Source organism: Diorhabda sublineata, chromosome 5, assembly GCF_026230105.1.
Source record: "Diorhabda sublineata isolate icDioSubl1.1 chromosome 5, icDioSubl1.1, whole genome shotgun sequence".
Taxonomy (NCBI): Eukaryota; Metazoa; Arthropoda; class Insecta; order Coleoptera; family Chrysomelidae; genus Diorhabda; species Diorhabda sublineata.
This window is the reverse complement of record NC_079478.1, coordinates 22,219,427-22,282,244: the sequence shown is the minus strand read 5'-3', so window position 1 is coordinate 22,282,244 and position 62,818 is coordinate 22,219,427. Positions and strand designations below refer to the sequence as shown.

At 34.2% G+C, this 62,818-nt stretch overlaps 1 protein-coding gene across 1 annotated transcript; it reads right to left on the bottom strand.

Annotated features, from left to right (window-relative positions):
* Window positions 1–11,038: 11,038 nt before the first annotated feature.
* LOC130444662 (centrosomal protein CCDC61-like) lies at window positions 11,039–38,539 on the bottom strand. Its single transcript, XM_056779938.1, has 7 exons — window positions 38,395–38,539; window positions 36,720–36,802; window positions 24,122–24,261; window positions 19,618–19,779; window positions 17,632–17,904; window positions 15,578–15,742; window positions 11,039–11,354 (listed from the first exon to the last, which is right to left on the bottom strand). The coding sequence occupies exons 1-7, from the start codon at window positions 38,537–38,539 to the stop codon at window positions 11,039–11,041; spliced, it is 1,284 nt and encodes a 427-aa protein (XP_056635916.1).
* Between the last annotated feature and the right edge of the window lie 24,279 nt (window positions 38,540–62,818).

Here is a 62,818-nt window from a genome sequence, read left to right as displayed (position 1 = left end):
GGGTGAGGGGGTGACTTTTCCAGTAATATATATATATATATATATATATATATATATATATATATATATATATATATATATACACGACTCTACAAACAAAGTTTCGTTTTATTTCATGAGTTTTTGATTAATTGTGCTCAAAAACGAAATAAAATGTTTTTGTTTATAAAGTTTGCTTCTGTAATAGTGAAAATACGAACCAATTTTGATTTTTCTCATAAATTTCAACTGATTTTTTCAATAAATTCAAAAATACCGCGTGATCAGAGTAACGCTTGGTTTTCAAAGTGCGAGTTAGCTCGTACGAGTTACGTCGTACAGAAGTGCACTCTTATTGTAGTTTTCACGTGAGTTCTCTGGGATCCAAGTAACATTCGTCTCCTAACACAATCGAAATGACGTCGATCCATCTGCTGCTACGAGGTATAGAAATTGTAGCAGATATATTAATCGATGAAGTTCATAATTACGGAAGGAAAAAAGAACGACGCCAGAGAAAAACTTGGACTCGGCAATGAATCTTAAGACATAACCAAAAACATGAAGTGGAAGATCCAGTTAAAGTACGTGGTTAATCAAACAAATCACTCGTAATAAAAAAGGCTTTATTGCCTGTTAATAAGAACTGGTTAAGTCAAGGCACACGTTGTGCGCACGAGTTCTCCCACACATATAAGAGATCATGCGCTCTCCGCACAACGATAAACATGCGCACAAATATAAATGTGGTATTCTGAACACTCACATTAGTCTTAGATTCGATAAGATTTATATTTCAATTCCAAATCTCTAGTTAAATATAAATACTTCAAAATTCGTAAAACATATTTAAAATGTGTTTTATCATAACAGTTTTGAAATCTACTCAAATAATCAACATAAAACTTACATCAGGCCGAGCTTATATATAATAAAGTCCCAATTAAATAATAATAATACTCTTTGATATTACCAGATATTACCAAGAACTTCAATCTTAAATTATTCAGATAGTAATGTTTTAATTTTTTTTAAATAGTTTCTATCTTTGCCACAGATCAATATATCATCAACATAAGTTAAAAAATAAATGTTATTATTTCTATAATCAAGTACATAAAAACAAGAGTCAACATTACTTCTTTCAAAACCAATACTTACTAAGAATTCATCAAGGCACACATACCAAGCTCTTGAACCCTCTTCTAAGCCTTATAAACCTTATTTGAGCCATCCTCATAACCTTTTGGTTGTTTGACATATACTTCAGAGTTAACCATACTGTTTAGAATGTTCTTTCTACATCCATTTGTTCAATAGGCCCATTTGACAAGATTTTTAGAGTTTGCATTGTGGCTACAGGTGAATAAACATCCACAATTTCGTCAGTTAAAAGCCTCTTACCACTAATCTAGGTTTATAAGTATTATCAGACTTTTTTGAATAATTTACATTTTATATCTAAAACTTCATTATTATCTAAATTTTCGACTAATTTCTAAGTCTCATTTTTATTTAAAGAATCAATTTCTTCATTCATGGTCTTTTTCCAAAATTAATTTTATTCTGATTCTAACGCCTTCTCAAATGTATGATGTACCTTTGTGCTACAAAAATTTACAAAGAGACTGCATATACAACATAATCAATAAATTTCTGTGGGATTTTTTCGATCGCTCAGATTTACGAGCCGTTTCATTTCTAATGATATCAGTCACACATTCATCTTTAGTTACTAAGCTATCACCAGGGAAGTCATTGTCAATATTGTCTAGCAATTACAACTCTATTATTTAAAAGCACTCAGTACCAACTTCACTATATGCAATTAATATTCTCAAATCAGCCTTTTTGACCCATTTAGAATTTCTTTTCTGTTCCAGTTTCTAACAAAAACTTTACTACCGTACAAGCACAAATTTGAAACATTGGGTTTTTTACCAAAAAATATTTCCTAAGGTGTCTTTCTTTCAATTGTATTAGTTATCGTTCGATTAAAAAAATAAGTCACTGTACACACTATTTCATCTAATATGTACGTTTACTTCGTCTAATAAACGAAGCACCATATTCATAATCATTTTATTAGAAGTTCTGCTGTTCCATTTAATTCGTGTACATACATAATTTATAGCTATGCCTCTTCCTTTTGCATAGCTATTCAAATATTCCGTGCCATTATCACATCTCAAAAAATTAACCCTTTTTCCAAAAAAATTTTCAATTTCATTCACATACTTAACCAATCATACACGTCTACTTTCGAATTGATGACTTTTGCACCTGAAAATAGTACGAAAATGTCAACATTTTTTGATGGTTGGAGAAAAACATCATTATTCATCTCACTTTTTCACTTTTCATAAAATATAAACCATTACTTTTGACGCCTATTGCTCTTACTTTACTTTGAAAATCAATAATCCCAGCTACTTTTCCTTTATATATTATCGTATTATTTTCTGTACCTTAGCTAACACTTATTAAATTTGACTTCATATCTTTAACATGAATCACATTTTTCCTATTTACTAAATGTTTTTGACCAAAAGCATTAAAAAAGCTTTTGACACCAATTTTTAAGTGTACTGAACTGAAAAATTTTATTCCAGCCATCGGCCATCCCTTGTTAAAAAAATAGAGGCTAAAGAATAGAAATTTGACATTTTTGGATTTACGTGTCAACATATTATAAATTTTATTTGAAAATATATAAAGAAAAAATACTACTAAATAGTGAAAATAATATGTGAAAAATATATGAAATTGATTCAGTGGAGTTATGAACAATTATAATTGTTGAATGACGTAACCATAAGTAATTATTAATTGAAAATTCTATAACTATTTGGTTATGGTAAAATAGGGTAAAAAAGGATCAAGGGGTGTTAAAAGAGCACGGAAAAATGTTGTATAAATAGTTAGTTTATCCTAACCTAAAAACACTGACCGACGGCTAATTCCACCTTTCATATATTTTAATTACCTCCCTCCAACACCCCCACAACCACAAGTCAATAGGGGGTGGCGGATGATTTCTAGATAATTACCTTCATTTTTATTGTGGTCCGTACAACCAATATCTAAAAGCCATTGTATTCCATTACTACTTACATAATTTAATTCAACATTGTGGCCTCATGGTGCGCAACCGTTGTATCTCACGCATTGTTTCTGTCTTCACTTTTCTGTTCTCGTTGCTGGTTGACACAATGCGCTCTTCTCACGCGCTGACTGCCGAAGTTGTCATGCGCTCTTTCGGATGTGCAGAGTTCGCCATGTGCCTCTCTCCCTCCATTTTTACAATTCTTTTGTATATGACCTGCTTAACTGCAGCCATAACAAATTCGCTCCTGCCAACTTTTATTCAAAGTACATTTGATTCTCTTTCAGGCTTTACACCTTTTTTATTTTTGGAATAAGCCATTTGAATTTTACTTCTAACGTAATCGGCTGTTTGATCTTTTGACGAGTCAATTAGATCACTGATATAACTAGATCGAGCAGAGTATTCAACCTATAATTTTCTCCTTTTCCGACACTTTCGCACTTGCGCTTTTCAAGTCGCTTACACATTTTTTAAAGTCACCAAAAAATGTCACCGGCTTTCGCCATTTTCTATCACACGTGCTTTTCTTCGTACACTGGATACTGTCAAATAATTTTAATGAAACAATACACTTATCAAACCACGCTCTGCTACCATGTTAAGGTACGTGATTAATCAAATAAATCACTCGTGATAAAAAAGCATTATTACCTGTTAATAAAAAAATAAAAGAAACATCTTTATCATCGAACATCTGACATAGAACTGGAACTTGGAACTGTTAAGGCACACGTTGTGCGCATGAGCTCTTCCATCATACAAGAGATCATGCGCTCTCCGTACAACGATACACATGCGCACAAATATAAATGTTCTGTCAACAAAACCAAAAACATGTAACTGGGTGTCCCAGAAATTGCACGCCAGGCTGACACGGGAGGTAGATCAGCTTTAGATCTATCAAATAAAAGCAACATGACCTCAGTAAAAGTTTTTTAGTTTTCGAGATATTAACAGGTTTTTTCAGAAAATCTCTACTTTTTGCCCTATTTTTGTCTGTTATGGGCATAAAAAACCTCTAATTTATAATTCTTTTTGGTTGAGACAACCCAGTATTCATTTTAATAAAAAGTAGCACGACATTAACAAAAAAACAACTCATTCTTACCTTTTGTTTCAAAGCGAAAACCTTAACTAAAGTTTGGTTAGCGACTGTGAAAAAAAATGTACCAGACTGAGTCAGAAAATGTTCTTAAAAACTAGCCTACTTAGTGCTCTTTAAAATATGGTATAATATTCATAGCTTTTTTTTACTAAAAATTAAATAATATCAAGTATAGTCATTGAAGTCGTACTACTTTCGCAATACTTCAAATAAAAAATAATACGTAATACAAAGTTAAGCCGACTTTTGTCTTCAACTTACAACTTTTTAGTTACTGTAATCGCTTTTTAGTTTAGCAATGTCTAATAGAGTTATCCATTATCCTTTTATAATTGTTGTTGTAGGCTGGCATCAAAATAATTTGGGTACAGAACATAGGGTTGTATTTTTTTTATTTTCATTAGATTTTACAATTACAACATTCAAATAAATATTTACCATTCAGAATTTACATTGAATAAACTATTATAGCAGATTTTCAAAATTTATGCCACCTGCTCTTATGCATAACCTGCATCTTCTTAAAAACTGTGTCTTTAAACGTCCTAAACTTAAATTAGTAATTTCGCGAGCTGCTTCATTGATTCGTTGCCGCAATTCATCGACCGATCGAAATTGGTTTACTGTACACTTTATCTTTTAAACATCCCCAGTAGAAAAAGTCCAGTGGGCTTAGGTCTGGGGAGCGTGGGGGCCATAAAATTGGTCCTAGCCGGCCAATCCATCTTCTTGGGTATGTGTCATCCAGATAAGCTCTAACTGCGCAGGCATAGTGAGCAGGGCACCCATCATTCTGCAGCCACATTCTTCTTCTTGTCTCAAGAGACACATCTTCCAAAAGAATGGGTAGATCATTTTGTGAAAATTCTAAATACATTGCTGCATTAAGGGTAGCAGGGAGTTCGAATGGGCCAAGTATTTGCCCATTGAGGATCCCCGTCAATAAATTTATTTTAAATTGGTGCTGCGAACGGTTTTGTCTTACTTCATGCGGATTTTCTAATTGCCAACTGTGAATATTATGTAGATTAAGATACCCATCTCTTTTACAGGCCGACTCGTCGCTCCATAAAACGTAGTTGAAAAAATTTGGGTCTTCCTCATGCTTCTCCAGCATTGTACGACAAAACGATACACGTTTTGTATAATCACTTCTTAACAGCGTTTGAATCCTTTGAATATGGTACGGGTGGTATTCATACCTCTTCAAAATTCGTTGCGCTTGCGATTTAGAAATGAAAGTACGTCGTTCGATTACCCTTAATGAAGTAGATGGGTCCTCCGATACTTGTTCTAGTACAACCTCATCCTCTTAAGTACTATGTGGTCTTCCTTGAGAACTTCTTTGGCCAGGGATTCTGCCTTCTCGGCAGGCATTGACAGTGCGAAGAATAATCTCATGGGATGCTCGCCTGCGGTTAGGGTATCTTTCCGAGTACAATCTCGCTGCCAATCAAGCGTTATAACTCACGTTAGCACGTGAAGAAACACTTCTTGTCTCACCATAAATTAACAACATGTCTGTGTACTCACTAGAGGTGAAAAGCACAGGTTGTTCATTTGCCATCTTAAAAGCAGTCTAAATCACAAAGTAAATCGAGTCCACTAAGAGCGCTAAGTCGTCGTTATGAAACTGTATCCAATAAACTAATTCCAAACACTAGCAAAACGGAATCCAAGTTAATGCGAAGTTATCGTAAAAATGCAAACCGAAACCAAGACAAAGGAATTAAAGAACACGTGTGTAGCACTAAACACAAGGAGCAGTACTAAATTTACCCTGCGCCCCTGCGGTGCAGTGGGTAGGTATTACCTCTGATCCTCTTCGTAACGTCGTTACCGACCGAACAATGAGTGTGAGCGAGATAGTCAATAAATGTTTAAGGTCATTCAGTTTCTCAGTGATATGGAGACAAAAGAAGGCTGCACATTCAATTAAAACTATTATTTTTTAGTTTCTTAATTTCGAAGAATTACGACTTCAATGACAAAACGTGGTATTATTCAATTTTTAGTAAAAAAAAACTATAAATGTTGTACCATTTTGGAAGGAGCATTAAGCAGGCTAGTTTTTAAGAACATTTTCCGACTCAGTCTGGTACATTTTTTTTTCACAGTTGCTAACCAGACTTTAGTTAAGGTTTTCGCTTTGAAACAAAAGGTAAGATTGAGTTGTTTTTTTTATTAATGTCGTGCTACTTTTTATTAAAATGAATACTGGGTTATCTCAACCAACTATTAGTGGTAGCCCAGAAAAAAAAGAATTATAAATTAGAGGTTTTTTGTGCCCATAACAGACAAAAATAGGGCAAAAAGTAGAGATTTTCTGAAAAAACCTAAAAGTGTTAATATCTCGAAAACTAAAAAACTTTTACTGAGGTCATGTTGCTTTTATTTGATAGATCTAAAGTTGATCCCGTGTCAGCCTGGCGTGCAATTTCTGGGACACCCGTATACAAATCATTTGAGATTAAACAGTGCACAAGGTGAGAAAAAATAGTGCCAAACATACAAAAAGTTGATACCCATATGAGAAAAGCAATACCTGCCAGAGTTAATAAATCGCATTGAGATATTTAGCAATAACTAGTGACTGTTTTAGCAGCATAGAAAGTCACTCTAGAGTGCCTAAATCTTCTATATCCCTGTTTTTACCATTGGTATTAGATGCTATTTAGAATGCATTGGAGGAATTTAAAGAGCTGAGTACAATTAAAACACAAATCACTATTAATTAACAATTTTTATTCCAAAGAATATTTTGATTTTTTCTGTTTTTTTCATATATGTATGTGTAACAGATGTCATTAATTTTTTGTTGACGTACATCCTAAGCTGAGATTATGTATAATGGGTTAAATTACTGCATTTCGCCCATCTTTATTTTATAGTCTTTCAATTTGACATTCGCACTTCCTTCGCTTCGTAAAGCTCTACAAACCACAGAGTGTCGCATTCACAACACTTCTTTTTTTTTTTCGAAGAAATTTTCTTTTCACTTATTAGTCCAAGTGAATTTGAATAATAGGGCACGGTCCTATTCCATTCAGATTCGTTGCCGATTCCTTAGTGCGCTCGGATAAGTTGTAGTCGTCAAAATTCACTTTTGTACGAGTCTAGAGTCATGTAAACTGTCGAAGGGAAATAAAAATATCTCACGCTCTCTGGAAAGCATACGAAGCATATTTTGACAGTCCTCTTCAGCATCAAAACAAGCCATGGGCTCCTCACGTTGGTGGTACAGTTATTGTGAAAGCAATTTTAAATTAAGCGGTAAATCAAATATAATCAACACATTTATTCTTATTTCTATATTTTAGTTTGGTATCGAGATGCGAATTGCACAAGACCAGTACCTAAGTTACCAAAAAAAATTATGCATAAAAGTATCTTATCCCTTAGTTCTAATAGAAGTAATACCGATAAAGAGTTTCCACCTACACCATAACAACCCTAACACCCTTATATTTGCCAATAAATAAAGCAGAACATTTAGACTCTCGCTAAAAACAATGAAATTTACTTCATATTATTAATATCTCGAATCAGAGGACTACGAATGAACCATTCTCGACGTTTTTTACAAGAGCATTGTTTTTGCACTAATCCCAGTTAGCCCTATGTCGTTATTTTTCACGTCATATGACCAAAAAAATACGTACTGGTAACGTAAAAATTACGTAATATTACAGCCCATCGACGTCTTCCATAGACGTACTATTCACGTTAGTTTTGCCAGCAAGGGTACCTACTATATTAATGCTTCTAAATGTTCTTGATATTAGGTATATTCTGTTTTAAAACTTAATTAAACATTTTTAATAATTTTTGAAAGAATAATAAAAATTGATATTGGAGATAACAGATGAAGGGACAGTTTCTGTCTTCTTGGTTAGCTGATGTGAATTGACGAGTGCAATCCAGTTATTCTCGTATTTGGTAAACTCGATAATAATAGAATAATAATAGAAGTGGGTTTCATATAATCATTATTATAAAAAAGTAGGGTTAAATTTACCATAGAGAAAATTAATGAGTAATAAATGCGATATTATTTGGATAAATAAAATACTTCACTTCTATGACTTTATGTCATTTCACCACAAACATCAATGTACCACCAGCATATAAAATAAAGTCATCAACATGGAAACAAAACAAGATATAGCAGCAAAATCTAAACTGAGCAATTCACAGGAGCCGAAGGCGAAAGAGAAAGAGAGAAATTCGTTGGAAAAATTTTGGGAGAGATGAGGAAATTTTTTTATAGAGAGGATTCATTGGAATTAGCCCTGATATAGGAGTTGATCCTCTGCAGGGCTGTGGTTGTGGTCATTGGTTTGTGATTACATAGCTTCGGGCTGAAAAAAGTAAAGCAAACTAACGACCAACCTAGGTTTGAACGAATAAGATAACAGATGAAAGCTAACATTCTAACAAAAAACGGTTCTTTCCAGGTTTGGAGATTTATTTTGTGATTTTTTTTGTTCATTATTTAATAGGAATGCGGGTAGTTATAGGGTGGGTACAACTGCGGCTGCATTATACTCTATTGTCGGCCATGTAGATGAAGGCATGGTACACTTATTTTATAAGATTTGGATATGAAATAATATCAGAGAATAAAATATTTAATTGAAGCTGAAAAAATTTTATCTAAATATTCAATTGATCATCCCAAAAATTTCAAATTTTTAACTATTTAAGAAAACGATTTTCATTAGTTTTCAGTTGTGACCTCATAGGTTTAATAAAAACATTGAACAGTGCGTGTGTTGTTATATGATGTTATGTGCTGTTATAATACAGTTTTTATTTATTAGTTACGTATAAATAAACCCTTTTCTATATATAAAAATGAAGTGAATAAACCTTTTTTGAGTTGAGTTCTTACATAATTACATAATCACGTAAAAAATTGAAAGCATAATAAACTTAATTACTATAAATTTTAAAATAAGTTAAATTTGAATTTTACTTACATTAAAATGATCCTAGCAAGGACAATTTCTTGGTATCACTTTATCAGGTGTTCAAGTTGTGGTATTTTTACATCCTGGCGCAAAACACAATTTATGTACCATTTTTCAAATTAATCAAGTTAAATAATAACACTTATTTTAGAATAACTGTCGTATTTACTTTGTATCATGTTTAGTGTTTATTTTATACCTATGACGTCACGCAATATGGCAGCCCTTGCTGAAATGTTTAAGTTACCTATAAAATTTATGAAATTTTAATAATTTTTGTCCCCATATATATTGATTGAAGAATTAAAAAAATATATAATAAAAGCTGTATATAAAGTATCCAAAATCATTTTTGTACCAATGACAAACATGTGTTATTAGCTACACTGTATTTCGACAAGGAAAGTCAATAGTTGTCGTGAAAAATGTCTGCAAACAGCGAAATCTAAATTAATCGAGTCAATTTTATAATTACATTGACATTAGAGGGATTCAAGAGTAAGTACTTAATTCCTACAAACCAAACGTTCCCATCAGAAAGGCATATTTGCCAAAGTTTTCTGCCCCCAAATTTATAAAACTAATTATACTGAACACACTGTAAACAGTTTACCTTTAGTGACTGAAGACGATAACTTATCGGTTATCAAAACGCCCGTCAGATAGTGTAATTGTGAGTGTTGGTGTAGTAGTTGTGTAAACAGTATGTTCAGTATGAATATCACCAACGGTTCCAGATATTGCACCTTGAAAGAAAGAAATTTTATTATGTACATATGTAGCACGAATTAATAAAAGAGTCGAAATTAAATATATTTATATTATGTGCATATGACACGACATAATCACATTATGTCGATAACATGAAAAATGATATAATTAGTGGTACATTCCACTAAGCGCTCAATGCGCCAGAAATACTTTTTTGGGCGTTCCACTTAGTGACTGCGATGACCCATGACGTCATGACTAACGTTCACGACGACCATTGTCAAGAGGTGGGTCGAAGTGAGCGTTGGAAAAATTTCGGAATTTTTAAAACCGAAGAAAAGCAGATTGCAATCGTTAGAATCTATCTCATTATTTGATGCGATAGGGGATATTATAAGTAATTTGGAAGGATTCTTCTGATGCACCACCAAATATTTTAATATGGAAGCAGAAGCTATTGTGATTTTACTTAAATGTAAATCAATTAAACAAGCCACTAAAAAATTCAATGACCTACAAACTGTAACTTAACATCTTATCCTATATCTTTATTTTTTCTGTTTTGTCATTTGTTAATATTTATCGCAACGCTCAAAACGCCTCGTAAGTCATTTTACATTCCATTTCCACTACGATTATATCGCTCTAGACTAAGTGGAACGGGAAAGATCGTGGTCGTGAGTTCTTGGTCACTTCACATTGCCGACTAAATATCACCTAGTAATGACGTGAAAAAGACGATACCGTGCTACCTGGGGCAGGAAAAGTAAGTGCAATGAAATTGGCATATACAGAAAGCTGAAAAGCAGTTTAATTACATAACAGAAATAAATTCGCATTTTTTCAAAATGCTCACTCAGTACACATTAGAGAAAAATATGAGTGTTAAAATTTTGTTAAAATCTGCGAATACCAGGCAACTGGCTGGAGACTTGAACAGATTTTAAGAAGGGGAACGAATTCGCCATAAACTGGTTTTCGCGTCAGCTTAAAACTGACGAGTCGTAAAACGTAATGGCGGTATAGTGGCTGACCTTGAAATAATGTCACTTGACAGAATACGCGGATGACTCTCGTATGACTCTAATAAAGAAAACTCAGCTTAAAACGGAAATATAGGTACTTGTAAAAATATATTCTATAAAAAATAGATTCACTAGATTAAATTTCTTTATCACAGATACCATTGCTTTTTAGCAATTTATGTAAATTTGCTATTTTTTCTTCCAATTTCTTATAATTCAAATGCTGCTTATCAGCTCTACAGCTTCTAGAGCTACCGCGGGAGCTTGTTCTAGATTCTGGACTGCTTCCTCTAGACTTGAAAAGTGATTTAGTTCGATGGGGTGATAGACTGTGATTTCTATTGAACGAAGTAACATTTTCGTTTGATTCTATACATTCGGGGTCTGCATATTTTGTACTGGAACTTGAACTACCTCTACTGCGGACACATTTTACAGAGCTTTTCGTCTTCCTATAAAACATCAAAAAATTTAGTTTTAATATATTATTATCACAGATTTAATATTTCTATATTACTAGTGACCGTAAGTGTAAGCGGGGACCCTTTTAATAAATAGAGGAAAACACACTTCAAATTTCACATTTTTTATCAATTTATATGGTATGAACATATATATATATATATATATATATATATATATATATATATATATATATATTGTTATGGTATGAATATATCCAAAATAAATTATTAAATAATAATAAGATATAAATAAAGCAATAAGTTCAGTTCTGTTATTCGGTTACTTAGAGCAGTTTATCACAATAAAATAAATAACATTCTTTATATTAAGTTTTGGCCAACACTATATTCTAAATTATTATTTAATTTTGACAAATCCTGTATAATCATAGAATTTAATCCATAAATTGACAGATAGACAGGAGCACCAACTTCAAAAAATTTATGTGACATACCAACATAAATTTTAAGGTTATAAATGATAAAATATAAAAATTTTGACAACTGCAATGATAAAATTAATAACATAGGAATGAAATAAATACAACAAAGAAATTATAGAATAATATTATTTGAATAAAGTCACAATAATTAAAAAATGTAGAAATGACAATTTAGTAACTAACTTTTAAAATAAATATCATTGGTTAAAAAAACAACAAGGAAGAAAAGAATCAACAACGAGAAAAATTTTTGGTAAGAAAAAAAAAGAGTAAAATAATTTTAATTGAAATTTAAAAAATTAAAATCTTGATAAAAAAGGCATAAAATATTCAAAGGATTGATAATTAATAATTGTAAAAGTGTAGTAATAAGAAATTAGTGAAAACAATTAAATAAAGTGAAATAAGTGAGAATACTCACAAAGGGACAATTTCCAAGATAAAGAAGTTGTGAAAAGGAAAAGAACAGGAGTGGAACTACAGCGGAGTATCTGTTTATTCTGCAAGGCCGTAACAATTTCCAATTTAAAAAAAAAGAAATTAAGAATACAACATAACAAACACTTAAGGTACTATTCTATTAAGTTTAAGTATTTCTTTTAGTATATAATATTTGAGTTCACATTTCCATATAATTTAGTTTTATGAGTGTATGAGTGTATGAGTATGAATGAATGAATGAATGTTTGTAAAATAAAATAATTGTAATAGCTAGTTAAGAAATTGTATATTTTGAATATTTTATTCATTATAAAGAACAGACCCGGTCTTAAAACTATTATCATCTGACCTTATAACCATAACAATTTATCGCAATAAAATTTTTTAATTTGACCTCACAATATAATACCCTGAGAATAAAAAAAATAATAATAACATAAAAAAATAAAGAAATTCAAATAATTATTAATGGCGCCCAAATTAAAATCTGATTTTATTAAAAAAAATTTATAAAAATAAACATTACACATTATCATACCATAACAATATATAATAAAATAGTTTAAACATAAACTGATATAGTTCTTCCAATATCAATTGCAGATTATAAAAACCCTTGCCGACAATTTTGTTTGATCTACCATAGGCGTAGATAACTCATTTTATAAATTTATTATTTTTATAAGTTCTTTTAAAAATATGTATATCTAATGCGAAAAAGTATTCGTTAAAACGCAAACGAATCATTATAATTGTATTTAATTGAATATTAAATTATAAAATGTAAATAGACGAGTAAAATGTACCCGCCTGTAAGGGAGTTTGGTTTAAATAGGGTACCAGACGTGAACTGAGCCATTTTTGTACCCCATTCGTCTATTAGAACTTCGGTAGTCTTTTATCTGATGCAAATAATCGCCATCGAATGATTCCTGACGATTCGGTTATTGCCAACCGTTTATTCAGTTTTTTGTGTTTAAAACCTCATGATGACAAAAATTGATGCAATGTTTCTAAACTGGTATAATTCTATTCTGGATATTCTGCTACCTTCTGCTGTAGTACTTCTAATGTCGTAACCCTGTTCTCCTTATATGTATAAACTATAAATTCACGTACGTATAAAATCTTAACTAGCTGATAAATTTCACCAAGCCACGCCACTGCTTATCGCAGACTGTCCAACGAAATATTTTAAAGAAACTGTGTACATACGCCTTTCGTCAGCTTCGGCCAATAGAAATGCGTATTTATGAAATATTGATTGTCTTCTGCAATTGATATTGGAAGAACTATAATTCTCAAAACTGGTCTCAGCTTCTACGCCTATGAATTGAAACACTAAACAATACGCATGACCAACTTGCGATCATGCGCACTAGACTCAACGTATAATAAGTGAAACAGACTCTACCTATGAACCGACTAACAATACAGGAGTATTACATATATGATAATAACTATAATAAAATGTGGTTATACAGTATTATGATACACATAGCTTTTGTTTTGTAAATGATCTTATTTATTTCAAATTGAACTGATATCTATCATCAGCTCACCTATTCTCACTTTGATATGTTAGGTCAATACAAAAGTGAAATAAAAAGAAATTCACGAATATTAACCACAATTTTAATCACTAGTCGTTAACCAAAAAATAAGTAAATCTAACGTCAAACTTTTGAGTCATCTGTAAATGTTGAACTGAATTATTTCCGTAAAACAATGGTCGCATTCAGCGGATGAAACCGTTGTGCAACTGTTGTAAAACCCTAGCGTTGGCGCATACGCTACTTAACACATTCTGGAGCGGACGCCATGTTTCGGGGCGCTTTTAATTTGTGCTAGGTAACGATAACAGAGCTGAAATATGATAAGAGTGAACCAAAAAACCGAGGCAGAATCAGACTAGAAATTTATTAAATCCACTGTGTTCTGTGATCAAACGTTATGTTGTAGCATTCTTAGAAGAAAAATGATTGAATTGAATGGTCATGAGGATAGGAAAAATGAATTAAAACTCCATGATTTATTTTCCACAATTTAATGTCCATTTTTATATATGTTACCGGAAATGTAAGAAATCTAGGAATTGTTTACAAATCCTAGAAAGTTTATATAATTCTGAAACTATTTAGGAAATGTATAAAATATTGTTTCAAAAACTATTTAATACGTAAATGCCCTAGGAAATGTGGACAATTCCTAGGAATTGTATATAATTCCAATATCGTATTAGGAAATGTATAAAAATGCTTCCTGTAATAAAACACGTTGTTAAAATGATAATAATAATTTTTATTAAAGCACTCGTTGAGACAACAACGTTCAGGTGGTAAGTCATAACGTAAAATCTAATACTTTTCATATTATCTTACTAACTAAAGCTTCGAAAGTCAAGTATCTAGGAACTTTTAAAATGTATTTATCACAAAATCGATGTATTATTCTTATAAAGTCATACTTTCGTTTGGTAAGTAATCAATCTGTTAATTAGATAATTATAAATGTCACAATATTAAAGTAAGTCTTTATATTATTATATTATGTTAAATGTAAACGAGTCAGTCCATATGGCTAGTTATTTTTGCAGGGTAAGCCAGAATGGCACCTCCGTCATCTCCGTACACGGTACATCCTCTGCATCAAGAAGAACTCTTGGTCACACATTATCCTGAGAACGAGAATATAATTGTTTTAAGATTCTGTTCTTGGTACCAATTTGATAGAGCTCATCATTGGCTTTAGCCAAACTACACCTACTCGTATAATATTTCAGGCATCACCACATCCTATGTCAATATTTCCTATTGCTATTTAGACAATGTGTAGATTTCTTAGAAAATGTGTTTAATATAATTTATTTTACACATTGCCGTGCAATTTTAGGAATTACATATATTTCCTAGGAAGGAATTACATACATTTCCGGTAACATATACATATTAAAGTGCTGCATATACATTGTAATTATTTAAAAAACAAACTAGACAAAGTACCACCACATAAAGTAACACTCGTTAAGTTTAATAGAAATAATTTCGTTTGAATAAACAAAAAACATACAATATAGCCTCTATAGAAAAAATATACTTGTCAAAAACTAATAATTTACAGAAATCAAATACGGCTTCCCAGCGAAATTCAACACGTTCCCGATCACTACCGCTACCAGTAGGTAGCGCTAAGCGCTACGTACGCTGAATGCGACCAATGGTTAGTGCTACAAATGGTGAAAGTTGGTACTTCATAAGCGTCATGTGGATTTGATAATGGCAACGCCATCTGTGTGTCAGTCACACGACTTAATGAGTTATGTATTACCTTGGTTGAGCCCAATGATTATTAGGCTTGAGAGACTCTGTTTGCCTTGAGCGTGCTCTATCGTATTCGGCACCTGGCGATTGACATCTTTTATACATTGTTTTTAGGCTTGAATGGGATGCTTTATTTATTGCAGGGATTGTCAAATGGTCACCTAATCCCAACCTGTAAATATAAAATAAGTGTAAAATAGAATTTTCGCAACAGTAAATGCAATAGTAACTTAATATGACTTGAAAATACAGCTATTTTATAGTAGCCATTTTCGATAGGGTTTCAAAGGTACTCGTCCCAACAAAGGAAACAAAAGTTTTGGATAATTACATTCTTATTTTTCAACATAAACTTCTAGATTTATACACTTCTTCTAGCAATAATAAATAATTTTTGACTTGCTCTTGTGACCTAGTAAATGCAATAGAACTTTTTTTCCAAATAAGGCAGTTTATGCTCGTTGCCAATTATCAAATTTGCATATACTCGTCGTCAATAGTTTTTCCTTTCTCAACATAATCGATAAATGTATACTAAAATTTCGTAACTATCACCTTGCTTGAAGATGAAATAATCTCTGCTTTCATATTTTTTCACTATTGTTCAGATTTTTCCTTTGTGTGAATTGATTCTGCTTCTTTAGAGAAAAACTAAGCATTGAATGCAAACATATTCACGGTACTGTTTTTGCTCGAGACTGAGCAAACGCTGTATCCTTCTTGAACTCAACCTCTCTAATTCTCTGTTCGAAGTTCCTACTACTGAAGGTAGAATCAAATTTAGCTGTTATATTGATTGCCTTTTAGGTGGAAGTATTGTACTGTAGAGAATTATATTTTTTGAAACTTCTAGTTTCTTTTCTTTTTCACCTAGCTATCGTTTTTCGCTTTCTCTCATTTCTTTTCTTTTAACTAAGTACCCAGTGTAATGTTTGTGGCAGACGGCGACATCGTAACGAATCCATATCAAGAAGGGTTATTTAATAATTAGACGAAAAGCCAGCGAGTGTCAGTTGCTTAGAAAACATGAACACTGTTATTTGGTATTCTGTAAATCCGAAAGACGGATGGTTTCAAGAAAAGACATATTTTGTTTAAAAGTGTAAAAGACGTAAAGACGACAGATTCAATCTGATACTTAGTGTGGTTAAACCATTTTATTACGGTTCAGTCGTAATTTCATTGTTCTTTCTTTTTTTTTAAACTTCATAGAAGAAGCGGAGGTAATACTGACCACTTAAGGAAAAATCAATGTAACACAAATACGAATATATTCATTCCTCTTTCTTTGTTATTATATAATTAACCATTTATTGATCAAACTTATTATTAATGAACACTTGATTTTTTATCGTCACACCTTTCGCAAAAAAATCTAACATCTTCATCATCGTCTTCGACACCGGCACAATTACAGTGTGCCCATAAAGAACATGCGGGGCATTCTGTCAAGTCATAAAATGAAATGAGAGCAATAGAAACATCAAAAGTCTTATTCATCTTTGCTGTATGAGTATTTGCTTTTCTTTTGAGTAGTCTTCTTTGTAGATGTCTCCTTTTCTTTTTCTTTTTGTGTATTTGGTTGTTTCACTTTTCTCTTCTTTTCAGTAAGAAGATTTTGTTCTACCTTTTTTGCGCTTTCTTTCAATTCAACGATAGGAATATGATTATGGTTGGATGTGGCTTGAGGTGATTGTCCGCGACACTTTGTAATTATTATGAGCTTTTATTTTGTTTCATTAATTTTAATATGCCACTTTTCAACTCATTTCTCAATTGTTTTATCCTATCCTGTATTTTTGTTGCTGATTCGATTTTATGTGCAGGGTAATATAATAAATATAAACAGCTTTCTTTACCTATATTATAATTCTTTGTGGTTTTAGCTGTGAAATTTCATTTATTGAGGATATAATGGAAAAAATAATAAATATAAACTTTCTCACGAAAGGCATATTTTTACAGGTCAATTGCTTCCGCTTAAAAATTTCTGCAATATGTATAAAGAAGAACTGTACTATTTTCGGAAAAATCTTCTATAGCCAAGATATACTTACTTACCTGGATGACTCACCGACTTTATTTAATTTTGCCTTCAAATTTTTTTCCGAGCATTTAACTTTTGCCAACTCTTTCGCCAATTGTATTTTATCATTTCTTAATTTCTCTACTAACTCATGGTGTGAATTCCTCTCATTAACCACACATTTTTCTAAAGTACTAACTGCTTTTTGTAAGGATAAAACTTGATTTCTAGGCTTCTTTCCAAATTGTTTCGTCAAACGTCTGACTTCCTCTTGCAATTCCACATTTTCTTCTGTAAGCTCATCAATCCTAAAAAGTATTTGGATGTTATTTTATTGATTAAATTCAACCGAAGTCTGGAAAAGAATTGAAATCATTGGATTTTCTCAGTTTCCCAGTAATGATTATAATATCTACATGGACAATTTAAATTGTGTAGTCTTAATAATAATAGTTATCAATAGAACTAGATATTGTTATAATTTGAGCTTTTATTTTTTTATCTTCTTCAAAAAATAAACGACATAGAATTGATAATAATGATAATATCGATAGTTATCTGCATCATATCACTTAAAAAATCTTCACGTCTTGATTAAAGTATTAAGTAATGAAATTTAAATGGCGGTTAGGTGGTAAATAATTATAAGCTGTGGAGCATAACTGCAACCCCACCTGTTTCTTTCGAAGATAATCGTCTACTACTTTAGGTAATTAAAATTAAAACTGAAATAAATGCACTGATTGTGAGTCAAATATTGTTAATCAGTCATGCAAAATTATAGTGATGTCAGCTTTGGCTTGTCTAATGAGGATATTATTAGGCGAGGCAACCAAGTTGCGTAACCATTCGGAAAAATAGTCGCTTACTCGGTCACTGGACATTGTGTTATTTGGAGCTTATTAGACGAAGGCAGTAGTCGCACATCAACCTTTGGACTTCCGACTGTCTACCCAGTCCGACAACCGTACTGGCAACCACTGGCTGCTTAGTCTAGTTGCGCTCCTACGTAGCATACATTATCTCAGTCACAGATAATGACTCAAAGACATATGTGACTACTATAGATAAATAGTTGAAGAAGAACGTTGTAAATAATATACTTATTGCCGAAAAAATTATCAGTGCAATGGTAACAAGATTGTCAAAAGATGCCCAGAAGCTAACTCGAAAAGACATTTGCAGTCGTCTTGTAATATGATATAGACAAGACAAAGTATATTGTAATGTTTTTATTATTCATTTAAACTATTTCTAATAGTGGGATGAATTTATACACGCTGACTCTTGCTTTTCAATTTATTCAATTTTCCCGATTAATTTTGACTATTTCTTTCCGTTCACTATGACTTTTAATTATGAAGTAACTCTCGCTGCTAAACAAGGAATTTTAATCAGGAAGGAATTTCTAGAATTCCAGGAAGTAAGCAAAGAAACAACTAAACAAAAATGCATTCCTAGAAATTGGTAAAAAAAAACAATATAAACAAATCGCCGGTATGATAAGAACATGTTTAAAAACAAACATCACATGAATTCTACGAACCGGCGTAATAGCAAAATTTCAGACTTCCATTATAATCGAACAGTACCGGCTTCATAGTCCATATCGTTGACGAGTTCGTAACAATATGTTATTACAAGGTTAATAACATAGGATAAGTCATGAATTTATCGGTGATCGGTGATAGAAAACACCGAGGGAAGTTACGTAAAGGAGTTCTCTTATATCGGGATAACGTACCCAGCACAAAGCTTGGAATTAGTTGAGAAGCTTTAGAAATGCAAGAACAGGAGGATAAATGTCTCCACCAATCAGTTGATCAGGGGCTAGGCAAAAGAATCAACACTCCTAACAATAAATGGAATAAAATAGAATTAACAAGTTCACGAATATATTTCTGATGCAAATATGAATTACATTAGACCTCCCCATATCTACTTCAATTATGTTCAATAGTAATAGATTAAAGATATTGTAAGAATCTGAGTGTAAGTTCAAAAAACTGTTGGTAGCCTACCGTTTCTGTAGAAAAAATATTTTCTTCGAATCGTTATTATTAGATTTAATCGCCAATTCTTCTCTAGCTCTGGCTAATTCTAGCTCTAGTCTTCTTATGGTAGCTTGTAATATTACAGGATCTGGTGGACCACAATATTCGAGAGGTAAAGGGTAACGAATTCTAAAATAAGGTATAGTAAATGTATATAGTTAATTATCTAAAATTAAATTACCTAACTACAACTACAACAAGTATTATACTTTTATTATTTTAATATGCATTTAATGAGCTGTTAACGGTATTATATAATATACTAATTCAAATATGCGACCCATCTATTCAGTCAGTTTTTTTTATTAAAGTGCAGTGATCGTTGGCGACACTATTATCTATTCTGTCCTTGTAAAGGACAATTAATATTTGGTATGACTATTTAAAGAAACATGAAAGGAATTATTCCAATGAACATACCTTAATATAATCTAAAATTTTTGGGTAATTAAGACTAATAATAATTGTTCACCCCATGTTAATTATTGTTAATTTATTTAAACCTGAATGGCAAGTCTGTTGCATTGATAGAAAGATAGTAGCTAATTAAAATCATTTACCGAAAAAAACCACTACCTTAAAATTGCAATATTTTGCTATTTTGTAGTGTAAAGCCCAACATACTGTTGAAAACGTTTGTTTTATACTGAATACACTGTTTACACCACCACTACACCAACGCTCACGTTTACTGTCTGACGCGCGTTTCGATAACCAACTTAATGACTTGACTTACTTGTTTTGTACAAGATTTTCCCACCAATAAACCTTCTCCCGCGAAAATTAATTCCAGCGGGAAAACCACCTTGGCGGGAATCTTCACATTCATTTCTTGACTACTAAACTATAGAGTGGGCTGTAAAGAATTAGACCTTTATCCCTATTTAAACTACTTTTACACCTAGCAAATTCAAATTGAGCTTTTTCCAGTGGAATTGATTTTGGCGAAAGTTTATTGGTGGGAAAATTTAGTATAAAACAGGTAAGTCAACTCGTTAGTTTTTAGTTTACGTTCAGTCTCTTAAAGATAATAACTTGGTTATCGAAACGCGCGTCCTACAGTGAGTGTTGGTGTTGTGGCAGTGTAAATAGTGTGTTCAGTGTGAATATAGAGAAAAGTTTCAGAAATTACAACTCAGTAAATGTTTGGTTTGATGCAACCAGCCAAAACAGTTGAAAAGCTTTTATTGGAGGCTTATGGACAGGTTTTCAAGCAACCACAGACAAAAGACAGGATTATAGTAATTCATATATGTATAAAAAATCTATAGTCTATTTTCTTAGAAAAATAGCACGATCTTTGTATGATCAATGAACTCAGATTGCAGGAATCATATCCGACCCGCAATTTATCTATCCTTATTTCAAGTATAGATAACATTACTTATTTAGATATTCTTAGTCCCGATTCTGGATTCACAAACAAACACGGAGGGTAGTAAATTGAATCAACAGAGGTCTCGAGAGAAAAATATACTGTTCGGTAGAATTTTTAGACATATCTCAAGCCTTTAAGAAACTCTGGAATTTGGAGCTAATATCTAAATTCAAAAAATCTGCCATATGACATATTTGAAGTACTTGAAAAACAGACATTTTTTGATTGAACACCAAAGTGCGCGCACAGAAATACAACCAATTCAAGCGGGCGTCCCTCTAGGAAGTTTGTTAGGACTAACACTTTATTTGTTATATATAGTTGATATGCCTACTACAAGCTTAACGACCGTAGAAACGTATGTCGATAATACCACATTATCACATGTAGATCCAACAAAAGCATCTTCTAAATTACAGACTGCACTGGACAATATACAAAATTGGCAAAAAATATGGAGAGTGAAAACAAATGAGAGTAAATCAGAAAATTGTCCTCCTAATAAAAGGGAAATTCTCATGAAATATCGAAATTTATTGATAAATCAATGAAAAATATGATGGCCTCCAGAATAAATGAGTTTTGACGATTTAAATGTGAGGGAATGATGGAATAGTATTATTTATTTTTTAAATATGTTTAAAAATTTGACTAGGTTATATTAACTTACAAATAATGAAAGAAAGCAAAATGGTAATTATGTAGAAAGTTCCAATAAGCAAAAATGTACGGTAACCGAGTCGATATAGTCTGAGGGTTATTTTTTCACTTTTATTCAAAATGAGAAAAAGACGGTGAGGGAATGACAATACAAATAATAACCTAAAAAAATATCGCAACATAACGTTTCTTTACTATCTAGGCTACGCTTTCTAACTCTAAAAACATATTTTATCACGCCATCAAAATTGAATTATTATAGTTAACTATTTATTCTTCACTGTGATTGAATGAAATGTAATCTTTAAAAAATTACAATGGAATATAAACCAACAATTACTCAATTTAATATCAAGAAAGTTTAAAAATTCTTATTTGGACTATAAACCAGATGGAGTGGGGAGAATACTATTTTATACAAAAGAAACTTATATATATTGGATTATAAATATAAAGTTGAAAAACTCAAATCATATTATATGTATTTAACAAAATAATTTTCATGGTAATTTGTTGAGTAAATAAAGTAATTTCAATTAACCGGTCCAAATGATGCCTGTTGCGAAAATGACAACTTTTTAATTTTTTTTGATATTAAATTAACTGACCAAATATTTATATAAGTTAACCAATTATCAGCGAATGCTTTTCGACCAATTAATAAGATCAATTATCATTTTATGACTAATTTCTGACCTTTCAGATGGTATAATTTGTCAATCGAAATTCCACACATGGATTTTGCGGAGCCATCAGGGACGGCCTCTACAGGAATATGGAAGCTCGAATGAATACGAGGGTTGAGTGAAAACCTGAACTTAACCTAAAGAAGTGAGCCGTTATCAGCATAATATATTTTCGAATGCGTTGAGGGATACTCAACAAAATTTCAATCATTTTGGTTGCTCCAGTTTGACAATCGTATAAGTGATTCATTGTGAAGATTTTTCTGAAAATTGAATATCATGCTGTCAGTAGATATTTGTTTTCAAAAAGCAATACGTTTAGGCAAATGAAACAGGAGTTAGACACCGTGTAAAATTTTGGGCAACTGAATTGAAACATTGCCTAGTCAGCTAGACAGATGACCAGCATTCAGGGCTGCCAAAAACTACGACCACCAGCGATATCAAGAAAAAAGTTCTACAAATGGTACTGGTACTTCCGTTGGACTAAGGTTAGATAGCTAGAAGAGGCTATTGGCATATCAAAAGAACGCATTTACCATATTCTGACTGCAAAATTATGTCTGTGAAAGCTATCTGAGCTTTGGGTACCACATTTGCCTACTTTTGACCAAAAGCGCGCTCTAGTTTTTATTGACGTGGCTTAAGCAAATTGAGTCGGATTTTTTGCGTTGATTTTTAACTATAGGTGGAACTCATATCCACCATTATTAAGTTATTATTATAGATTTAAAAGACTATATTGAAATATAAAAATGATCACGTTTTGTTCTTTGTTAGGTCGAAAACTTTTCAGATAACCCTCGTATACCATTTATTTTAGGAATCACAATATTTCTGTAGATTTCCAATTTTTTATCTACGAATTTAATTATTGTCAAATTGTAGTATTATTCGAAATTGCGATTATCTGTTCAGTTTTTAAGTTTATTATTGATATTTTTGGTATCCACATTTTGATTCTTATATTTTCGATCATCAAGATGTCGCATATTTATATGAATAAAACAAAATAGCATTCAATGGATTTTATGAGGTGTGATGAAAAAATACGGCGAATTCAAAGATGACATAAAATTTGGATGAACCTTCAAAATACTGCTTGGTTAACCATGCAGTCATCCCAACGTTAAATCCATGACTGGAAGCATTTCTAAAAGGCGCACATAATCTGTCATAGGATTCTTGATTTAAGGAATGATGTCCAAACGTTTTCCTTCAATCTAGATATCGCAAGGTTCTGGATATAGCGGATAGCGATCAAAACTTGCGAAAAGCGACATGTGGCACAGTATATTGTTATAATGAACAACAAAGTCGTCGGTACATTTTTCGGCCAGTTTCTTTGCATTCTACAAACTTTCTAGTACCACTTTGTGGAATTTGTTGTTTATACCTGTTCCCGTTGAATCGCACTATGCTTTCACAAATGAAGAAGAATGATTTCAATGACGGGCATTTTTAGGACGTTGTAAGTCAGAGTTGTTTCACTGGAAGCTCTAAATTTTTGTTTCAAAGTCATTATCATATGCTTCAAGCTCCATTAACAATTTTTAAAAGTGAAATTATGACCTAACTCCAAACATTAGTTAAAAAGGTTTGCAGGGATCTGTACAAGATTGTAAGTTCTTCACTAAGCTCTCGAATAGTTCCTTCAACTTTTTGTAGATTATATGTAATTTTGGATAGTGCTATAAAAATTAATTCACCGAATTTTTTGTTCAGACCTCATATATACTTTACTTACTTATCAAATTCTACTACGTAAGTTACTATAAGATATCTTCTATTATTGTTACTTGGTCCTACAGCTTTGGTTATTTTTCTTGATCTTAGTAATTCTAAATCTTCAAAAGTTAATAAATCTAATGTAACACTTTCGCTAGTCTAAAATTAATTGAAAAAGTGATTATCAGTAACAGTATCGTTAATATGCATATGCTATTTATTCGAAAATATGAAACAAAATAGTATAGGTAAAATAGGATTGAACCCGAAATTGAATTGTCTCAGAGGTTTTCGGTTACTGAATAAGCTTAGCAACTTGTAACTAAAAAAATTTTGAAACGCAAATAACTCTAAATCTAAGAAGAATTCGAAAAAAACTGCCCAAACAATAAATGTAGAGCACAAAATTTTCTATAAAAAGGTGTTTAGTCATTTTTTCGTTGGAGCCACTATTTCTGAGTAAATCTTCGTTGGCAAATTCCCGCCATTGCGAATTCAAGCAAATTTACTTTCCAGGCGCTCTAAAAACTTGGAAAATTGTGAAATTTTCGAAAATCTTGTGATATGAAGAGGTATATTGACCATATAAGCACTTAAAGTTTCAATGGCTATATTTCATAATTCACCATACTAACAAGCAAATCCAACGAGAAATTTGTCGTACGTATTATTATAAATTTTTTTATGTATATAACTCACATGAACTACTTCTTGGTTTCAAATGAACTAACTTTTAAGAAATGTCGATACTCATTTTGAAGCTTAGAATCTCAGCTTCAAGTTTATACAAAAACATTCTCAGGATGTATACGTATTCTTACAATTTTGAAAATGCATATAAAGTTCAAAATATCCCGTTTTTCCGTAAATATATCTTTAAATATCCTAGACTGAGTTTTTTTAAAAATTTTAAGTTGTATTTGTGAAAGCACGTTACTCAGAATCGATTGCGAGTCGTGACATTGTATTCAGACATTTGGTTTAAGAGAAGGAAACTTTTCTTCTCGCCTCTTTCCCATGAGTTAATTTGCCACCTACAGAGAAGATCACCGACAACCACGCGCGTGCGTAGACGACGTGATAAGAAGTAAACAGATGCCAAGTCCGTGCTGCATTACTGCCTACGAACCAATTTATGGAGAATTTTGTGCTCTATAGCTTTGGCTCCGACAATTTTATCGAATTCTACATAGTTTTCGAGTTATTCGCGATTCAAAATATTTTTGAGTGTATAAACCAATTTTAAGGTGAAAATTTTGAGGTTAGGAAGAAATACCTGTAATACTTTTTTGTAGATAATTTTGTACTCTACATTTTTCCTCAGGTAGTTTTTTTCGAATTCCTCATAGTTTTCGAGTTAATCGCTTTTCAAATTTTTTTTGAGTTTCAAGTCTCAAAATTTCGAGCCTGTAATTCTGTTAAGACCTGCTAAAATTATTCAGTATCACAAAACCTCCCAGAATCTAGAAAATCCAAACCACCCAATTCAATTTAAAGTTTTAGCTCAAAATCGACTATTTTAATAGAATGTCATCTAAATTGCACAAAGGAAAACGATGAAAGTTCATTAATTGTTGAATTTATTTATAATAACAAGTTTTTCCTCTTTTAAAAAACTGTACTATTTGGTACCTAAATTAAATACACGGAAATATCTCGAAAAGTTCAAACTAAGTATGAATAATTTGGAAAAACGATGAAAGGTTGTACGTAATTGTAAAAAATGGTAGGTATCCACTAATCAAATGTTAGATACGTAATTTAGTCCATTAAAAGTTACATTCCAGATTGAATTTCTCAGAAGACGCAATTTTAGATTCTTTAATATCAAGTTTTTAGAAAAGAAATTCATTATTTTGTACATAATTTACTTTTTACAAAAATCCTGAAATAGATAAATATTAAAATTTTTATACGTTGTGGAGATAAAACGCTAACGGAAGGTATGCGATTTTTTCAATGTAAAATACCCAGACAGACTTGTCAGCCGATCAGCAGTGAATGAAATTAAGAAAAAAATTCATATTCAAAATATTTAAAATGCTAATATGTCCTAAAGTACCAAAAATCATGAAATTTTATATTTTGTTAAATGTCAAGGTTTGACTCAGTGTACGGATCCACCGCTACATTCTTGAGACGAAAAAACAGTGGATTGCAAACAGTAAACCTGCTCCGGAAAAGACCGGAAAAGTGATGACGACCGTTTTCTGAGATACTTGTCATTGGATTCTGTTCATCCACGATCTTAATAAAGGTAAAACATATAATTTTTTAATAAGATGAAGGAAGAAATTGTAAAAAAACGACCCCATTGCACTTAGAATTAGTTTACTATCTACCATATTCACTAGATCTGAGCCCTAACCTCAAAATTTTCCTTGCAAGAGAGATTTCCTTCAGATAAGAACCTTACTGCATACGTAAATGCCTAATGACAGTAGAAAGACGGCAAAATTATTTGGAAGGGTTGAAAAGATGAATGACTAGCTATATGGAAAATGTCTTGATTCTTTGTAAGGTCGGAAATTTGTCAAACATGTGCTCGGATTTGTGACATTTTGCACAATCCACGATTTATTAAAAGAAAATTTTTATTTGCAAAGAAAATTGTCTATTTGGTGCCGATTCACACACATAAATTTATGCGAAAATCTATGGAATTTTAGAACAAAACATTGTTGGTTATTACATTTCTTTCTGATAAATTGTTAAAAAAATATCAGTTCATATTCATTTACGAGGATGGTCCCATAAGTACCTGCTCCAACAAAAATTTTGGAAAAAAAATATTTATTTTCCAACATAATCCCCTTTTAAGTCCATATACTTTTCCCATCGATGTTCAATAAATTCGATACCCATTTTATAACAAGAATTGTCAAGCTCCTTAAAATAGCCATTAATTGCCGAAATCACGTTTTCAATATTGGAAAATCTTTGACCACCGAGCCATTTTTTCAAGTCTGGGAACACAAAATAATCTGAGTAGGTTGAATTTGGCGAATAGGGTGCATGAGATAACAAATCAAATTTTAATTATATATTTCGGCTATTGCAATAACGGGAGTGTGAGCTGGTGCATTGTCTTGATGAAACAATACCTCCCTCTCAGCCAAATGCGGCATATTTTTGCTTGATTTTGTCGCTCAAATGTTGCATTAAGTTCGCATAATACTCGCCGAAATTATCCAACGCGCATCCCACCATGACCAACGCCATGACCTTGCCTGCAGTTGTAACGGGTTTTGCCTTCTTTGGAGCTTGTTCTTCCTTTTCAATAAATTCTTTTGATTGTTCTGTTGTTTCGGGTGTGAAGTGATGAGCCTACGATTCATCCATAGTTATGAATTGGCTTCATTTCTGTGGAATACTGCCAAACACTCAATGGAAACATCTTCACGACGCTGTTTTTGTTCCAATGTGAGCAAACGCGGCCCCCATCTTGCGCACCAGCTTTCTCATGTCCAAATTTTCGGTTAATATGCGATGTACTGTACTTTTTGAAACGCCTAGTATGTCTGTTAGCTTGCGCACTTTCAGTTGATGATCCTCCAGTAGCGCTTCGTGGATTTTCTTCAACATTTTTGGAGTCGTCACCTCATTTGGTCGATCACTATGCTGATTTTCGCACGTCGTACGGCCTCGTTTAACCCTGTTATGTTACTGTTGATAACGAAGGAGCAGTCTCACTCACAGTATTATCTAGTTTTTATATTGGTTGGGCTAATGCCTTTCAAATAAAAGTATTATATCACATAACGATAACCAAATGTTTACAAATTGAAACAAATGCTATATAGATTGTGTACTTTCGAATACAATGGTATTTTTCAAGTAACTACTGCCATCTCTAAGTCAGGCGAGATACTTGGGACCATCCTCGCAGAGGTTCCATCCACCTATTTTTCAGTTCCCTGTAAATTTTTTGAGTAGAAGAGGAGCTGAAAGAATAAGAAAGCTCACTGGTATTTGACATCTCTGTCTGCTAAAATGTTCACGTTCCTGTGCCTGTCAAGCACATCCTTACCTCACATTTTAACCTTATGGAAACACTCAATTGCGCCACAGAAATCAAGAAAGTCAATAGAGTATACCATCAGAGTATATAATTCATATAATTTATGTAAAAAATTATTGAAATTGAGATTTTACTCAGTTGCGAAATTATCCTAGTTTCCGGTACCTATTTATAACTATAGATAAATATTAATGGTTCCCTATAATTTTCAATCATCTTCTCATGTTATTTATAATAAGCTTCTTTAATTAGTAATAATGCAATATCTTTATTAAGGTTATTGATTTTGACCCTGAAAACTATTCTGAAGCTATTTAGATATGTTTTTGAGTTAAGTAAAATCGGTTCTGATTCAGTAAGAACTATTCTGAATTGTTCTGAAGCATTTAAAGTTTCTTAAGCGCTATTTAAGCGGATTTTACTGTACATATATATATATATATATATATATATATATATATATATATATATATATATATATATATGGAAGAAAAAGCCTATTCCTCAAGAATTCTGACTTACATTCTAGGAAGTTTGACATAAGGAGTTAATACGAGGACGGTAAATTATAATTCAAAATTTGACATGAATGGCGCTCCTGTCGGACGAGATATCATATGATCGTTCAGTTTTCAGTCTTCCGTCCGTCTTATTTAAATGACCTCTCTCAAATGTTCTGGTTTGGTAGCGATCAATAGTGAACGTTTTCAGTGAATTCGTAAACATGGATAAAATTGGTCATCGTTATGTTTGAAAGGCGTTAGTCGAACCAATATAAAAACTGAACTAGATTCTAGTCTGCGTAAGATTTCTCCTTCGTTATCAACAGTAAAATATAGACTAGCAGAATTTAAACGAGGCCATAAACACCTGCGAAGACCAGCAGCGCAGTGGTCGAGCAAATGAGGTCACGACTCCAAATATGCTGAAGAAAATCTACAAAGCGGTATGGACGTTCGTCGACTGAAATTGCGCGACATGAGAAAGCTGGTGCGCAATAAGTGCAGTAACTTCTAAGAGTTGAGACTTCGACGAGTGAACAAGTGCGACAGTGAAGTGAAGTGAAAGCGGACTCAGGTACTCAGGTGAGACACTGATTAAACTTTCTTTTTCTTTGCAGGTAGCTGTGCTTTGACACAGCCTTTTATTTATAATGAATTGAAATACTTCTGCATGAAAGAATTGTGTTTGTTAACACAAATTTGATTGTGCGGAATTTCTCCGTTATCGAAACAGCCGTACTTCTCAGTACGGCTTAATAAATTTTTTTCAGGTAATTTCAAGGAAATTGTAGAAAATTTAAATAAAAAAAAAGTAAGACAAGAGTACAGGCATGGAGCCTGAAAACCCCAAATGTAGGGAAAAACCCTACGATAGGGGAACATCGAAAGATAGGAAACTACATGAAGCCACAAAAGAAGAACTGAAGGAAATAAGAGACGAAAATAAGCAATTGAGAAGAGTAATAAAAATATATCGGGTGAAAATGGAAAACATGAAGGAATCAATGAATGCACTACAGAACCAAGTAATAAAACTGTTAGAGCAAAATGAAAAAAACCAAAATAAAGGACTAACTCAAACGGAAAACAAAATATGTGAAAGGAAATGCGAGAGCCCGACCATATTAATGGAAGAATCAAATAGCGAAGACTGCCCAATGGAAGAGGAGGATTTCACTCAAGGGAAAAACAAAAGAAAAAGGAAGACAAGGAAAAGCAAAACCACGGAAGAAAACAAAAACGAAAGTAGTGAAAGTGGAAAAGAAATAGAGGAAGAATTAAAAAAAATAAAGAGAGACGAAGAGGAAAAACAAAAAAAACCAGAGAGGAGGCCACCTCCAATTATATTGAAATCCCCACTGATGTGGACTGTTATCAGGAAACAACTGATACAGAGAAGTATCAACGCCCAATGCAAAATGGGCAGCTTCACGGGAAAGATCACCACGCAATCAGTGGATGATTTCAACAAAATGAAGATGCTCCTGAGCGAGCACAAAGAAATAGAGTGGTACACGTACGCACTCAGAGATGAAAAAGAAAGAAAGCTAGTGATAAAAGGACTAGCAGTCAACACCCCAGCACTGGAAGTAGAAACCGAGCTGAGGGAAATAGGATTGAAACTTAAAAAAGTATGGCAACTCTCGAGCTATACACAAAAAAATGAAGATAATACAAGAAAATTGATACCAATATACATGGTAGTTATCGAGCCTGCAGAAGAGCAGTCGTACAAAAACCTGAGATATCTCTGCCACACGAAAATAAGTGTGGTAGAACAGAAGAAACACAACGGACCTGTACAATGCTACAGGTGCCAAGGTTTTCATCACGGACAGAGCACGTCCACACTGTGTAAGATGCGCAGGAGATCACAGGGCCGCGGACTGTACCCTGAGTAAAACGGAGAAACCAAAATGCAGAAACTGCGCAGGAGATCACCCAGCCAACTACAGTGTCCAAAAAATCCAAAAAAAGGGGAAACTAAAAAACAAACGACAAAAACCACGATCCCAGGAGTCAGCTACGCCCAAACGGCCAAGAAAACGCCGTCAGCCACAACCTCACAAAAACAACAAGGAACGGGCGAGATATTGAGTATGCTGCAGAACATGCAGGCACTCATAGCGACATTAATAGCTCAACAATCCAAATAAAATGACAAACAACCTACCTAGTCAAATAAAGATCGGCTCGTGGAACACAGGAGGACTACGAATAAACCAAAACACTATGGGAGTGATCTTGGAGGAAGAAGATTACGATATCTTCGCTATACAAGAAACGAGATTGCCAGGTGACACACACAGATTCACCTGGCCAGGCTACAACGTTTATAGAGACGATATAAACGGACGCTCCGGAGGTACAGCGATCTTAGTGAAAAAAGAGTTGTACCAACACCGAATAAACTCACCGGACTGACTACTTAGCATGGAGGCGACAATAGTAGTCAGTAAAACATCATACGGCGATATTAGAATAATATCAGCATACGTACGGCCTGACACTACAATACACGAGGAAGACGTGTTAGCAGTACTCCCAGATGGTAAAAAAGGTATTATCATAGGAGATCTGAATGCCAAGTCCCCTGCGTGGTACAGCATAAGAAGAAACAGACAAGGAAGAAACTTGGAGAACATCATAGAAGATCACCCATCCTATCAAGTGATAGGACCAGTAAGACCGACACACTACCCACCAAACGGAGGAAGGCCCGAGGTTATAGACATCGCTTTGTTGAGATCTGAGAAATCTGATTAGGGAGAAAAACCGAATAGCTAGAAGAGCGCAAAGAACACAAAATCCAGAAGAAAGAAGGAGAGTCAGGGAAATGAAACAGGAAATTCAAGAAAAATTACAGGAATACAGAAGCGAGGAATGGAACAGAAGGATAAACGAACTAGATCCGCAAAAACTCGGATTATGGAACATATCTAAAGTCCTAAGAGAAGAAAGAAAACCAATGCCGCCAATACACGGAAGCAACGGGATGGCGTATATAGACAAAGAGAAAGCAGAAGAGCTGAAAAACACAATGGAATTTCAGTTTACACTGAACGAACATCCCAACGAAGACATGGACTTCTCAGACATGATTGAAGAAAATATAAACGAATACTTAGAAGACGAGGAGGACCAAGAAACCCTAGGATTCGCAACACCGATGGAAGTGAAGGAATTACTTAGGTTCGCATCAGCAAGGAAAGCACCTGGAGTAGACGGAATCTCAAACAGAGCTCTGAAAAACATGCCAAAAAAAGGTATGGCATATCTTTCGAACATAATAAGTGGCATGCTGAAGACAAAACACTTCCCATCGAGATGGAAACAAGCAGACATTATCATGCTGAGAAAACCCGGGAAAGACCCCACTTTCCCCCAAAGCTACAGACCGATAAGTTTGCTACCTGCCATGAATAAAATCGCAGAGAGAGTGATACTGAGGATTCTGAACGAACAAACAAAGACACTAAATACAATATCAGAGGAACAATTCGGCTTCAGGAAAAATCACAGCACCGAACAACAAATCTTGAGACTAGTAGAATATACTACTCAAGGTTTCAACCAGAAAGAATCCACAGGGGTTATCTTCCTAGACGTAAGCAAAGCCTTAGACCGAGTATGGCACGAGGGCTTGCTTTACAAGATGAAAGAGGCAGGATACACAAAACCGCTCATAAAACTCCTGAGCACGTACCTCAAAGACAGGAAGTTTCATGTGAAGGTTGCAAATGAAGAGCAGCAGGCGGGAGTACCGCAAGGAGCGGTACTATCACCATTGCTGTATAACATATACACAGCAGATATCCCGAAAACGGAGAACACCTTGACAGCGCTATATGCGGACGACACCGCAATAGCAACGAGATGCGTTAAGGTGAAAAACATCACGAAAATACTCAAAACGCTGCAAAAGAGATGGACGAATGGTGCAAAACATGGAAAAGACAAGTCAATTGCGAGAAAAGCCAAGCATTTCTCTTCAAGAAAAAAAGGAGCCATCAACCCGACCGAAAATAAAAATTAACAACGAAGAAATCCAGTGGACAAAAAAGGCCAAATACCTAAGCTTAACACTAGACCAAAGTCTCATTTTCAACGAACACGTGGAAAACATTGTTGATAAAGTGAGACAACCGAGAGCAAGACTATGCGGATTAATCGGTAGAAGAAGCAAGTTGAAGACGGAAACAAAACTCAGATTTATCAGGAGTATAATAATACCGATTATAACGTACGCCTCTGTTGCCTGGGGACACACGTGCAAAACAAACAGGAAGAAACTACAGGCTCAACAAAACATAACGCTGAGACAAGCACTAAATGTTCACTGGACAACAAGTAACGGGGAAATATACGGAGAAACGGGACCTGAAAAAGTTCTAGACATTGTGGACCATAGGGCAGTAAAGCTATTCGAGGAGTTGGCAACGCACCCCAACGAAGAATTGAAGGAATTCATAAGATACACTAAGGAAGACTACAAGAAACACAAGAGGCCCAGAAGACAATTGGATGGATAGGTAAAGTAGGTTAAGTTAGATTAGTAGTAGTAGTAGGTTAGGTTAGTCTAAAAAGTAGAAAAAAAAATACACAAAAAAAAACACAAAAAAACACAAAAAAACAAACAAAAAAAAATTTCCCTATCCACAATCCTAGGTTTTCAGAGACAACCCACAAGAGGACACCCCCCGACACGGTAACTCTGCGTTTCATAAGTAAATGCAGAGTTATACATCGGGGACAGCTATAGAGAAGGGGAAGGACCACTCGGATTAGATCCTTTCCTACCGGTAGGAGGTAGGAAGAGGTTTACCCGAGGCAGCGAAACACATACACATATACGAAGACATCCAGACCAAGAAGCCAAGAGTGTATAGCCAACAGGCTAATCTCTTAACAAAAAGATAATACATCCCAGAATCTCCCATAGACCTCAGGGGAGAGGAAGGAGTCTACACGCGAAACTGCGACGTGAAAGAGGATGAGGACCTGTCGAAATGACAGGGGGTGGTTGGAATGTTCTTCTTCGCACCCACTCGTGGATTTATCCGGGGGTGGATGCCTAGAGGGACGGGCTCGTCTCAAGGGAAATTGTGTGTGTGCTGGTGCGCAAGATGGGAGCTGCGTTTGCTCACAATGCAACAAACATGGTGTCGTGAAGATATTTCCATCCAACAATGAAGCGGTGATGTCGGCAGTTAATGCAATTTTGTGGAGCATGACGATTGTTATTATAAAAAGGATATCGAACTTATTGAACATCGCTGGGAAAAGTGTATTGAGCTAAAAGGAAATTGAAAAATGAATATATTTTTTTCCAAAATTTTTGTGCTTTCTTAATTATATTAGATATTTTAGAATCCTATATCTGAAAGAGACACTTGAACAAGAGCAAGCCTATTTTGGTCTTGTGATAATTATTGTAGTGATGTCACGGGGCAGTGTGCTGGAATTCATCAATAGATTCCAACAACATATACTTATAAACATAATTAAAACACATTTACAAATGCAGCTAAATGTTTATGTGTCAAGGAAGAGGGATCAACTCTCTGTATACAAGCTTATGCTTCTCAAATATACATTCCAACCCATCTGGTTGTATGGTATTCAATTATGGAGCTGCATTATATTATTACATTTGAAATAGTAGCCTCCAAAAGTATCTGGATATGGATAATGTTGAATAAAAACTATAGTGAAATTTTCTATGAACGACGAGAAGAGTGAAGAGGATTGAAGTTTTCGAATTAGTGAAGTGACTTAAGAATTAGTATAATGTGTGTTTATAATGTATTTCAGCAGCAGTTCATTTTGGGTATAAAAAGTTTCAAATATTTGGTGAAAAATTGCTTCGTTTATGAGGAAGTGTTGGCAGGATGAAAGTAATCCGCGTACAAGCCGATAGCGATAGTAGATGTTGGAGCTAAGTGTAAATACTACAGCAAGCAACCGTTTTCTAAAATATAATGTGACAAAAAAAGGTTGAGCGCAAAAATAATATTAATACAGAAATATTCTAATTCACTTAAAAATAGTGAATAGTGCCAAATCTCAAAGGCTAATTTAATAAAATAGATTAAAGGAGAAGCATACAATCTTTGAACGATTAAAGGAGAAATATCAAGACGAACATTATTCGATAAAATTATTGTAAATCATTAATATTTATTTATAGAAATAGAAGTTGGAGAATAATATTTTCTTCACAGCAATGTGAAACCTAAATTAATAAATAAAAGTTTAGTATGAAAATTCAAAATTCTCTAAATAAAAATGGTCTGATATGACGTTTTTTATAAAATGAGGGTATTTGATTTGCAACAAAAACTGTATTTTTTTGTATGAAACTATAATTTATATAGGTGAACCATGACAACCATTTGTATCCTTTTTACCATGATAGTGGCCGTGAGACGAGGGATGAAAACCCACAAACCTGGATTTCACTTCTTCTCACAAATACACCCTAAGCCCAAAAAATGTAACTTTTCAATGGACTAATTTGCTATACATCTAAGTAAGATTTTGAAGTTATTCGTGTGATTATTATTTATTAAGTAAACAAGGAAGAATTGCCGCTTGATGTCAAAAGGCCGGTTGAAACTAATGCGATAAATGCAATAAAGGTTATTTCGACATAGAGGATTGCTTCGAAAAGTAGAAACACCGCTTGAACATATTCAATCAAATTAATACTGTTATTCAACCTATGATAAAGGATAATAACAACAAAGATTTGAAGATAGGCTCGCTACTATTGATACAAACCTCGTATAATCGCCCAATTGATTTGCTGTTGGTATTTTTGTCACAATAATTCATTTTAAAATTTTCATAGTCGAATTATTGGATACAGAGTGAGAGAGAGAGAAAGAGAGAGAGAGAGATAAATGCTGTAGACAAACGCTTGTAAAAACTAAAAAACAAACATAAAAATAAGTAAATAAAATAAAAATTTGAATGTACAGAAGTAAACCATAATAAGTAACTAAATTATAGGTAATAATTAGTATATAAATCTATTAGCAAAATTAAACCACTATCCAGCATGCCCGGAATTAAATACAGTTTCCAGTAAATATGCCCTCATATTGCGAAATGTGGGAAAATATGTTATAGATTTGATTTCAATTGGCAAGTGATTGTGTATTATTGTGTTGTATTGTGAAGTATTGAGCCCTCAACTAATTCTGAACGTGGAGTAGATAGGTAAAGGTCGAATTTGGATAAGTGTTCTTATGAATTAGGCAAACGGATTCAAAGAAATAAAGAAGGATGACCTAAAATTTTCAATCTATCAAAGAAGTCTGCAAAAAGACATATTTTACCACTGATGTCTACATAGGCGATGTTGTTTATAAACAGAAGAAAACAGGGGCTAGTTCTTAGCCTTGCTTGCAAGAAGACATTGTTGTATCAACCCTTACAAGCTGACTTCTGTTGGTAAGGTATGACTTGAACCATGCGAGAGGTGTTCCTCCCGCAATATTATGATTAACACAAACGAAAACCTTAGAAAAATCACAAAAAGTTGTTGCAGTTTAGTGATGGCTGCTTAGGCTAGAGTAGATATCAGTTATTTAGCATTAGTTACTTAAAAACCCAAATTGATGGGTAGTAAGTATTTTATATTTATACATAAATGATAAAAGCCTCTTTTTGACCAATCTTTCTATGATCTTAGACATGGGAAGGAGTGCAATTGGCGATATGCTTTATGCTTTATTTTTATCTCCTCCTTTATGCAGAGACATAATTAAAGCCGTCTTAAGGCAATTGGGAAAAGTACCATTTTGAATTGAAACGTTTACTGAAGTGGTAAGGTGATTGGATGTACGATCGGGCAGACTCAAAAATATTTATTAATGTAAGTCCATCAGTTCCACGTGAGTCTTTATTTTTGATGTCATTAATTGTACAGCGAAGCTCTGCTAAAACTACAGACATAAAGAAGATCATAAGAAGGAGTTAAAGAATTTGATAAATTTTTGGCTACATTCACAAAATAATTATTAAGGGTATCAGATGAAGTAGAGATTATGCTCTAGTTATTGAAGTAATAATATTTCAAGACTTACCCTTAACAGTCCTGATTTGATCATAGCTATAAAAATATCAAATTGCTTAAAATTTCCGGTTTTGTGTGTCAAATTTTCTATATCTATAACAAATAAACAAATGTAAAGAAAATACCAAGTATCAAAAAGTTGATTATTCAGAAAATTACATAAAAGATAAACAACATTAGTCATACAAATATTATATTATCTACATTAAATTATTTAGAGTATAGGGGAGGTAATGGGGAGGTGTCCATAGATATGATCACGAAGTAGCTTTACTAAAAACTATAAATTTATAGAACAAGTCGACGCAATAGACAAATGTCTCTAAAATGGACAAGTTGGGGCAGAAATATATGGTCCAGGTCCAGTCAATGGACTCAGAATCTTCCATTTTCCAGGTGGAAACATACGCTATCCTTACATGTGCAGCTCGTTACGTAGTAACTATCTCAATGCAAAGATATTCATACTATCAGACAGTGGAATAGCCTTACAAGCACTAATTCAAGCTAGTATTATACTCCATCGAATCTTTTAATGCAAAGGGAGCAGACCTGGCTACATCGGAGTACACGGCAATCCACAAACCGATCATCTGGCGGAAAAAGGAGGGACAGTTACTTCCATAGGACCACCTTTCATAGGTTTCCCAACAAGTCAGCAAGTCATGCTAATAAAAATGTTGGAAAACGTGAAGAAATCGGAAACATGGAATAAGACCCCAGGTCTGAAACAATCGAAGAAGTCTAATTCTGTGAAATTTGCTAAATTTTGTTCCTGAAGCTAAGGGCGAAATATTATATGTCCTGATATTATTTCAACAGAAAAGAACAGTTGGAATTTCTGGAACCGTTGGCGATATTCATATTGAATACACTGTTTACACCAACACTCACAATTACACTGTCTGACGCGCGTTTCGATAACCAAATTATGTTATGATATTACCTCGAGAAACTAATTCTTCGGGTAATAAGCAGTTTACAAATTACTACATTTTGGTGGATATGATGCTTCATCACAGGTGACTAAAATGTTAATTACTAAAAGCTTATCATTTACAGAAGATTAGTCCCTACAGTTTCAACTAGCTTATCGCATAGCATCTAATCATGACGGTCTGGATTCGGCCAAGATGGTTTAAGCGTTACTCCTTGGTGACCTTTTATAACTATTTTCTGTTTAAGCTGATATGATCTTCATTGATTAGGAATAGAGGAGCAATAGCTTTGTCAGTAGGTCAAATATTGAATCAGTTTAGGGACCGACAATTTTGAAACAGCAGATGCGATCGTTCCTAAAGTGATTGGGAATATGACCCGCGAACAAAACTGGCGATCAAAGTTTTTCTATGTAATTTTTAAGCTAACAAAAATAGACTATCGTTCATTAATAAGCGATGTTTAAAACTGATTCAAACAGAACATTATATCTGAACATAATAATTTCAACAAAAAGTCTTATTTTCAAGATTTAAGAATCAAATTTCTCGCTTGAATATAGATAATCCAAATTTTCACTGTTGTATCATATAAATCTTCTACTTTCTAATAGTTCAATATATTTTCTAAATTATACATCCGTTAAACTGAACATACCGAGTTGCATTTTTGATTATATTATAATTATTATTATTATCTGCTGCTTCATAATTTTACGTAAAGAAAATATGTCCACTAAAACTTACATGTGGCATCATAACTACATTGCCATTCTTCTCCAGAACTTTTATCCGTAATCAATATTTCTAAATTATTGCCGATTATGTTCATTTTAAACAGAAACTCTTGTCCATGAAAATTGCAAGTTGTTACTAAATTAGGATCAGCCATAGTTAAAATTTGTATATTATGATGTTTAAAATTGTAGACTTCCGAATTTTGACATTTATAAATCATGAATTTTTGTTTACAAGTCTTTGACGTATAATTGATAACTCCTTAATGATACGTCATTTAACGTTCATATCGCAAATAATTATGACGTTATTTCATATATGACATTGAGTTGACGTTTTAATCCTATTATAAAATATTCTCACACTCTTTTCATAAAGACCCACAAACCATTTCAACTTCTTCTAACTTTTGTTGGTTAATTGATTTTGGTAGCTACCTTCTAGAGAACCAGACTAATTCATACTGGTTATCGATTTATTTCCAGTCATGAACTGAAGACTCATCATTTGGAATCTAGGGTAGGCAAATGAACAATTTTGTGCAATGTAACATACTCTCAAAAATTGGTGATAGAGTTCTGATCTGTGATAGAGAAGAACCATCAATACTCTATTAGAACATTTTGAAACGAAGTATGAGAATTTGTATATTTTTTAAAATAATCTTTCCTCATCAATGGTAATAAGAGACTCTTCGCTATCATCCGATGATCCTGAAGAATCTCTCAGTGTAGTCTTTTAATTAGCCCATTATTGAGAAAATATGCTTTGGTATTTTTCTCAAAAAGGCTGAGCTGAAATTACTTTATATGAATTTGTTAAATATTTGAAATGCTGCTTTCACATGAGATCACTAATGCTTCACATAATTCAATTTTTCCCAGCACCAACTTTATTGCAAACGCGAAATGTTCTAGTATTACTAACCATGTTGGTAACATAAATATTAACACGTCAGTTTTGGAACAAGGAATGTCATATTTGCATCGATATTTATCTGACAAACATGAGGCGGGTATTAAAGAGGTGGCTATAAGTTTTCACTTTTCAATAACTAACAGTGTAGGTATTTATAAAAACCATCTGATTTTATATAATCAGTTTTGTCGTTAAAATATGGCCACATGCGATAATTTTTTCAACTATCAATAATAAATAGTTCTTGTGTTTCTTTCAAATTAATGTTCTCAAACTCAACTGAAAAGTCGTTTTTTGTCTTTAGTTAAGACCTTCGATAGTGGAGTATATTTGCTTTGTGCATCGTACTCGAGTGTAGTCGATGCAATAGTGTACTGTTCAAAAACAACAATGATCTCAGCTCATATCATTTGCAGCACTTGTCTTGAAATATTTCCAGAACTAAATGGTATAATTTACATCATTGAAATATAAAGTATCCATCCTATATCATAACTTCCGTATTGTTAGGTGGATTATGATGCTCATATTTTTTTAATAAATTCATCAATGTCGATTTTCCCGTGTTACAAATACTGTCAAGAAGGTGGCAGGAAGACAATGGTACTGGAGTTAAGGAGTATGTATGTATGTGTGTCATTCAGGATATCATATATACTTCGACCCAAAGGATCTATTGTGTCCCACTTTCTTGCTGTGATACTGGGAACCCACTCCTTTTAAAAAGTCTAGAATGTCGGATGTCTTTAATTGCCAGAGATCTTCGTCTTCTATTCCATACGCTCCCAAGAGTAGTGCTCTGGAGTTCCGTAGTATTTCACACTTCGAAAGAATGTGAATAGAGGTTTCGTCGTCTATGAAAAAAAATCTGCACGTTGTATTATCTGCTAAGTCTAACATCTTCAGGTGTTTGTTGAGGCAACAGTGCCCCAATAGGTGTTAGTATTCATAGAGATTCTTAGGTTGATATATTCAGTAGATCTTCTCTGGTTATAGTTTCCCAGGAGAGTATTTGCTTGTCTCAGCCCATTTCAATAATTAGTTTTGCTCCTATTTACCTACTTTTCCAGTGTTCTTTCCATTGTTCTGTAGCTGATACCACAGAAGAATTCATATCCCATGAAGAGCTTCTCTGCCCAGCTTTAATGACATTATCAGCTATTTCATTTCTCTTCATTCTGGTGAGTCCTGGAATCCATTGTAGGCTAACTTTATTTTTCTTCCTTGGTGTGTTGCCCAGGCTTTCAAAGTCTTTGGCTTTTTGCCCGTACACTCCTATTCCAGTTTTATATGCTGTTTAAGATCGGTCCGTATACTATTTAATTGCATCTCTAGCAGGATAGTAGGATCCCAGAGACAACAGATGTTAGATTCATGTGTAATCCCGACTGTAAAACACAGCGTAGGCTCGGTGATGGTTCAGAGATGTTTTGGAGAAAGGGTGACAGGAGACCTGGTTAATAGAAGGGATTTGAAGAAAGAAGGCTATTAAATTTACTACAATCTGGCCAGCGTCTGATCGGCAGAAAATGTATCTTTCAGCATACCAACGGTCTCAAACATTCCTCAAAGTTGTACAAAGAGTATATGAAAAAAATTGAAAGGGAGAATAAAATGAAAGTAATGATTTGGCTCACAGTTGCCCGACTTCAACCCAGTGAATTATGAGACAAATTGGACAGGGAAATTAGAAAGCAGTGTCCTACTTTTAGTACTTTACATCCACGTTCGTGAGAGATCGCGCCTAGTGCAATTCATTTATTTTGGCCATAGCAATAACGGATGTGTGAGCTGGGGCATTGTCTTGAAGAAACAACACTTTCTTCTTAGCTAAATACGGCCGTTTGTGGTTGATTTCTTCGCTCAAACGTTGCAATAAGATCGCATAATGCTAACCGTTGATAGTTTTCCCTTTTTCCAAGATAGTCAACGAAAATTATCCCACGCGCATCCCAAAAAACCAACGCCATGACCTTGCCTGCAGATGGAACGGTCTTTCCCTACTTTGGAGCTTGTTCTTCCTTTTCAGTCCATTGTTTTGATTGTTATTTTGTTTCGGGTGTGAAGTGATAGACCCACGTAATATCCATATTTATGAAACGGTGTAAGAATTCGGCTTTTTTTCTGAGAAACATTGCCAAACATTCGATAAAAACATCATCAAGATGTTGTTTTTATTCCAAACACGAAACCCATCTTGCGCACAGCTTTCTCCTGTCCAAATTTTCAGATAATATGCGAGGTACCGCACTTTTTGAAATGCTTACTATGTCTATTAGCTCGCACACTTTTAGGTGATGATCATCCAGTACCGCTATGTGGATTTCTGGAGTTGTCAACTCATTTGGTCCATCACTGCGATGCTGGTCTTCGCAGGTCTTTCGTCCTCGTTTAATCACTACTAACCAATATTTTACTGTTGATAACAAAGGAACAGTCTCACATAGAGTAGAATCAAATTCAACTTTTATATTGGTTGGACATGGCCTTTCAAATAAAAGTATTGTTTCACATAACGATAACCAACTGTTTCATTCATAGAAAACGTTCACTATTGATGGTTGCCAAACAAATACTAAGCAACTTGGTGTCTTCAAACCTGAAACATATGCTGTATCGATGATGTACTTTCAAATGCAGTAGTATTTTTCAAGCAACTACCGTCATCTTTACGTCAGGCCAGGAACTTCTGGGACTATCCTCATAATATGGCAAACTATATTTCCTTTGAAATTAAGGTCGACGAATTACTTTTTTAGAAAGTTTCTTATTCCACTAATTTAGAGTGAGTGCGTTTTGTTGGTACCCCACTCTTTTTGTAATGCAGTTGGACTCATAAAAAAACATCGCAAGACATTCAAGCTAAGCTGGTGTTTACCCTATGCATTAATTTTTGCGATACCCTTACAATACATTTTATTTTTGCAAACTACATTTCATTTCTTTTTCCATCATTTTCCTACCTATTCGGAAATCGGACGAGGATTTCGATACATATTTTAGCCAATGTTTTCATTTCACCTGTTGTCAACTAGAATTTCAATTTTATTTAGAGTTTTCTTTTTATCACCTTTATTAGTCTATCCACTTTTTCTAGGTCTACCTCTACTTTTCTCGATACTACATTCTGCCCCCTTCACTTTTTATCAATCTTCCTATTACTATTCTGTAAATATATGTAAATTTATTTATCTTTATTGTATTCTGGATCATTTCAATGTTTCAAAGGGGTCTTTATTCAGTTTGTAGTAAAATCTTGTCTGTCCTCCGTCTACATACCTCCTAGGTAATCATACATCGTGATACATTGTCTTAACATAATTGAAAATTTTTAAAGTCTATCTTTCTGATTTGGAGTCGATTTATCGGCGAATAACTCGTAAACTGAAAGACGGATTCCCACACGATTCAAACCAATCGAAAGATTGATTTGAAAGGAAGATTTTGATATATCATATGTTGAGGTTGGGTGGAATTTTTGTAGATTCAACACGTATACAAAATCGAAGATTTATCAGCGAATAACTCGTAAACTAATACACGCATTACCACAAGATTTGAACCAGTCGAAACACTAAATCAAGAGGAAGATTTTGATATATCATTTGTTATGTTGGGTGGAATATTTCGAGATTCAACAGATATACAAATCCGAAGATTTATCGGCGAATAACTCGTAAACTAACACACGCATTTCCACACGATTTGAACCAATGGAAAGACTGAATCAAAAGAAGGGTTTTGATATATCATATGTTGAAGTTGGGTGTAATATTTCGATATTTAACAGGTATAAAAAATCAAAGATTCAACGGCGAATAACTCGTAAACTGATACACTTATTTCCACACGATTTAAACAATCAAGAGGAAGATTTTAATATATTATATGATGATTTTGGGTGTAATATTTAGAGATTCAACAGGTATACAAAATCGAAGATTTATCGGCGAATAACTCGTGAACTGATACACTTATTTCGACACGATTTTAACCAGTTGGAAGACTGAATAAATAGGAAGATTTTAATATAATATATGTTGATTTTGGGTGTATGATTTATATATTATTATATTATATATTATTATATATTATTATATATTATTATAAATTTATATATTATTATAAATCGAAGATTTAACGGCGAATAACTCGTAAACTGATACACTTATTTCCACACGATTTAAACCAGTCGGGAGACTGAATCAATAGGAAGATTTTAATATATAATATGTTGATTTTGGGTGTAATATTTAGAGATTTAACAGGTATACAGAATCGAAGATTTAACGGCGAATATTTCGTAAACTGATACACTTATTTCCACACGACTTGAACCAATCGAAAGACTGAATCAAGAGGAAGATTTTGATATATCATATGTTGATGTTGGGTGGGATATTTCGAGATTCAAAAGATATACAAATCCGAAGATTTATCGGCGATTAACTCGTAAACTTACAAACGCATTTCCACACGATTTGAACCAATCGAAAAACTGAATCAAGAGGAGGGTTTTGATATATCATATGTTGAAGTTGGGTGTGATATTTCGAGATTTAACAGGTATAAGAAATCGAAGATTCAATGGCGAATAACACGTAAGCCGATACACTTATTTCCACACGATTTAAACCAGTCGGAAGTCTGAATCAAGAGGAAGATTTTAATATATCATATGTTGATTTTTGGTGTAATATTTAGAGATTCAACAGGTATACAAAATCGAATATTTATCGGCAAATAACTCGTAAACTGATACACTTATTTCCACACGACTTGAACCAATCGAAAGACTGAAACAAAAGGAAGATTTTAATATATCATATGTTGAGGTTGGGTGTAATATTTCGAGATTCAACACGTATAAAAAATCGAAGATTTATCGGCGAATAACTCGTAAAATGATACACTTATTTCCACACGATTTGAACAAATCGAAACACTGGAGCCAGAGGAGTGTTTTGATATATCATATGGTGAAGTTGGGTGTAATATTTCGAGATTCAACAGGTATACAAAATCGAAGATTTATCGGCGCATAACTCGTAAAATGATACACTTATTTACACACGATTTGAACCAATCGAAACACTGAATCAAGATGAGTTTTGATATATCATATGTTGAGGCTGGGTGGAATATTTCGAGATTCAACAGGTATACAGAATCGAAGATTTATCGGCCAATAGCTCGTGAAATGATACACTTAGGAGGAGGAAGGCCCAACTGGGACAACTTCAGAAGGCTAACAGGACAGCAGTTAGGACCAATCACGGAAATAAAAAGCAAGGAGATGCTAGAAGAACAGGTCTGTTCCTTCGTAGAAGCACTATCAGAAGCGATAGAACGAAGTACCCCAATGACCGTACCAGACAAATACGGCAGATTCAAAAATATAAGCGACGATCTGAAAAATCTGATTAGAGAGAAAAACCGAATAGCTAGAAGAGCGCAAAGAACACAAAATCCAGAAGAAAGGAGGAGAGTCAGGGAAATGAAACAGGAAATTCAAGAATAACTACAGGAGCACAGAAGCGAGGAATGGAACAGAAGGATAAACGAACTAGATCCGCAAAAACCCGGATTATGGAACATATCTAAAGTCTTAAGAGAAGAAAGAAAACCAATGCCCCCAATACACGGAAGGAACGGGATGGCGTATACAGATAAAGAGAAAGCAGAAGAGCTGAAAAACACGATGGAACTTCAGTTTACACTGAACGAACATCCCGACGAAGATATGGACCTCTCAGACATGATAGAAGAAAACATCAACGGATACCCAGGAGACGAGGACGATCAAGAAAGCCTAGGATTCGCAACACCGATGGAAGTGAAGGAATTACTTAGGTTCGCATCAGCAAGGAAAGCACCTGGAGTAGACGGAATCTCAAACAGAGCTCTGAAAAACATGCCAAAAAAAGGTATGGCATATCTTTCGAACATAATAAGTGGCATGCTGAAGACAAAACACTTCCCATCGAGATGGAAACAAGCAGACATTATCATGCTGAGAAAACCCGGGAAAGACCCCACTTTCCCCCAAAGCTACAGACCGATAAGTTTGCTACCTGCCATGAATAAAATCGCAGAGAGAGTGATACTGAGGATTCTGAACGAACAAACAAAGACACTAAATACAATATCAGAGGAACAATTCGGCTTCAGGAAAAATCACAGCACCGAACAACAAATCTTGAGACTAGTAGAATATACTACTCAAGGTTTCAACCAGAAAGAATCCACAGGGGTTATCTTCCTAGACGTAAGCAAAGCCTTAGACCGAGTATGGCACGAGGGCTTGCTTTACAAGATGAAAGAGGCAGGATACACAAAACCGCTCATAAAACTCCTGAGCACGTACCTCAAAGACAGGAAGTTTCATGTGAAGGTTGCAAATGAAGAGCAGCAGGCGGGAGTACCGCAAGGAGCGGTACTATCACCATTGCTGTATAACATATACACAGCAGATATCCCGAAAACGGAGAACACCTTGACAGCGCTATATGCGGACGACACCGCAATAGCAACGAGATGCGTTAAGGTGAAAAACATCACGAAAATACTCAAAACGCTGCAAAAGAGATGGACGAATGGTGCAAAACATGGAAAAGACAAGTCAATTGCGAGAAAAGCCAAGCATTTCTCTTCAAGAAAAAAAGGAGCCATCAACCCGACCGAAAATAAAAATTAACAACGAAGAAATCCAGTGGACAAAAAAGGCCAAATACCTAAGCTTAACACTAGACCAAAGTCTCATTTTCAACGAACACGTGGAAAACATTGTTGATAAAGTGAGACAACCGAGAGCAAGACTATGCGGATTAATCGGTAGAAGAAGCAAGTTGAAGACGGAAACAAAACTCAGATTTATCAGGAGTATAATAATACCGATTATAACGTACGCCTCTGTTGCCTGGGGACACACGTGCAAAACAAACAGGAAGAAACTACAGGCTCAACAAAACATAACGCTGAGACAAGCACTAAATGTTCACTGGACAACAAGTAACGGGGAAATATACGGAGAAACGGGACCTGAAAAAGTTCTAGACATTGTGGACCATAGGGCAGTAAAGCTATTCGAGGAGTTGGCAACTCACCCCAACGAAGAATTGAAGGAATTCATAAGATACACTAAGGAAGACTACAAGAAACACAAGAGGCCCAGAAGACAATTGGATGGATAGGTAAAGTAGGTTAAGTTAGATTAGTAGTAGTAGTAGGTTAGGTTAGTCTAAAAAGTAGAAAAAAAAATACACAAAAAAAAAACACAAAAAAACACAAAAAAACAAACAAAAAAAAATTTCCCTATCCACAATCCTAGGTTTTCAGAGACAACCCACAAGAGGACACCCCCCGACACGGTAACTCTGCGTTTCATAAGTAAATGCAGAGTTATACATCGGGGACAGCTATAGAGAAGGGGAAGGACCACTCGGATTAGATCCTTTCCTACCGGTAGGAGGTAGGAAGAGGTTTACCCGAGGCAGCGAAACACATACACATATACGAAGACATCCAGACCAAGAAGCCAAGAGTGTATAGCCAACAGGCTAATCTCTTAACAAAAAGATAATACATCCCAGAATCTCCCATAGACCTCAGGGGAGAGGAAGGAGTCTACACGCGAAACTGCGACGTGAAAGAGGATGAGGACCTGTCGAAATGACAGGGGGTGGTTGGAATGTTCTTCTTCGCACCCACTCGTGGATTTATCCGGGGGTGGATGCCTAGAGGGACGGGCTCGTCTCAAGGGAAATTGTGTGTGTGCTGGTGCGCAAGATGGGAGCTGCGTTTGCTCACAATGCAACAAACATGGTGTCGTGAAGATATTTCCATCCAACAATGAAGCGGTGATGTCGGCAGTTAATGCAATTTTGTGGAGCATGACGATTGTTATTATAAAAAGGATATCGAACTTATTGAACATCGCTGGGAAAAGTGTATTGAGCTAAAAGGAAATTGAAAAATGAATATATTTTTTTCCAAAATTTTTGTGCTTTCTTAATTATATTAGATATTTTAGAATCCTATATCTGAAAGAGACACTTGAACAAGAGCAAGCCTATTTTGGTCTTGTGATAATTATTGTAGTGATGTCACGGGGCAGTGTGCTGGAATTCATCAATAGATTCCAACAACATATACTTATAAACATAATTAAAACACATTTACAAATGCAGCTAAATGTTTATGTGTCAAGGAAGAGGGATCAACTCTCTGTATACAAGCTTATGCTTCTCAAATATACATTCCAACCCATCTGGTTGTATGGTATTCAATTATGGAGCTGCATTATATTATTACATTTGAAATAGTAGCCTCCAAAAGTATCTGGATATGGATAATGTTGAATAAAAACTATAGTGAAATTTTCTATGAACGACGAGAAGAGTGAAGAGGATTGAAGTTTTCGAATTAGTGAAGTGACTTAAGAATTAGTATAATGTGTGTTTATAATGTATTTCAGCAGCAGTTCATTTTGGGTATAAAAAGTTTCAAATATTTGGTGAAAAATTGCTTCGTTTATGAGGAAGTGTTGGCAGGATGAAAGTAATCCGCGTACAAGCCGATAGCGATAGTAGATGTTGGAGCTAAGTGTAAATACTACAGCAAGCAACCGTTTTCTAAAATATAATGTGACAAAAAAAGGTTGAGCGCAAAAATAATATTAATACAGAAATATTCTAATTCACTTAAAAATAGTGAATAGTGCCAAATCTCAAAGGCTAATTTAATAAAATAGATTAAAGGAGAAGCATACAATCTTTGAACGATTAAAGGAGAAATATCAAGACGAACATTATTCGATAAAATTATTGTAAATCATTAATATTTATTTATAGAAATAGAAGTTGGAGAATAATATTTTCTTCACAGCAATGTGAAACCTAAATTAATAAATAAAAGTTTAGTATGAAAATTCAAAATTCTCTAAATAAAAATGGTCTGATATGACGTTTTTTATAAAATGAGGGTATTTGATTTGCAACAAAAACTGTATTTTTTTGTATGAAACTATAATTTATATAGGTGAACCATGACAACCATTTGTATCCTTTTTACCATGATAGTGGCCGTGAGACGAGGGATGAAAACCCACAAACCTGGATTTCACTTCTTCTCACAAATACACCCTAAGCCCAAAAAATGTAACTTTTCAATGGACTAATTTGCTATACATCTAAGTAAGATTTTGAAGTTATTCGTGTGATTATTATTTATTAAGTAAACAAGGAAGAATTGCCGCTTGATGTCAAAAGGCCGGTTGAAACTAATGCGATAAATGCAATAAAGGTTATTTCGACATAGAGGATTGCTTCGAAAAGTAGAAACACCGCTTGAACATATTCAATCAAATTAATACTGTTATTCAACCTATGATAAAGGATAATAACAACAAAGATTTGAAGATAGGCTCGCTACTATTGATACAAACCTCGTATAATCGCCCAATTGATTTGCTGTTGGTATTTTTGTCACAATAATTCATTTTAAAATTTTCATAGTCGAATTATTGGATACAGAGTGAGAGAGAGAGAAAGAGAGAGAGAGAGATAAATGCTGTAGACAAACGCTTGTAAAAACTAAAAAACAAACATAAAAATAAGTAAATAAAATAAAAATTTGAATGTACAGAAGTAAACCATAATAAGTAACTAAATTATAGGTAATAATTAGTATATAAATCTATTAGCAAAATTAAACCACTATCCAGCATGCCCGGAATTAAATACAGTTTCCAGTAAATATGCCCTCATATTGCGAAATGTGGGAAAATATGTTATAGATTTGATTTCAATTGGCAAGTGATTGTGTATTATTGTGTTGTATTGTGAAGTATTGAGCCCTCAACTAATTCTGAACGTGGAGTAGATAGGTAAAGGTCGAATTTGGATAAGTGTTCTTATGAATTAGGCAAACGGATTCAAAGAAATAAAGAAGGATGACCTAAAATTTTCAATCTATCAAAGAAGTCTGCAAAAAGACATATTTTACCACTGATGTCTACATAGGCGATGTTGTTTATAAACAGAAGAAAACAGGGGCTAGTTCTTAGCCTTGCTTGCAAGAAGACATTGTTGTATCAACCCTTACAAGCTGACTTCTGTTGGTAAGGTATGACTTGAACCATGCGAGAGGTGTTCCTCCCGCAATATTATGATTAACACAAACGAAAACCTTAGAAAAATCACAAAAAGTTGTTGCAGTTTAGTGATGGCTGCTTAGGCTAGAGTAGATATCAGTTATTTAGCATTAGTTACTTAAAAACCCAAATTGATGGGTAGTAAGTATTTTATATTTATACATAAATGATAAAAGCCTCTTTTTGACCAATCTTTCTATGATCTTAGACATGGGAAGGAGTGCAATTGGCGATATGCTTTATGCTTTATTTTTATCTCCTCCTTTATGCAGAGACATAATTAAAGCCGTCTTAAGGCAATTGGGAAAAGTACCATTTTGAATTGAAACGTTTACTGAAGTGGTAAGGTGATTGGATGTACGATCGGGCAGACTCAAAAATATTTATTAATGTAAGTCCATCAGTTCCACGTGAGTCTTTATTTTTGATGTCATTAATTGTACAGCGAAGCTCTGCTAAAACTACAGACATAAAGAAGATCATAAGAAGGAGTTAAAGAATTTGATAAATTTTTGGCTACATTCACAAAATAATTATTAAGGGTATCAGATGAAGTAGAGATTATGCTCTAGTTATTGAAGTAATAATATTTCAAGACTTACCCTTAACAGTCCTGATTTGATCATAGCTATAAAAATATCAAATTGCTTAAAATTTCCGGTTTTGTGTGTCAAATTTTCTATATCTATAACAAATAAACAAATGTAAAGAAAATACCAAGTATCAAAAAGTTGATTATTCAGAAAATTACATAAAAGATAAACAACATTAGTCATACAAATATTATATTATCTACATTAAATTATTTAGAGTATAGGGGAGGTAATGGGGAGGTGTCCATAGATATGATCACGAAGTAGCTTTACTAAAAACTATAAATTTATAGAACAAGTCGACGCAATAGACAAATGTCTCTAAAATGGACAAGTTGGGGCAGAAATATATGGTCCAGGTCCAGTCAATGGACTCAGAATCTTCCATTTTCCAGGTGGAAACATACGCTATCCTTACATGTGCAGCTCGTTACGTAGTAACTATCTCAATGCAAAGATATTCATACTATCAGACAGTGGAATAGCCTTACAAGCACTAATTCAAGCTAGTATTATACTCCATCGAATCTTTTAATGCAAAGGGAGCAGACCTGGCTACATCGGAGTACACGGCAATCCACAAACCGATCATCTGGCGGAAAAAGGAGGGACAGTTACTTCCATAGGACCACCTTTCATAGGTTTCCCAACAAGTCAGCAAGTCATGCTAATAAAAATGTTGGAAAACGTGAAGAAATCGGAAACATGGAATAAGACCCCAGGTCTGAAACAATCGAAGAAGTCTAATTCTGTGAAATTTGCTAAATTTTGTTCCTGAAGCTAAGGGCGAAATATTATATGTCCTGATATTATTTCAACAGAAAAGAACAGTTGGAATTTCTGGAACCGTTGGCGATATTCATATTGAATACACTGTTTACACCAACACTCACAATTACACTGTCTGACGCGCGTTTCGATAACCAAATTATGTTATGATATTACCTCGAGAAACTAATTCTTCGGGTAATAAGCAGTTTACAAATTACTACATTTTGGTGGATATGATGCTTCATCACAGGTGACTAAAATGTTAATTACTAAAAGCTTATCATTTACAGAAGATTAGTCCCTACAGTTTCAACTAGCTTATCGCATAGCATCTAATCATGACGGTCTGGATTCGGCCAAGATGGTTTAAGCGTTACTCCTTGGTGACCTTTTATAACTATTTTCTGTTTAAGCTGATATGATCTTCATTGATTAGGAATAGAGGAGCAATAGCTTTGTCAGTAGGTCAAATATTGAATCAGTTTAGGGACCGACAATTTTGAAACAGCAGATGCGATCGTTCCTAAAGTGATTGGGAATATGACCCGCGAACAAAACTGGCGATCAAAGTTTTTCTATGTAATTTTTAAGCTAACAAAAATAGACTATCGTTCATTAATAAGCGATGTTTAAAACTGATTCAAACAGAACATTATATCTGAACATAATAATTTCAACAAAAAGTCTTATTTTCAAGATTTAAGAATCAAATTTCTCGCTTGAATATAGATAATCCAAATTTTCACTGTTGTATCATATAAATCTTCTACTTTCTAATAGTTCAATATATTTTCTAAATTATACATCCGTTAAACTGAACATACCGAGTTGCATTTTTGATTATATTATAATTATTATTATTATCTGCTGCTTCATAATTTTACGTAAAGAAAATATGTCCACTAAAACTTACATGTGGCATCATAACTACATTGCCATTCTTCTCCAGAACTTTTATCCGTAATCAATATTTCTAAATTATTGCCGATTATGTTCATTTTAAACAGAAACTCTTGTCCATGAAAATTGCAAGTTGTTACTAAATTAGGATCAGCCATAGTTAAAATTTGTATATTATGATGTTTAAAATTGTAGACTTCCGAATTTTGACATTTATAAATCATGAATTTTTGTTTACAAGTCTTTGACGTATAATTGATAACTCCTTAATGATACGTCATTTAACGTTCATATCGCAAATAATTATGACGTTATTTCATATATGACATTGAGTTGACGTTTTAATCCTATTATAAAATATTCTCACACTCTTTTCATAAAGACCCACAAACCATTTCAACTTCTTCTAACTTTTGTTGGTTAATTGATTTTGGTAGCTACCTTCTAGAGAACCAGACTAATTCATACTGGTTATCGATTTATTTCCAGTCATGAACTGAAGACTCATCATTTGGAATCTAGGGTAGGCAAATGAACAATTTTGTGCAATGTAACATACTCTCAAAAATTGGTGATAGAGTTCTGATCTGTGATAGAGAAGAACCATCAATACTCTATTAGAACATTTTGAAACGAAGTATGAGAATTTGTATATTTTTTAAAATAATCTTTCCTCATCAATGGTAATAAGAGACTCTTCGCTATCATCCGATGATCCTGAAGAATCTCTCAGTGTAGTCTTTTAATTAGCCCATTATTGAGAAAATATGCTTTGGTATTTTTCTCAAAAAGGCTGAGCTGAAATTACTTTATATGAATTTGTTAAATATTTGAAATGCTGCTTTCACATGAGATCACTAATGCTTCACATAATTCAATTTTTCCCAGCACCAACTTTATTGCAAACGCGAAATGTTCTAGTATTACTAACCATGTTGGTAACATAAATATTAACACGTCAGTTTTGGAACAAGGAATGTCATATTTGCATCGATATTTATCTGACAAACATGAGGCGGGTATTAAAGAGGTGGCTATAAGTTTTCACTTTTCAATAACTAACAGTGTAGGTATTTATAAAAACCATCTGATTTTATATAATCAGTTTTGTCGTTAAAATATGGCCACATGCGATAATTTTTTCAACTATCAATAATAAATAGTTCTTGTGTTTCTTTCAAATTAATGTTCTCAAACTCAACTGAAAAGTCGTTTTTTGTCTTTAGTTAAGACCTTCGATAGTGGAGTATATTTGCTTTGTGCATCGTACTCGAGTGTAGTCGATGCAATAGTGTACTGTTCAAAAACAACAATGATCTCAGCTCATATCATTTGCAGCACTTGTCTTGAAATATTTCCAGAACTAAATGGTATAATTTACATCATTGAAATATAAAGTATCCATCCTATATCATAACTTCCGTATTGTTAGGTGGATTATGATGCTCATATTTTTTTAATAAATTCATCAATGTCGATTTTCCCGTGTTACAAATACTGTCAAGAAGGTGGCAGGAAGACAATGGTACTGGAGTTAAGGAGTATGTATGTATGTGTGTCATTCAGGATATCATATATACTTCGACCCAAAGGATCTATTGTGTCCCACTTTCTTGCTGTGATACTGGGAACCCACTCCTTTTAAAAAGTCTAGAATGTCGGATGTCTTTAATTGCCAGAGATCTTCGTCTTCTATTCCATACGCTCCCAAGAGTAGTGCTCTGGAGTTCCGTAGTATTTCACACTTCGAAAGAATGTGAATAGAGGTTTCGTCGTCTATGAAAAAAAATCTGCACGTTGTATTATCTGCTAAGTCTAACATCTTCAGGTGTTTGTTGAGGCAACAGTGCCCCAATAGGTGTTAGTATTCATAGAGATTCTTAGGTTGATATATTCAGTAGATCTTCTCTGGTTATAGTTTCCCAGGAGAGTATTTGCTTGTCTCAGCCCATTTCAATAATTAGTTTTGCTCCTATTTACCTACTTTTCCAGTGTTCTTTCCATTGTTCTGTAGCTGATACCACAGAAGAATTCATATCCCATGAAGAGCTTCTCTGCCCAGCTTTAATGACATTATCAGCTATTTCATTTCTCTTCATTCTGGTGAGTCCTGGAATCCATTGTAGGCTAACTTTATTTTTCTTCCTTGGTGTGTTGCCCAGGCTTTCAAAGTCTTTGGCTTTTTGCCCGTACACTCCTATTCCAGTTTTATATGCTGTTTAAGATCGGTCCGTATACTATTTAATTGCATCTCTAGCAGGATAGTAGGATCCCAGAGACAACAGATGTTAGATTCATGTGTAATCCCGACTGTAAAACACAGCGTAGGCTCGGTGATGGTTCAGAGATGTTTTGGAGAAAGGGTGACAGGAGACCTGGTTAATAGAAGGGATTTGAAGAAAGAAGGCTATTAAATTTACTACAATCTGGCCAGCGTCTGATCGGCAGAAAATGTATCTTTCAGCATACCAACGGTCTCAAACATTCCTCAAAGTTGTACAAAGAGTATATGAAAAAAATTGAAAGGGAGAATAAAATGAAAGTAATGATTTGGCTCACAGTTGCCCGACTTCAACCCAGTGAATTATGAGACAAATTGGACAGGGAAATTAGAAAGCAGTGTCCTACTTTTAGTACTTTACATCCACGTTCGTGAGAGATCGCGCCTAGTGCAATTCATTTATTTTGGCCATAGCAATAACGGATGTGTGAGCTGGGGCATTGTCTTGAAGAAACAACACTTTCTTCTTAGCTAAATACGGCCGTTTGTGGTTGATTTCTTCGCTCAAACGTTGCAATAAGATCGCATAATGCTAACCGTTGATAGTTTTCCCTTTTTCCAAGATAGTCAACGAAAATTATCCCACGCGCATCCCAAAAAACCAACGCCATGACCTTGCCTGCAGATGGAACGGTCTTTCCCTACTTTGGAGCTTGTTCTTCCTTTTCAGTCCATTGTTTTGATTGTTATTTTGTTTCGGGTGTGAAGTGATAGACCCACGTAATATCCATATTTATGAAACGGTGTAAGAATTCGGCTTTTTTTCTGAGAAACATTGCCAAACATTCGATAAAAACATCATCAAGATGTTGTTTTTATTCCAAACACGAAACCCATCTTGCGCACAGCTTTCTCCTGTCCAAATTTTCAGATAATATGCGAGGTACCGCACTTTTTGAAATGCTTACTATGTCTATTAGCTCGCACACTTTTAGGTGATGATCATCCAGTACCGCTATGTGGATTTCTGGAGTTGTCAACTCATTTGGTCCATCACTGCGATGCTGGTCTTCGCAGGTCTTTCGTCCTCGTTTAATCACTACTAACCAATATTTTACTGTTGATAACAAAGGAACAGTCTCACATAGAGTAGAATCAAATTCAACTTTTATATTGGTTGGACATGGCCTTTCAAATAAAAGTATTGTTTCACATAACGATAACCAACTGTTTCATTCATAGAAAACGTTCACTATTGATGGTTGCCAAACAAATACTAAGCAACTTGGTGTCTTCAAACCTGAAACATATGCTGTATCGATGATGTACTTTCAAATGCAGTAGTATTTTTCAAGCAACTACCGTCATCTTTACGTCAGGCCAGGAACTTCTGGGACTATCCTCATAATATGGCAAACTATATTTCCTTTGAAATTAAGGTCGACGAATTACTTTTTTAGAAAGTTTCTTATTCCACTAATTTAGAGTGAGTGCGTTTTGTTGGTACCCCACTCTTTTTGTAATGCAGTTGGACTCATAAAAAAACATCGCAAGACATTCAAGCTAAGCTGGTGTTTACCCTATGCATTAATTTTTGCGATACCCTTACAATACATTTTATTTTTGCAAACTACATTTCATTTCTTTTTCCATCATTTTCCTACCTATTCGGAAATCGGACGAGGATTTCGATACATATTTTAGCCAATGTTTTCATTTCACCTGTTGTCAACTAGAATTTCAATTTTATTTAGAGTTTTCTTTTTATCACCTTTATTAGTCTATCCACTTTTTCTAGGTCTACCTCTACTTTTCTCGATACTACATTCTGCCCCCTTCACTTTTTATCAATCTTCCTATTACTATTCTGTAAATATATGTAAATTTATTTATCTTTATTGTATTCTGGATCATTTCAATGTTTCAAAGGGGTCTTTATTCAGTTTGTAGTAAAATCTTGTCTGTCCTCCGTCTACATACCTCCTAGGTAATCATACATCGTGATACATTGTCTTAACATAATTGAAAATTTTTAAAGTCTATCTTTCTGATTTGGAGTCGATTTATCGGCGAATAACTCGTAAACTGAAAGACGGATTCCCACACGATTCAAACCAATCGAAAGATTGATTTGAAAGGAAGATTTTGATATATCATATGTTGAGGTTGGGTGGAATTTTTGTAGATTCAACACGTATACAAAATCGAAGATTTATCAGCGAATAACTCGTAAACTAATACACGCATTACCACAAGATTTGAACCAGTCGAAACACTAAATCAAGAGGAAGATTTTGATATATCATTTGTTATGTTGGGTGGAATATTTCGAGATTCAACAGATATACAAATCCGAAGATTTATCGGCGAATAACTCGTAAACTAACACACGCATTTCCACACGATTTGAACCAATGGAAAGACTGAATCAAAAGAAGGGTTTTGATATATCATATGTTGAAGTTGGGTGTAATATTTCGATATTTAACAGGTATAAAAAATCAAAGATTCAACGGCGAATAACTCGTAAACTGATACACTTATTTCCACACGATTTAAACAATCAAGAGGAAGATTTTAATATATTATATGATGATTTTGGGTGTAATATTTAGAGATTCAACAGGTATACAAAATCGAAGATTTATCGGCGAATAACTCGTGAACTGATACACTTATTTCGACACGATTTTAACCAGTTGGAAGACTGAATAAATAGGAAGATTTTAATATAATATATGTTGATTTTGGGTGTATGATTTATATATTATTATATTATATATTATTATATATTATTATATATTATTATAAATTTATATATTATTATAAATCGAAGATTTAACGGCGAATAACTCGTAAACTGATACACTTATTTCCACACGATTTAAACCAGTCGGGAGACTGAATCAATAGGAAGATTTTAATATATAATATGTTGATTTTGGGTGTAATATTTAGAGATTTAACAGGTATACAGAATCGAAGATTTAACGGCGAATATTTCGTAAACTGATACACTTATTTCCACACGACTTGAACCAATCGAAAGACTGAATCAAGAGGAAGATTTTGATATATCATATGTTGATGTTGGGTGGGATATTTCGAGATTCAAAAGATATACAAATCCGAAGATTTATCGGCGATTAACTCGTAAACTTACAAACGCATTTCCACACGATTTGAACCAATCGAAAAACTGAATCAAGAGGAGGGTTTTGATATATCATATGTTGAAGTTGGGTGTGATATTTCGAGATTTAACAGGTATAAGAAATCGAAGATTCAATGGCGAATAACACGTAAGCCGATACACTTATTTCCACACGATTTAAACCAGTCGGAAGTCTGAATCAAGAGGAAGATTTTAATATATCATATGTTGATTTTTGGTGTAATATTTAGAGATTCAACAGGTATACAAAATCGAATATTTATCGGCAAATAACTCGTAAACTGATACACTTATTTCCACACGACTTGAACCAATCGAAAGACTGAAACAAAAGGAAGATTTTAATATATCATATGTTGAGGTTGGGTGTAATATTTCGAGATTCAACACGTATAAAAAATCGAAGATTTATCGGCGAATAACTCGTAAAATGATACACTTATTTCCACACGATTTGAACAAATCGAAACACTGGAGCCAGAGGAGTGTTTTGATATATCATATGGTGAAGTTGGGTGTAATATTTCGAGATTCAACAGGTATACAAAATCGAAGATTTATCGGCGCATAACTCGTAAAATGATACACTTATTTACACACGATTTGAACCAATCGAAACACTGAATCAAGATGAGTTTTGATATATCATATGTTGAGGCTGGGTGGAATATTTCGAGATTCAACAGGTATACAGAATCGAAGATTTATCGGCCAATAGCTCGTGAAATGATACACTTAGGAGGAGGAAGGCCCAACTGGGACAACTTCAGAAGGCTAACAGGACAGCAGTTAGGACCAATCACGGAAATAAAAAGCAAGGAGATGCTAGAAGAACAGGTCTGTTCCTTCGTAGAAGCACTATCAGAAGCGATAGAACGAAGTACCCCAATGACCGTACCAGACAAATACGGCAGATTCAAAAATATAAGCGACGATCTGAAAAATCTGATTAGAGAGAAAAACCGAATAGCTAGAAGAGCGCAAAGAACACAAAATCCAGAAGAAAGGAGGAGAGTCAGGGAAATGAAACAGGAAATTCAAGAATAACTACAGGAGCACAGAAGCGAGGAATGGAACAGAAGGATAAACGAACTAGATCCGCAAAAACCCGGATTATGGAACATATCTAAAGTCTTAAGAGAAGAAAGAAAACCAATGCCCCCAATACACGGAAGGAACGGGATGGCGTATACAGATAAAGAGAAAGCAGAAGAGCTGAAAAACACGATGGAACTTCAGTTTACACTGAACGAACATCCCGACGAAGATATGGACCTCTCAGACATGATAGAAGAAAACATCAACGGATACCCAGGAGACGAGGACGATCAAGAAAGCCTAGGATTCGCAACACCGATGGAAGTGAAGGAATTACTTAGGTTCGCATCAGCAAGGAAAGCACCTGGAGTAGACGGAATCTCAAACAGAGCTCTGAAAAACATGCCAAAAAAAGGTATGGCATATCTTTCGAACATAATAAGTGGCATGCTGAAGACAAAACACTTCCCATCGAGATGGAAACAAGCAGACATTATCATGCTGAGAAAACCCGGGAAAGACCCCACTTTCCCCCAAAGCTACAGACCGATAAGTTTGCTACCTGCCATGAATAAAATCGCAGAGAGAGTGATACTGAGGATTCTGAACGAACAAACAAAGACACTAAATACAATATCAGAGGAACAATTCGGCTTCAGGAAAAATCACAGCACCGAACAACAAATCTTGAGACTAGTAGAATATACTACTCAAGGTTTCAACCAGAAAGAATCCACAGGGGTTATCTTCCTAGACGTAAGCAAAGCCTTAGACCGAGTTTGGCACGAGGGCTTGCTTTACAAGATGAAAGAGGCAGGATACACAAAACCGCTCATAAAACTCCTGAGCACGTACCTCAAAGACAGGAAGTTTCAGGTGAAGGTTGCAAACGAAAAATCGGAGGTCGGAGGTCGGAGAGCAGCAGGCGGGAGTACCGCAAGGAGCGGTACTATCACCAATGCTGTATAACATATACACAGCAGACATCCCGAAAACGGAGAACACCTTGACAGCGCTATATGCGGACGACACTGCAATAGCAACGAGATGCGTTAAGGTGAAAAACATCACGAAAAGACTCCAAAACGCTGCAAAAGAGATTGACGAATGGTGCAAAACATGGAAAATACAAGTCAACTGCGAGAAAAGCCAAGCAGTTCTCTTCAAGAAAAAAAGAAGCCACCAACCCGACCAGAAAATAAAAATTAACAACGAAGAAATCCAGTGGACAAAAAAGGCCAAATACCTAGGCGTAACGCTAGACCAAAGTCTCACTTTCAACAAACACGTGAAAAACACTGTCGACAAAGTGAGACAAGCGAGAGCAAGACTATGCGGATTAATCGGTAGAAGAAGCAAGTTAAAGACGGAAACAAAGCTCAGATTTATCAGGAGTATAATAATACCGATTATTACGTACGCCTCTGTTGCCTGGGGACACACATCATGGACCGAAGGGCAATAAAGCTATTCGAGGAGTTGGCAACACACCCCAACGAAGAATTGAGGAAAATCACAAAATACAATAAAGAAGACTACAAAAAACACAAGAGGCCCAGAAAACAATTGGATGGATAGGTAATGTAGGTTAAGGTAGGTTAGTAGTTTAGGTTAGTATGAAAAAAAACAAAAAACCAAAAAAAAAACATAAAACAGAGAAAAAGAAAATAAAAATTCTATCCAAAATCCTAGGTTTTCAGAGACAACCCACAAGAGGACACCCCCCGACACGGTAACTCCGCATTTCATAAGCAAGTGTAGAGTTATACATCGGGGACAGCTATAGAGAAGGCGAAGGACCATTCGGATTAGATCTTTCCGACCGGTTGGAGGTTGGAAAAGGTTTACCCGAGGCCGCGAAACACACACACACACATTATGACGTCCAGACCATGAAGCCAAGAGAGTATAGCCAACAGGCTAATCTCTTAACAAAAACAGATAGACATCCCAGAATCTCCCATAGAACTAAGGGGAGAGGAAGGATCCTACGCGCGAAACTGCGACGCGAAAGAGGATGAGGACCTGTCGAAATGACAGGGGGTGGTTGGAATGTTCTTCTTCGCATCCACTCGCAGATTTATCCGGGAGTGGATGCTTAGAGGGACGGGCTTTCTCTCGCGCAAGTGTGAGTGTTTGTGTAATATTTCGAGATTCAACAGGTATACAAAATCGAAGGATGATCAGCGAATAAATCGTAAACTGATACACTTATTTTCACATGATTTAAACCAATCGAATGACTGAATCAAGAGAAAGATTTGGATATATCATATGTTGAGGTTGGGTGTAATATTTCGAGATTCAACAGGTATTCAAAATCGGAGATTTATCAGCGAATAACTCGTAAACTGATACGATTATTTCCACATGATTTGAACATCATTCCACATTTACGTCGATTTACTTCCATTGAAGCCCAATGAGTTCGATTGTCACTTTGTGTTGATTAAAAATTTTCAAAGTCTACCTTCTTAATTTGAAGACGAATCTCATCAATTCTTATATATTTGAGTGAGTTTGCAACTAACTTTGTCAGAAATCGTCGATTTACTTCCATTGAAGCCCAATGAGTTCGATTGTCACTTTGTGTTGATTGAAAATTTTCGAAGTCTATCTTCATAATTTGAAGTCGAATCTCATCAATTCTCATATATTTGAGTGAGTTTACAACTAACTTTGTCAGAAATCATCGATTTACTTGCATTGAAGCCCATTGAAATCGATTGTCACTTTCAGTTGATTAAAAATTTTCAAAGTCTTTCTTCCTAATTTGAAGTCGAATCTCATCAATTCTTATATATTTGAGTGATTTCGCAACTAACTTTGTCAGAAATCGTCGATTTACTTCCAATGGAGCCCATTGAGTTCGATTGTCACTTTGTGTTGATTGAAAATTTTCAAAGTCTATCTTCTTAATTTGAAGTCGAATGTCATCAATTCTTATATATTCGAGTGAGTTTGCAACTAACTTTGTCAGAAATCGTCGATTTACTTCCATTGGAGCCCATTGAGGTCGATTGTCACTTTGAGTTGAATGAAAATTTTCAAAGTCTTTCTTCCTAATTTGAAGTCGAATCTCATCAATTCTTATATATTTGAGTGAGTTTGCAACTAACTTTGTCAGAAATCGTCGATTCACTTCCATTGGAGCCCATTGAGGTCGATTGTCACTTTGAGTTGATTGAAAATTTTCAAAGTCTATCTTCTTAATTCGAAACCGAATCTCATCAATTCTTATATATTTGAGTGAGTTTGCAACTAACTTTGTCAGAAATCGTCGATTTACTTCCAATGAAGCCTATTGAAATCGATTGTCACTTTGTGTTGATTGAAAATTTTCAAAGTCTATCTTCTTAATTTGAAGTCGAATCTCACCAATTCTTCTATATTCGAGTGAGTTTGCAACAACTTTGTCAGAAATCGTCGATTTACTTCCATTGAAGCCCATTGAGGTCCATTGTCACTTTGAGTTGATTGAAAATTTCCAAAGTTTATCTTCCTAATTTTAAGTCGAATCTCATCAATCCTTATAAATTTGAGAGAGTTTGCAACTAACTTTGTCAGAAATCGTCGATTTACTTCCATTGGAGCCCATTGAGGTCGATTGTCACTTTGAGTTGATTGAAAATTTTCGAAGTCTATCTTCTTAATTCGAAACCGAATCTCATCAATCCTCATATATTTGAGTGAGTTTGCAACTAACTTTGTCAGAAATCGTCGATTTACTTCTATTGAAGCCCATTGAGGTCCATTGTCACTTTGAGTTAATAGAAAATTTTCGAAGTCTATCTTCCTAATTTGAAGTCGAATCTCATCAATTCTTATATATTTGAGTGAGCTTGCAACTAACTTTGTCAGAAATCGTCGATTTACTTGCATTGAAGCCCATTGAGTTCGATTGTCACTTTGTGTTGATTGAAAATTTTCAAAGTCTATCTTCTTAATTTGAAGTCGAATGTCATCAATACTTATATATTCGAGTGAGTTTGCAACATACTTTGTCAGAAATCGTCGATTTACATCCATTGGAACCCATTGAGGTCGATTGTCACTTTGAGTTGATTGAAAATTTTCGAAGTCTATCTTCTTAATTCGAAACCGAATCTCATCAATCCTTATATAGTCGAGTGAGTTTGCAACTAACTTTGTCAGAAATCGTCGATTTACTTCCAATGAAGCCCATTGAGTTCGATTGTCACTTTGTGTTGATTGAAAATTTTCAAAGTCTATCTTCTTAATTTGAAGTCGAATCTCATCAATTCTTATATATTTGAGTGAGTTTACAACTAACTTTGTCAGAAATCGTCGATTTACTTGCATAGAAGCCCATTGAGGTCAATTGCCACTTTGAGTTGATTGAAAATTTCCAAAGTTTATCTTCCTAATTTTAAGTCGAATCTCATCAATCCTTATAAATTTGAGTGAGTTTGCAACTAACTTTGTCAGAAATCGTCGATTTACTTCCATTGGAGCCCATTGAGTTTGATTGTCCCTTTGTGTTGATTAAAAATTTTCAAAGTCTATCTTCATAATTTGAAGTCGAATCTCATCAATTCTTATATATTTGAGTGAGCTTGCAACTTACTTTGTCAGAAATCGTCGATTTACTTCCGTTGAAGCCCATTGAGGTCCATTGTCACTTTGAGTTGATTGAAAATTTT

Coding starts and splice junctions, on each gene's coding strand:
- LOC130444662 (XM_056779938.1), bottom strand. CDS start 38,539: ATGGCTGATCCTAATTTAGTAACAACTTGCAATTTTCATGGACAAGAG. Junction 24,262..36,719: donor TCAAATCAGGACTGTTAAGG/GTAAGTCTTGAA, acceptor AATTAATTTTAG/ACTAGCGAAAGTGTTACATT. Junction 11,355..15,577: donor AATCATTGGGCTCAACCAAG/GTAATACATAAC, acceptor GATGTTTTATAG/GAAGACGAAAAGCTCTGTAA.